Source organism: Camelus ferus, chromosome 2 (assembly GCF_009834535.1).
Source record: "Camelus ferus isolate YT-003-E chromosome 2, BCGSAC_Cfer_1.0, whole genome shotgun sequence".
NCBI lineage: Eukaryota > Metazoa > Chordata > Mammalia > Artiodactyla > Camelidae > Camelus > Camelus ferus.
In genome coordinates, this window is record NC_045697.1 from 17,326,147 (window position 1) to 17,398,235 (window position 72,089).

At 36.4% G+C, this 72,089-nt stretch overlaps 1 protein-coding gene across 1 annotated transcript; it reads right to left on the reverse strand.

Moving 5' to 3' along the window:
- Positions 1-11,864: 11,864 nt before the first annotated feature.
- DHX15 (DEAH-box helicase 15) lies at positions 11,865-59,255 on the reverse strand. The gene is made up of 14 exons (XM_032494972.1): positions 59,018-59,255; positions 52,724-53,159; positions 47,777-47,970; positions 35,416-35,575; positions 33,732-33,950; positions 28,710-28,877; positions 23,451-23,537; positions 22,562-22,711; positions 22,048-22,156; positions 21,341-21,532; positions 18,368-18,490; positions 15,805-15,995; positions 13,620-13,789; positions 11,865-12,441 (listed from the first exon to the last, which is right to left on the reverse strand). Exons 1-14 carry the CDS (start codon positions 59,086-59,088, stop codon positions 12,324-12,326), a joined length of 2,388 nt encoding a protein of 795 aa, XP_032350863.1. The 5' UTR covers positions 59,089-59,255; the 3' UTR covers positions 11,865-12,323.
- Between the last annotated feature and the right edge of the window lie 12,834 nt (positions 59,256-72,089).

Consider the following 72,089-nt stretch of genomic DNA (forward strand, 5'->3'; position numbering starts at 1 on the left):
AGCAAACACCAGCAAAAACAGAGAAAACCCAGTGCAAACAGTTTGGTCAACTCTGCCCACTACTCTGCGTGGAAGCACCTTGAGCGTATGGAACGGAAGTGCTGAACCCGCTGTCTGGTCATTCCAAGACACGCCTGCCTCGTGAAGTGCGTCTTCTGTTATGAGTGGGGTTTTCATTTTGATTGGTATTTTTTTGTAAACCACCTCTGAATGAAGGCCAGCTATATCAGTTCTCAGCTTTAAAACTGTGATCTTTCAGTATTGAAGGAAAAACTGACCATTTTTTCCCCTTGAAATAGCCCAGCATGCATCTCCAACCAGCACCTTCTTGGGGAGATTTAACGTGGACTATCTAGTGATTTTTGCCTAAGGGCTGAGTTCAGAGTCTGACCCCTGGGTGAAAGACGAGACTGCACTTTACCCCCTCTAGAAGGTGAGGGAATGAACAAAGGCTCATCAGCAGTCCAGTAACAAGAATATTGAGAAAGGAAGCACCTCAAATTCCCCATCTCCTCAAGTCCCCTGTGAATGGAGAGCTTAGATGCATCTCAGGAACCCTGTGGCTCTCTGGATCTGGCCCCTGGCTCAGTATTTCACCTACCTCTTCCACCCTGAAGATGAAAGTGTGAGGCAGGAGGCTAAGAACAGTCTCCGCTTTTCTTAGTTAATCCTGGTAAGGTTGGCTTCAAAGTGTGACCACTGGGTGTCAGGCTTCAGGGGGAAAGAAAATAGACATGGTTTACCAACTCCACTTAATTATGCCAATGGAATTCAAGTGAGAATTGCTAAAGGATAGAAAATTAGCTGGCCCAAGTCTGTCAATGTCAGGGAATGCCCACTAAACTTTCACTCCTGTGATTCAATCAAGCAATATTTATCTTTTCTGCATCTGTACGAATAATTCATTAGATAACACAGTGGTATGACCTTAACCTCTCTCTTGATTTAAAATTAAAGGGGAGTGGCCAACTTCTGTATCAAGCATTTCTAGAGACAGATAACCTGAAACCTTCCCACAACAAAACACCTGGGAATGCAGAAGATAAATACAGTAAGATCTTTTTAAATGCACAAGCAAGCATAGCAGGAAATAGGGTAAATTCCCAAGATAGGATGGGAGGAAGGGACTGGAAATTCAAGTAAGGATGATGTGGGTGGGCACATTTTGACATCTGCCAAACTTGGCAAGACAAGGACAGGAGGAATGGGACTAAGGGGTGGAGTACAACTGTGATTTCTACGTAGAGCCTTGGCCTTCAAAAAAGCATGTCTATAAAGTGGCACAGATATGACAAGGTAGTTCAGTTTTGCACTGGCTGTGGCTGGGGGAATGGAAGTAACAGTGCTGCAGAGGAAAGTTAACAAACAGAGCACTGGGGCCTGCTCTCCCCTCCCTCCACCTCCACCTGCAACGGTGGAAACCAGCTCCCCCTCACGTATGTACGTTAACAGGCTGGAAACTTGGGCCGGTTACATACCCTCACAGCACCTCATTTTCCCTGGCTGGGCAGTTGTGAAGGATTGATACATTTAGTTTATGTTAAGTGCTTAAGTACATAAAAGGAGTGTTCAGAAAGGGAGGGCCTATCAAAATGTGTTTGAAGTATGTTTTTCTTTCAGAGTTCAACAGATTTTTCCTTAAGAAAGTAAAAAAATATGATAGGCATTATCTGAAAACTAAATAAAAAGAAATATACTCCATCTGTAGTTTTAAGGAACCAAGATTTCACAGCCGTATGAGATGCTAATCAAATTATTAGAAAAAATTGCCTGAAATTAGCAAAATTTTTATACTTCCGTCACAATTAAATTACTAAAATCACACACACACACACACACACACACACACACACACAGACAAATGTTTTGATAACTATTACTCAAGTTCTCTTAATGTCACTGGCATAGTTTTTTAAAAAAGTTTTTATTTGGGGAAAGCAAGGAATCAAATGGGATTGTAAATATAAAAGCTATCGTGTATATAATTGCATAGGGAGAAGAGCCCTCAGTTGAATGAGGAGACAAAATAACAAACTGAATGACCTTGAAGCCAACTTGGTTATCTCAGGGCCTTGGTTTTCTTTGAAAATGAGCGTTTTAAATCAATGACTTTTGAGGTCCCTTCCAGCATTTTCTCTGACTTTGACAGCTGCTGCAATTGCAATAGAAACCAACTATCCATTTGGCCCTCCTAGTCCACAAAAACAAAACACACAGTATCATTTTAAGAGTCAAAGAGTCAAATTCTTGTTTTGAATTTTAAAGTGCTCCATAACTGCTAAGGTTAAAACTCCTCTCTTTCAAAAATCGAAAAGGTTGAATCATCAGAGGATAAAACCCATCACCACTGCAAACCAAAGTGGATTTTCAACCTAGTAGAAAATTTGAATTGACAAAGCATGCAAAAATTAGCTCAAATAGCTGCAGCCTTCCTCTGTGAGTATCCTGGTAACTGCTTAGTGGTTTGTTTATGGTTTATGCAGCAAAAAGCCATGAGTCTGGAAGCATGAATGTACCCATATGCCCTGAAACTAGAACCTTCATTCAACAGGGACGTCTTCTTCAAGGAAAAATAACACAACTAAAAAACTACTAATTCTTAATCAAAAGATTTAATTGTTTTCACAGGATTCTTTTTTTCTGGGGGGGGAACACATGGGAGTAAATCAACTGTCAATCATGCGTTTGCAAAATTTCCCATTTCTTACAGTCACTGGATTTACATACATTTGTAAGTGGTGTTTCTCCATATACACATACAGTGAAAGACACTGTCCAAATAACTTTTGATGTAAGGCGGAACTTAGAAAGAAAAATCACTTAAGAAATCAAATCTCATATAATAGAAATACTTTAAGCACACAGCATTCACACAGCTGACTGCAGATCCTAAATGCTTATCTCAACAGAGGAAATGCAATTAAGCGGCCTTCACTCAAAATGGTGTCAGAAGGCAACTATCCTATTTACTAGCCACTGATAAGTTATGACAACACTATTTCATAGCCTGTCATCGTAGTTCTTTTAACCCCTTGCCCCCTCCTAGCACTGGGATTCAGGATTTCCTCAACACTAAGGACTTATCTCAAAAGCTTTTAGTTCAGAACAGTAAAATAAATAAATAAATAAAGATTGCAATGCCACACTCAGGAACTAGATAATGACTTGGAAATAAAAAAGGGGGAAGGAGGAGAATTGATGAACTGTCACTTATCTAAGTTTTCTACTTTTTAATAAATAGCAAAACTAAACTGGAAACACTAGCTTAAAAAATAAATCTAGCAGACCTAGAAATTCTGTGGGAAACCCAATGGCCATGGAAAACATTTCAAGCACTTCTAGTAGGTCTTTATTCAGATACATTGTTCATATATTACTTAATAATGAATATGAACAATTTGGCAAAAGACACAATATACCTTTTCACAATAAAAGTAAATTTTGAAAAATGACTAGCTATACAAAAGCTATCAGTATTATCAGTATTTTAATATGAATATAAGCTAATTCTCTTAATTATATCATTTAAACATTATTTTTCTCTCTTCCCTTATGAGACTGGGGGAAAAATGCTAAAGAAGAAAAACAGTGGATGTTTCTGCCAAATAGTTCAGAAAGTCTTCTGTAGCTGCCCCTCCTTGCCTAGCTGAGCCTAAACCCTGTCATGAGACTGAAAAAGAAAGGTAAAAGCAAGTGAGGCCCTGCTGCGGGAACTTCAACTGGATCCTTTGGGAGTGAGTGTATGACACCCTAAGTTTCTCTTGTAGACAAATATTTTAGTCATTTATTTGTAATCAGACACTGACTTCAGCAGATTATAGTACAGGATCTGTAAACATTGTCACAGACACTACACTCTGTCAATTCATAAACATAATATAGATTATCCATGAAAAGCTTGTGGTGATTCCTTTCAATACATTCTTTCTGGATACTTTTCTGCACCCATCCCCTAGCATAGAATCAGAAAAAAAAGAAGGCATTCAGGTCACTTAAACCTTCTTGTCAAATTCACAATACTACTGACACTTACACAGGGTTATCTTTCCAGATGACTTTAACTAAGAATCTTAAGAGTCAGAAATTAAGCAAGACAGACTGCTGGAAGGTGGTCACAGTAACTGTTCCAAAATCCATGTAAAGAATGGAGCTTTACTCAGGCCCCACGAAATACCCGATCATATTTGTAACAATGAAATAGAAAAAGCTGCTACCTATGGGCATTCACTGGACCAGGTGTTAGTTATATACTATTTCATTTAGTGAACCCAATCCTTTGGCAAAATACTATAACCAATTGTCCCTTTACAAATGAGGAAGATGGTTAGCTAAATCACAAATCCCACAATCCCACTGCTGATTAAGGGCAGAGCTGGGATCTAAAACCTTGATCAGTCTGTTTCTAAAGCTCATTACGTCATATTCTTACCCCACAGTCCTTGGACAATCTGGTTTCTAGCCCAGTGGTTAAGAGTAGGCAGTCTAAGAAGTTCCCCCACCACCAGTGAGGAAGGGAACAACGCAATAAAAAAGTAGATGCAAAAAAGCAAGCCACGGTGGGTATATTTTTTTTAAATAGCCGCTAAAAAGTTACTGTGTACCAGGCCTAGTGTTAGGTATTAGGGACACGGTGACATGTGACACAGTCCCTGCCCTTCAGGAGCTCAAAGCCTACCAGAGAAAACCTGCCTTAAATACTCAGGCTCCAAGATAGAAATGGGAAAGACAATCACCACGATGGCTCCAACTCATGGGAAAAGCAGTTTAGTGTAAGCAGGAAGAAATAGGATTCACTTTGGTTTGGAAATATTTCTAACCCCAAAACTAACCTAAACAAGTGACTTTTGGATGTTTCCCTTAGACCAGCGTAGTATCAATGATCCATTTTAAAAAGTCAAGAAGTGGTTGCACCGCAAATTCATAATTGAGCAAATCATCAGTAAAAAAGATCCCATCAGCCCCTGGTAGTACCACTTCAGGAAGAGGATGATGCAGTGATGTTCCTTTCCCATTTTCTTGTGAACATTAAACCAGAATGGAAAACTAGACCCACCCTGCTCACACAGGTACCTAATACATAATGCAGATAATGTTCTCAACTTACGAGATCACAATCTTGGAACCATGCAGTGCATCAAGGACTCCAACCAGGCTTTATATTATATATTCAAGCTCAGGGAAAATGCACCAAGTACTGCAGGGATCCCTTAGGTAGGCAGAATGAGGAATGCCAGTTCTGCTGATGAGTGGGCCACGTGACCCTGGACCTCAGTTCTTGGGGGGTGGGGGGAGAAGGCGCAATCCACCCCAGAGGCATGAGATTCAGTCCTGATCAGGGACTCTGAAGAGTTCCTACACATTATCTTTAAAGTTGCTACTGACTGCTTTCTTTTTCACTCCACTGTGCCCAATTATTTCTTGCCTTCAGTCTACCTGTTTCTTGGTGAAGACAGTGCAGTAACTGTCTAAGAGAGCTGTTCATTTAGAAGTCCTAGATACTCAAAGATACCCCAAACTACATTTCTCTATAGTAATAAACAAACTGGGGGAAATTAGGGCTTCAAAGACTTTTCTTATCCCTGACAAACAAAATACCTTGTACCAAAAATGACATGAGCAGATCCTGATCATCACACCACTTTAAGGAGACACCTCTAAAGCAATCAGCACTTTCTGTACAAACTCCTGTTTCTCTAAGGTAATTAACTGTCTCTATAAAGGCAAGGAAGAATGAATCAGGTGTTCAAAGCTTTAAGTCATCAGTCCAGCCTCTCCTAAATGTAAAAAAGTAAACATTAACAAGATAAAATGAAAACTATTTTTTAAATTACAAAAAATTTCAATACAGTTAACTCTGGAAAGTAATGATTACACAAAACAGCCATAGATAGCTTTTTTAAGAATTTCTAAGTAAATATTTTACAAAATAGTCTCCAGTATGTTTCTGTACTAAGCAGAACTGAGGCTGTACAATAAAAAGCAAACATGCTAAAGTAATATGCCATACGCGTCACAATTCAGAGATGAAACTTTAATCATTTCTTCTTCAATTTACTGCACAAGTTTATCTACCATTCCTTAAAAATTGGAATGTTTCCCTTTTAAAGAATGTTAGCACTGGCAAATTCTCCCTTTGAATCGAATACTAGGTACTAAATACCATGAGTGCCAAAGAGCTGAAATATTCCCCAGTATCTAATCTGAACAATTCTACTTCTTTATATGATCTAAAATAAACAACACTCACCTCTGTAAACATTAAAATAAATTTCCATTCACTAAGGGTTTTAAACGTTACTCCCTAAAATTGATAGCAAGCCTCTGATCATGCCTTAGATTTGGCTAAGTCAAAATTTGTCAATTGCCAACAATTTTTCATATGAGAACAAATTTAAGAGCTAAAAAATAAGACACCTTTCAGCAAAAACACATCTATTACCAAGTATAGAATGTGTTCGCCAAGGCAACTAACCAAAAATCACGAGAACAAAGCGTAAAGAAAATTCAGATACTTGATGAGTTTATAGCTGCCATCGAAACCTAAATACATGAGCTCAGTTAATCCGTAAGTATAAAGAACATTTGCTTTGCCTATATATATACATATATATTTCTTTTTAATGGCCATATCTTAACTACTTTTCTCCATGCTTGCTATAACCATCCTCAACCTGGGGCAGCCTCCTCCCTGGTTTCAGTTCCCAAACTAGAGATCACAGAGGAGGAACCTGAGCACAGCGAACGGTCAAATACCTAAGATCTAACTAAACCTGCCCGTGACCTAAGGCATCCCTCTGACGATCCTTTGCCTACTCACAATCAGACCACTTGCCAAGTTCCTTTCATACACTATTGCCTTCCCTCAAGCCTGAACAAGATATCCAGTGCACTCAGATCAAGTTGGATTCCCCCATTCACCTTAAAAAAGAGGTATTTGAGTTGGGGTGCCTTAACCCTCCCTTCTGTCTTCACTTTAGTCTTCCTAAGTAAGTTTTCTCATTTCCAAGGCTAACACCACCAAGTCTGGCCTCCACCTCAGTCCCTCTTAAGCCATAGGTCCAGGTTTTGCTTAAAAAGGTTAAGGTAGGTCCCCCTTCTTTAAAAAAATATTCCTCCTATGTTAATCTTAATCCTAATCATGCAACTTCTTGTAACAAGTAGACTTTGAAGGCTTTTCCTACTTCAAAACCCTCTCTTTCATTCAACAATGTCCTAATGCCTGGTGGGGCATGCTGAAGAACAGGAGCCTCCCTATAGGGAACAGCCACAACCCCAATGCAGATTACTGAGTGTCACCCTTATCAGGCAGGCCTGTCCTTGCCTGACCTATGAATATTTTGAGAAAACTTTATGCGGTCTCTGTCCCTTTCTAAACAATGGCTCTAAGTGGTTTGAAACAGGTGCATACATAAACAAACATGGCAGTATATTAAGTTAACACACTTAATATACTGATACATGCAACACAGATGAATCTTAAAGAGTATCATGCCCAACAATAGGAGCCAGACACAAAAAACTACAACCAGTTTGATTTCATTTATGACCTTCTGGAAAAGTCTAAATTAAAACGACCATAAGTCCGTGGGCTTGCCAAGCTCTTGGAGTGGGCTACGGAGATTAGTGTGCAAAGGGACAGGGAAAAACCTTCTGGGGTGATGAAAATGTCGTGTAACGACTGTGGTGATTACACAACTATAAATCTGTCAAACTCCATTAAACTGCATATCTAAAAAAGGTAGTTTACTTTACGTAAATTATACCTCAATTAAAGTAGAACTTTAAAAACTGTCTCTGAACCATGACTCTTGGCCTGAAATCCTGTTAATCATCTAAGAAATCATTAGAGCCTGTTGAAATTATTTGTCTGACATCCAACTAAGCCTCCTAAACAAAACTTTCTGATTACTTAACCCCAACGTCGCAAACAGTCACACAGAATCCAGCTTTAAGAATTAAGGGAAAAAAATCTAAAATAGTTGGCTTTAACTTATAAATTCAAATTTCCAGCTTGGTTTGAAATACCATCAGGCATTGTCACAAGACACAGAGCTAGGGATGGGAGCTTATCCCAGCCCTTAACCACTTCCAATGACTCACACTTATCATTTAACTTACTTGGCTGCTTATTTATCTCACTTTCCTCAATACTTGGCTAATCCTTAACCACCCTTTCCTTTCTGATAACTATAGCTCTTTCATCTTTATCACATTCACTGTATCTTGCTTTTTATTATAGATCTCCGAACACAATTCTTAAGCAGCAACCAAAAGATAACTCAAGACAGTCTCTGAATTATCAATTTTTACAAATTCACACAATGCCTTCCAAAGTTGGTACTTCATAAAATGAACAATGATCGGTATTACTAAGCAATTTATACAGAAATTCTATGAAGGAATACCTACCACTAGCAAGTCAAGTAAAACTTCTATCTGGGAGAAGTGTTAACAAGTTATAAATATAGTTTTCCCATGGTTACCATGAGTTCTCAATCAGGTTCCCTTTACTACAGTTTACTATTAATTACAAATGAAGACTCTACAAAAAAGTCTTTTCAAACAATAAAATATGCCCACATGTTAATAAAAAGAATTAAGAAACTTGCCAAATATAAGTAACTCCCAGATTTGGATTGAAATCAGCATATAACCAATAATTGAGGGGGGTAGAGAGCAGCTTTGATTAAGTTCAAATACCCTAGAAATGAACAATTATCAAGTCCAAGCTACAGAATTCACATTAAGCCATATAGGAAAATTCCAAGAATCTAACTACTGTATGCCAGTAAAAGTAATTAAAAGTCACCACAGCAGTAAGTTCTCAATAAACCCTGGTGATGGCAAGGTGACTACTTGTGTGATGGTTATCTACTGGGCCATTTTATGCATAGTTACAGTAATAGGACACCTCTAAAAATGCCTGGAACCAGACCATAATCCCCTCCTATACTTTCACTAATATAAAAAGAAACTGTAACATTCAAATCAATGTTTAAATATATACCAAATCTGTCAACTTTATTTTTACATTCAATATTACAAAAAGTGCATTTGAGAACAATGTGTAGGTTATTTTCACACTACAAGAATTCTGGAACTATTAAAAAATATATACAATTAAGACATTCCTATCCCAATTATTTAAGAAGCAATTTTTAAAATCTTTTTTCTTTTATTTTTATTGTAGTCAGTTTACAATGTACACTTAGAAATTAACACAACATTGTAAAATGTCTTTAATTTTAAAATGTTATTTAATGGGCTATAAATGTCCTTAAATATGTGGGGTGAGGTCTCCAAAGATTAATGTTGTCCAAGGTCTGTGAGGGTCTTTTCTGGGCCCAAAGCCACATTCAAAATTATCGTATAATAATTAGATACCTTAAATTTATAATAAGATTAATATAAGCCGAAAGTATGCTATGGTTGCATGAAAGGGTAATGTAATCTTAAATTGCATTAACTGAAGCGATGGCATGCCAGGCCCCCTGGGAAATACAAGTTCCACTGCACTCTGACCAGTCTAGACCAAAATACTGACTACAATCCAGAGAACACCTAGCAGAGGTAAAGTGGAAATGTTCCTATCTAGAAACTGTATCAAAGAGGAAGGCTGAAGGGAAGACAGACTACTCAGCCTAAATAATAAAGGAAGATGACAGTTAACTCAAGGAACTCAATGGTACCATGCTGAAGAACAGCCAGGCTTACTTTTACCTTTGCTCTAGAATTCAAGTTACAGAGAAAGTATTTAGCACAGCATTTCTAACAGAACTATTAAGATGTCTTCAAAAGTAATGGTTTTCTCTAAAGCATCTGAGCAGAGTATATGGCCATTAAAATTATTCAGAAGAGAATTCCAGTATTTCCAAGTACCTTACAGACCTAAAGTTTGAGGACTAAATCACATGCTACATAAAAACATTGAGCATAGAATCCTTCTTTTTTGGGGATTCTGGCTATGGACTGTCCTATACCATGTGGTGTTCATTCCCTCAGCCTTTACAGGCAAAGGTTCTACTTGCTGATGGTCTTCCTTCCTTCCTTATACTACATAGTCTGCACCATCTGTCTAGAGGTTCTGTAACCACACATCCACAGGGATGTGGAACCTATGGATACAGAGGTACTATGCCGTTTTACATAAGGGACTAAAGCATCCACAGATTCTGGTATCCACAAGGGGTCCTACAACTAATCCTCCGCAGAACTGAGAATGACTGTATTCACAACAAAAAACAGTTCTATTTTAAACTGAGAGATAAGGAGATCTCTTCAGCAAATCTTCAGAAAAGATTACTGAGGAAGTTTTAACATTTACTTTCTTGCTCTAGATCACTGGCGACCATTTGACAGTAGTAATCACCTATGTGACCAAAGGAAACTGTAAGCAACTTCCAAATCTGTAAAATAATGGGGTTGGAGAACACAAGTTTAAAAATCCACATCTTTGCCAGTAACACCCCAGCTTTAGTCAGTTGTGGCCAACCTCAAAAAACTGGAGAAGTGGGGTACTCATGAGAATAGGGAATAAAGACTCAGTTTGCTTCGTGTTTCCATGCAGCCATGCCCAATGGAGACTCATCACTTGTAAGTTGTAAAGAACACTAGCCCTTCCTTGAAACTGCTAAATAAATACCCAATTTCGTTATACATACCATTCTGTAACTTGTTTCTCTATAAGAAAACCTAATGTTCTAACTCCAGATTTTAAAAAGCACAAGATTGAACAATATATACACTACGATGAGATCTATTTAAAATTGGATAGATGGTCAGATTATAAAGACATGCCACTGGTTTACCAACTGTATACAGTGGTATAATTTTAACAGGCAATTTATTACTAATTGAAAAGTCAGACCAAGTGCCTAGACTTAACCTTAAAAAATGTTAGCGTATAATGTTGCCAATACTTAACAAAGGGTGAAATTATAACTAATTTATAAATATGAAACCTAAAATACTATTTCAGCATGTAACTTATTCCATGGGAACAAAATCAGGCACTTAATAGAAGCATATTAAACTCTTTCAAACCACTAGGTATCATTTAATAAGTTACCTACACTACAAAGTATCCCAGTAGCCTGAAAATCTTTTAAATTGTCCAATTAAATCACAAACTAGATATTTGCCTCAAAGTATATTTAAATTACAACTACGTACACCTATAAAATTTAAATATTTTTAAACATAGGGAAGGGTTGAAGAGGGGAGTCCAGACATTAATGGGTACAGTATTTACTCTTCAAGTGAAAGGAAGACCCTTTGATGGATCACACCAAACACCTCATTTGTGATTAAAAATGGGTTTTAACTTGTCCACGGCCTATCACAGGAAGTGGAAAGTCAAATTCACATTTTAACACACTCTACTTATTACTTTGTACATTGCACAATACATCCAACACCAAGAATTTAGTAAAATCGACCCCCAGATCTACAATATAGTATCACTTTCTACTGTCTATTTAATACAAACAAGCATCTGTTTCAGTGTCTAAAGTGCTTAGAACATCTAGGTAAAGCAAAAAGATCTGCCAAAAACGTGGTAACAAAATAAATTATCAGTCTTCTGAAATGAACTTGAAGAGAAAACCATCCTTCCATTATCTTTGGGGATCCAATTCTGAGTAAAAACAACATACTTTATCCCATTACATCACATCCTGATTAACCCATCGAAGTGCTATGTTCTTAAAAACACTGCTTTAATGACTACTTTGAAGAGTAGCCCTTGTGGGAAGATGGTGAATATGTAATCACAGTATATTTACAGTTTAAGGGAAAAAATAAAAGCCCCGCACTTGGGAAAAGAAGCCATACTTAAAGAGACTAGAACAAAAATATCAGAGTGATGTGGCTGAAATTAGTATAAATAGACTTTATTGAAGTCAGTGCCTCTGTACTGAGACAGAAGATTGTGTCTACATAAGCACAAGTTGTAACATTTCACAACTTCTAAAAGGAATGTCAACAATTACAACGATCATGCATACCATGGTCGATAATCACATTTTAGAAGCATTTTCAACCATTTCTAAAGAAATGCTTATAACATTGTTATATATAGAACTACTTTCAATAAACTGCAAAACATTGATCGACTTTTCCAGTATGAGCTACAGTGTCAACACAAAAGGGAGGCATAAATGTTTAATTTATGAAATCAGAATGGAATATTTACTGTAAAGAAAAATTAAAAAGCTTTCAAATAAAGGCCATTATTGAACCAATGTGAAGAGCACAACTTGAACTTTTGAGTTCATTCATCTTTAAAGCTGTCCTCTGAATAACTTCAGTTCTAAGCATTGAATTCAGTACTGTGAATATTCCTTGGATTGCAGTTTGGCAATGATGCGGTCCAACTGTCTCTTTGCTTCACACTGTGGGAAATTGCTCATGTCATAATATTGAGGGGCAATTTTCACCAACCTGTCCAGAAGGGGGGGAGAAATTACCAAATTAACATTTAATTAAAGTACTGGAGTTGCTAATAGGATACGTACTACCCATTAATATACTGAGAGACAAAGGCAAACCTACAAATCCCAAATCAATGTGAAAATTACAAATGCTTAATCCTTATAAATATACCACTTTTAGAAATGTGTGCTTCTAGTAAGCTATAAATTTTCTGATAGTGGACTTTCCATAAACTTAGAAAAAAAAAAAACTCAAGAAAAATTCTTAAAAAAAAACCTTTTCTTTACATTTAATATAAAGATATTAACATAAGATCAACAATTTCTTCACTCTAGAAAACTATTTTGACCAACCTCTCCAAGGCTATATAGCACTACAGGTTATGTGTAAGAAACACCGAGTATTCAAATGACTGGATCATCTCATTTTCAAAGTTTTGATAACCATATACTCTACTCCACAGAATACAACTGACTGAATCTGTTTTAACATTCAGCCATACAACTTATTCTCAACAAATCATTTCAGGTTAAATGGTAATGTCCTACACAACTGATGTGTCAAAAGTCATAAATCAGTATAACAAAGAAGCCTCAAAATATATAGCAAGTGACAGCAACTAAAAGTAAGTGCTTTCAGTCCCACCATTCTTGGCTGATGTTTCCTGTATTAAGTTATAGAATAGATTCTGGCACACACACACACAAAAGACAAAGGGGGAGTAGGTGGGGTGGGTGGGTACCTTATGAATCTAATATGCTATGATACAAAAAAGAGGTGTGATTTTTACGCTTCCTTAGCTTCTAAAGCACCAACATATAAACAGTTCAGAGCTAATTATAATGGGACAGATAAAATTATAAAGACTGACTGACTTCTGGAACCAGGAGACTTGATCACAACAGCAAGAGACTGGCTCCAAAGATACTCCTGATGTTAGTCAACTCTAAATTCGTATCTGGCTCCAAATCCCGCCCACGATCATACCAACAATCCCACCATCCTCTTAGCAAAGCAGAGATTTTAAGAGATAACCACACCGTCAGGTCAACGCCCACACCTATACACTGGAGTATACTCCCTAGCCAATGAGAACACCAAGTTCCCCTGAGTGAAAGGAAGAACGAGACTCCTTTCAGATGCCATTCTAAGCAAAATGCTAACAAAATGAAAGATACTGAGCTTACCATTCAGGCTTGATATCTGTACACGTCCGGATGTAATTCTTCGTTGTAAGAACAAACTCATTATAAAGCACCCATTCAGGCTTGTGGTCAAGGACAGTAGAGGGATGCAACTGAACCACCTGGTTATCTTTCACAGTTAAGTAATGCCCTGTTCGTTCTAAGTGTGCCACCTGAAACCAAAACCCAGTAAATTAACACCATGCTTCTGACATGCTAGTTACAAAAGTAGCGTAAAGCTACCTATATAATTAGAAGCAAGCAAGCCTCACCTTTTGCTTTTTATTTGATGGCTTATTTATCACTGCCTGATAAAAGCAAGAATCTGCAAACTACAGCAGGCCAAATCCAACTCACTGCCTATATTTGTAAGGCCTATCAGCTAAAAATAGTTTATACATCTTTAAATGAATGGGAGAAAAAGAAAATCAAAACAGAAACATTTGGTGACACTGGAGTGGAAATAACACGAAATTAAAATTTCAGTGTTGCTACTTTTGCGTTACAATGGCAGGCAGCATTCAACAGTTTCAACAGGGAAATAATGGGCCCACAGAGCCCAATATATACAATCTGGTCCTTCCTGCCTTCGACTATCTATAGAGTAGGTTCTTTAATACCAGGTGACAGCTATGTAGTTGATGAACAATTACTACAAGATTCATGTATAAGATAGAAAAATAAAGAGCAAAAAGCAGTGAAAAGCAAAAAGTAACCTAACAAAAAAAAGAAAAATCCTTAAGAACTGGGGGGGAGGACGAGTGTGTGAGTTCCTTGCCTGCATTTCTTCTATTTATAATCAAACATATCAATTGGTGGGATTCATCTAATATTTAACTAACAAATACCAAAGCACATGACAATATGCCCTTTCTAATTCTAGAACTTTAGTAACATAAAGAATATGTGTGAATAATAGCAATAATCAATAATCATTAAAACATAATAGAAAATAAACTCAATTTCATTCAATAAATATTTACTTAGTATTTACTAGGTGCCAGGTACTATATATACTGCATGCCCTATTTCTAATACATTTTAATCTTGAGAGAAATAAAAATCCATGCCTGAATATAGCTTTGTCAATCTTTTTTGAATTACTACAAGCAAATTCAAGAATATGTCCAAAAAAAAGCTAGTCTACACTAGTACTTATTAATAAATACAGTTAAGCGTCTGAAGAAAGGTGAGTAAAGTATGAAAACCCTAACTCTAATAAGCACAAGATCTTATAATAAGATAACACAATAATCATTCTGACCATTATTTTGACTTCAAATACAGACAATGTACCAATCTACTTTCATTTTGACTCAGTGCATTTAGGTCCATTCTATTTACTGAGCTCATCTGGTCTGAAGGCAGGCCATATCTTACTTAGCAGACATAACCAAAGGAGAGAAAAAACAAGTGGGAGATATGAGATAATGAAATTCAATCCCATCCCAGGTAATGGACTAATTTGTTTCCATTTCATCACCAGAAAATTTTTGCATTTTTAAGATAAATATTTACTAGATTTACCTGAAAACTTTTACTTTAGCCTCCAATATAAAACACTTAAAACTAAATGAAACACTTCAAATTATTTTTCATCTTTATTACTTAAAAGACATGCTTGGCTTTCCTAGCACCCAAGTGTCTTAGTTACAAATACCAATGATGACGCTATTAGACTGTGCACAAAACAGCTGTTCACTAGAATTCTGGAGTGACTAATTTCTACACAAAGAGGAAAGTAAACTACTTCTGGATCCACCCAGACAACTGCTTCTTTCAGTACTCTGGTGAATCCAATTAAGATCTAGATTCAAAGAAACTTTCTACTACATTTATAAAAATTAAGAGTTAAAATTAACATTGAAGAAATAGGTGGTAAAATCTACCTGAAAGTGGCCAATATATCCATTTAGTATAAAAAAAGACCCCCATTAATCAAAAAAGCAGTTCTAAAATTGATTTCTATGTAACTGGATCACTAACTATACCATTTAGTAAATTAATTTAGAAACATAAAACTTCTTAGTGTATTAGTTCATTCAAGAATCTGACATAAAATTTAAGATCAATATTTATAGGCATTCTTTAACTGAATTTTGTGTTTAAGTGGATTCCAAAACGTGCTATAGAAACCAAACATTATTATGGAAACATTTAATTATGTATTTCTGTATTATTCACATACCTGCATAAAATACCCAGTAACCAAAGCTTTTCTTATATTAATATAATAGTCCCTGCTTGTAAAGTCAGTACTTCGACGAGGCAAATTAAATCTGTCCATAATTCTCGATAGCTGTTGGCGTACATTGTCTGCTGACATCAGGGACCTGTAGTTAATGAAGTTGTCATAACACCATTGAACCGATTCATGATCTACAAAGATGGAGGGAGGGAAAAAAAGAGGGGGCATGAATCATCCAAATAAGTATATTATGTAATTACAAAGGAAAATCAGTATAAAGAATAAGCTAAATAATCCAAAAAGGGGATCAGCCCGTATCATTTTATAAATTAATCGCAATGTTACAGACTTCCCTAAAAATCTATAGTAAAGTTCAAAGTTAGAAACAGTACTAAGGTTTTTGGCTATTGGATGACAAAACAATGACTGGATAAACTATTTTAATTGTACTGAGTTATTTTACCCACGAACCTGGTTGTTTTCAATAGATATCTAAAAGGTGGGATGAAAAATTTGGTAAAATGCCATGTCTTTCTCATTAAAAAAAAAAGCTTAGATTAATATTATCAAATACCTTGCTCACTTTAGTAGCACACATACTAAGAATATCAAATTCAATTTAAAAGTTATAAAAGTGAACTTCAAGTAAGTACTGTGTACTTAAATTATTTCTGAGCTAGACCATCTGAAACTTAGTGTTTAAAAGTTTTATTGTGAACCATGTGCCTCTTAGTGGTTTAAACTAGTGATATAATTTACAAGGATGTCTGGAACACTCATTCTTACATTTCATAAACAAGTCTTTATCTGTGTTTCCACTTAAAACGATGTCTTAATAACATCAAAGGATTCCGAGAACCAAGATGGATGTGAATCTATTCCTTCTCAAGGCAGTTATCACAATCTGTAATAGGGGATGTCTCTGGTGGTCACATAGTATCAGCTAGTACATGATACAGTCTGCAGCACAACAGGAATATAGCGCATTTCTCCAACTGTCCTATCCCATCAGGAATAAAGTCTTTAATGCTATGCATTACCAATACTTGGGACATAAGAAGGATAAATGTTCTGAAGTAAACTATATACTAGCCTTCATCTCCTGGTTTCTCCATCTTTTTCATTTACCTCCCTTATCTGCCCCAAATTTGCGAGACTTAGGGAGAGGAGGACTGTACCTTTTCCTTATCTGATATTCATCAACTGATGAACTCACACCAGGGTTCGTGTGTAAGACACAGATTTGTGCAGTTTGGCTGTTAAGGTCTTTGTTCCTCATACTGGTCCTCTAGCACTTTGGGCCCTGAGTTGAATAAATTCCCGACAGAACTGTGCCAAAGTCAACAGACTATTTTAAGAGTGTAAATAGGATTTTTATGATAATAAAAATGAGATACAAATGAAAACAGGTGAAAAATTTGAATGTCAACATTATAAATTAGTAAACTAAATTCTCATTAGAAACCACAAATTTAAAAGAATGACTGAGAACACCACATTCCTAGTAAAGGGTGATGCAGGGCTATCAGTCTTTGATTATATATCACCCAACAGGTTAACCTACTGATATGCAGAAATCACTATTTTCAGAACCTATTGTGATTATTTCCACATTTCTCTCCTTCACATTTTCCAAGTAACTGGAAAATGTTTCTTCATGTCACTAAATAGTCTCTGAAAATATGATTTAAAGCTAGAACAATATTTCATCATGTGGCTATAGCATAAATCATTAAACCATCTTTCTACTGGTGGACATTTAGGTAGTTTCCATTTTTCTTTACTATCACAAATAATTGTGGTATAAAAATCTTGATTCATATCTCTGTCTACAGAACACTAGAAGAAAATTTCACAGATTATCCCTGGATCCAAGGGTATGGATTTGTTAATGTTCTTGGTAACAAAATCTACTGCTTTTCATAATTATATATTCCACCTTTGGTCTACGATTATTTCACTAAACCCTCTCCTATACAACCAAACACTATTTTTCTTTAACCTCTGCCAATTTTATAGGTAAGAAAATGGTACCTCCCTCAATAATAATGCATTTCTTGAACTACAAGCAGAGTTAATTTCCCACCTCATGTTTATGGACCACTTACAGCCTGAGAATCATCATTCACATTTGTAGCTTATTTGTCTATTTTGTTAGTTAATTTTTATGTAAGAGCTATTTATTAGTAAAAATATTAGATAGTAATAATTCTGTAAGTGATATAAAACTATTCATACAAAATGCAAAATATATAAAAATAAACAGTAAAAAAGTATCAAAATCTCTATAATATTCATGGTAAATTTCATACAAGTATTTCATTTTTATGACTCTGTATTTCCCAGCTTTCCAGTGCTTTCCCCTTGATTATAAAAGTAAACAACTCTGGAAAAGATGTGCAACTTCTGTTTTAAATGCTAGTCAGGAGTTTTTTCTAAAGCACCTCTGGGTTTCTAATGTACAGTTGTCATGGATAGTAAATGAAAGTGAGATGAAGAAACATCTTATATGCTGCAAGTGACATTTAGACAAAAGAGTGCTTTCAATCTAATTTACACTTACTTTGTTTAAAAGCATGGTAGACATTCAGCAGTGTCAGATGATCTCCATCTATGTGGGCAAATCTCATCTTGGCCTCATCTGCGGCTTTCTTGGCCTCCGTGGGGCGAACAAAACACTGTGGGACTAAACAAGGTTGGTATGGGCCCAACACAAACGCCCATATCGATGAGTCACGCATTCACAGATAGAGGAACAAGGCCTAGCTAGGTCAGTTCACAGAGCATAGGGCAGGGCAGGATGGCCTCCAACTGCATCTTGGACTGTTTACTACCTTGATTTGGTACATCAACACCTAACCACATCTGTAAGACAAGAGGGTTTCAAAGCTACAGAGTACCTGATTATTTTAACTAGATCTAAAAGTAGGCATCAAAACAGCTATTCTGAAGGCCATCAAGATACTAGAAAGCTCAACTTATTTAAAAAACCAGTGCCAATAGCTCTACCAATAACTAGAATTATGCTGTCAATAACCTTTTAGCTAAATACAATTTTTCAAAAGGCCATCCATTGAATCCACTGAATGGCTATGAAAGTTATGAAGCTATACTTGCCCACTGTAGGCCTAAAAACAACTTTCTAACCAGTCTATTGCCACATTTCTATTGTAACTTTCCCCTAGTGCTGTGGCGATTACCAACTGGTGGGTATCACTATTAGCACTGGTGAGCAGAAGCACATGTAAACATAAAAAATATGAAATCTTGGGTTTTGATGATAGCAGTAGTGGTGGAAGGTTAAACCGCCTTTGAATTAAGAAAATTCAAAAAGGCTGGGAATATTCAGCCTAGTTTTCCAGCATAAGATTAGCAAATAAAGTCCCAAGTTTTTTTTAAAACTGTTATTTGAATCAAGACCTCTATATAAAAGCAGAATCCAATATTTTAAAAATAGGCAATTAATCTGAAACAGTCATTATTTCAAGGGTCATCAAAATATGTAACTACAGTATTTGTTTAGAGCCTCAATAGTAATTCACATAAAACTTTTAAGTTGTTACAAAGCGTGCACTACATTTTTTTTGAAATACAACTTTCCTTAATTCACTTTAGCAATTCCATAGTCATAAGAGCAGTATGAAAAGAAAAATACTTAACAGCTTGGGACTTTGTCAACACATTTTTTAAGCTCTTAGTACCTTATCAATAAAAAATGTATAAATTATCAGTTCAAATAGAGAATGTGGGAATAATTGACAACGAGATCAAATACAGTATCAAATCACTCTTTGCCATACAATTTCCCTTTAAAATGATTCCAAAGAAGCCAAATAATAACACATGATCACAGTAAAAGTCTTCCTTAATGTAACTGAAGCAAGGTAATTCATGAAAGTACATAAACCTCTCGTAACTGTGAAAGTTAGTATGAACTAGCTACCAGAGTTAAATACTGGGAAAAAGCAGCACTCCGTAAGGCCCCTGATTTGTACTATTTATATCAGGACCCGAAAACTTCAGAAACTCTTTAAATGGAAAACAAAGCATTAAACGCTCAGCAAACTGTTTTAGTTCCAAGACTTCTTCCTCACTCTTTAACATTTTCCCCCAAATACCATGCTTAATAACTACTGCACATACATGCTCATTCTCTCGATGTGCTAATAATAAGGAAGACGACCAGTAAATCCTACGTGCTGCAGAACTATTGCAAATAAGATATGTAGTTGGAAGATCTCAACTGCATCATAATGACCAATTTTCTAAAGGGCTAGTATTCTAAACCCAAACAATGGTAATTATATAGTAACCCTAGTAAGAGAAACTAGAAAAATAAACACTGGGTAGATAACAAATACACAATCTGTTAACTCTTGTCCCACACTTTCTCTAAAAACTGAAGTGTTGAGTTAACTACAACTGGGAGAATCTAACAAAAACAACATATAAGAAAAGGCAGACAACAACCTACCACCACCTCCGCAAGAAACTACAATTTCATTAAAATGATTCAATACTGCCCTGCCCATCTGCTCTGAGTCTGATCAATCATAACTCTGCAAAAACACATTTTAGCTAGTTCTTAAATTAAAAATTCACACCATTAAAATAGATCTAAACTAAGCCAAAATTTTTATATTTAGAAATTCAAAAAATTTCAATTCCATGTAAAATTTTTGAATTATCTGAGGCATTTAATTATAAATAAGACTAATAAACCACTCATGACTGGAAGTCAGTTTTCTCCAGTATTGAAACTAGTATTGTAGAATACTTTGATAGTAAAAACTTACTCTGCCTTCTAGTTTTAGCTGTAAGAATCAGTGTACATTTATGTTAACAACTTCTTTTTTTGAAAATCTAGGTCCCAAGTTACTATTCATTTGTGAATTAAGTTTTATCGCTACTGAAACCAGTACTATTTGCTCAGCATAATGTTCCAATTTCCAAAATAAGCAATTTTTGTCTGTTAGGTATATTTCTTTTATCAAGTGTTTTCCTGCCACTGTAAAAGAATTAGCATCAAATTAGATTTTAAGCCTAAAATTATACATTACTACTTCTATTTATTTGATACTAAGTTTGAAATTCATGTTTGTTTGCCACTGGAATACATATTTATACATGTAGGAAAAGCTCACTCTTTAAATCATGTTTGGTTTTCTTCAGGCTCATTTACATTGCCAGGTACTAGAACAAAGCTCTTGTACTTTCAGCAACAAACTGCAAAACTGATGGACCTACCAAAGAATTCAGTTCTAACTGTCTTCAGATTTATTCTTTTCTTATTGAAAATTTTACTTGTACTCAAGAGAGCCAATGTTTTTACTATATTTTGTGCACAATGACTTACGTTGTTGTAATACTATGTCATTATGGAATTATTTTACAAGATATTTAGGAAACAAAAGGAATTCCTTAAAACCATCTATAAAATCCACTAGCATATTATATATTAAAAAGCAAAACCGAAAGTGAAGTCCACCCAAACTTTGAAGAGCTGGGCTTTTTTTAGTTCCTTTCCCTCTATTACCTGACAACATAGCAGTAATAGATAGGACCTCATTAGAACAGTTGTAGTCACAACTTGCAATAACCATTTTAGCGAGCTGTGGATCTAGAGGAAACTCAGCCATCATGGATCCCAATTCAGTCAGATCTCCATCATCATTTAAAGCAGCCAGATAATTCAAAAGTTCTAGGGCTCTCATCAGAGTTTCGGGAGCTAGGGGGAAAACGCAATCTATTAGACAAGCTGCCTTAATAAGAAAAATGTGACAAAGTACAAACTATTATAAGCAATCTCATTTTTCATTCTACAGGGGACCAAATTTGAAACTCAAACCGTCATCAATTCAATTACTGAGATCTAGCAAACTATGAATCACATAAAATTGCAAAACTTTCCTGTATGGTAGTTAAAACTGTCATCTTCCTAAGTGCATTAAATAACTGTTAACTCAACAAAGTGTTTATGGACAATTTTTCCTTTAAAAAAAAAAAATGAAAATTTTCACACTCCCATGCCCAGTTGGTAACTCCCAGAATAATTTAGTTCTTCTGAAGAAAAAAAATTTCTTTTAATTGTCACTTTTAGTTTTAATGCTAATACCCAAAACTTATCTTGATGCACTGTAAGAAAAAAGTAAAATGTATTTAATATATATACTGGATAGGATGCAGGAAAAAGAGTCAATTTTGGTTAAAAGGTTTGATAAAATATGCTTTGAGAATTCATACCTGGTGGATCCATAAAATCGAAATGCACCAAATCATCAATACCAAGTTTCTTCAATTGTAACACAACTGATCCTAAATTAGAACGTAAAATCTCAGGATAGGTATTATCCTAGAAAAATAGAAAAATGTTTAATCTGTTAAACATTCTGTAAACTTCTTGCTCCAGAGAAGAAAACATAGCTGTTCTCTGCCTCTGAGCTATTTACTTTAGCATTTCTTCTAAACCACTGAATCAGAGAGGAGAAAAATATTTGTGAACTAAAAAGACTAAGAAGAAATCAGACACTTTCTGTGAACAATCTTTATAGAGTCTGAAGTGTTACTGCTGGTGCCCACCTAGACTTTGAACTGTAACAAAGAGCTGTACTGGTAGACTGCACCATAAATCTCAGGGAAAAACTAAAGAGCTTACAGTGCCAAAAGGCAAGATATAGTAAACGAAGTAATTTTCTTCTGGTAACAAATTCAACCTAACCTTCCAAACACACAGAAAGGATACAGTAAAACTCCTTACCTGCATTTCTGTTTTGTAAGCTTTCTCTGTATAAAGTCTGAAACATTTCCCAGGTCTGGTACGTCCAGCTCGACCAGCCCTTTGTTGAGCTGAAGCTTTACTAATGGCTGTCACTAAAAGGGACTCAACTCTTATCCGAGGATTGTACACCTATTAGAATGGAAATAACATTAAGTATAATTCTTCCTTCAATTAAACACAAAACTGTGAAAGAAGTATTCAAAGCTCATAGCTAATTCCAAAATAAACAAAGTTAGTGTTGAAAACCTCCATAAATCATGCTGGGACAGAAACAGAATTCATCATCCTTACTCCTTAACTTTCTTTCAGGTATTCTGAGTCCATCATTCTAAGAGACTCAAGCTAACGTGAAGTGTCTCTCATCTAACAACAAATGGCTTACATAATCTTCACTCCTCCTAATTTAAAATAAGTTCAGTTTTACCTTGCTTTTATATAGTGGATAGTGCTGAAGGCTTTCCCTGAAAAGAACCTGTCAATTTCAATACCTAACGTTCAGTGCAGACATCAAGAAAAATATTCTGAACTTTAGTACAGAAGTCAGTTATATGCTGCCAGTTTAAAGGATGGTTTTATTACCAAAAACATAAAAACTGTGTACAGCAAATTCTCCCAATTATACCTACAAAATGCAATCAAATGCAAAGATCTTTAAATAATAAAACATAGTTTTATTTATTTACTCAGTGGTCACTTCATTTGGTAACAGTGCTTGGTATTCAGCACTTGTTAAACCAGAGGCTAACATAAAATACAAATCAACTGGGAAAAAATTGTAAAAAGTAAATTTTAGCCATTAAATGAGTAATAAATAAATACAGTAAAGCTAACACTAATTTATAAAGTACTAAAGTACTAAAATATGTACCTTTTGTTTCGCAAATCCAGGATCAATCACAAACACCACACCATCTATTGTCAAAGATGTCTCTGCAATGTTAGTTGACACAACTACCTATTAAATAAAAAGTATATAAATTATACTACAAGTCAAGTACAATGCAAATGATAGTAAGATTAGCCATTAGCTTCCACTAAACAATCAATTACAATCCAGTAAATAAACTAGAAATAAGGTTTGATCTTTAATGCTCAAAGCTATATATATAAAGACAAATTAATATTTAAGAACTCAGTTTCACTTAGCTCATCATAGCACCTTCCTTTTTCAACAAAAAATCTTTATATTATTACCCAGTCACATTATGTTTTAAATATATAGATATTTTGGAAAGTGTACAATCTCAAAGCAGGTATAACTGAATACAAAGAAACTGTTAAGAATCATTTGAATGTTTTATTGACAGGGAATAATGTTTAAATCATTTACATACTGACACAGTAGCTTGTTTTTTTGTATGAATGTTTTGTTATATTTGAAGTATGTTTTAGGAAATTAGATAGGGGCTTGAGAATGACATGTTACATGATTTTAAAATAAACCTGAGTTTAATATTCTTCTAGAAAGGCAGTGTTACAATGGAAAGAGCAATGAATTTAGGGGTAGGTGGCAAAGCCAGGAATCGAACCTGAGTAGCTAAGAGTGGAGAGGTTTTAACAGCCTCATGCTTCAATTTCCTTTTATATCTCTTGCATATTTGTCTAGATGAGACAGAATTTTAGAAGTAAAATTAGATAATGAATGTGGAAAGCCCTTATAAACTATACAGAATCACAAACTACATGTTTGTGATTATAAAAGAGGTCTTGTGGTTTTCTGGAATTCTAGGGTGAAAATCATTGTAGTTCTGGATAGATGTTTAAAACATACTTTTTTTTCTAAAAAAATTACAAGTATTTCTCCTACAACAGAATACAGTCAATGTAACAAAAAATGCACTGATGTGATCAACTGTTTATTTAAAAACAATTTTTGTCCAAAAAATAATTTCACTTGGTGTACATGTGTTTTCTCTGGGCGTGTGTGTGACAAATTATACAATGCATGTATGGAGGTGTGAATGTTATTCCACAAGTACTGAAGAATCAGGTTAAGTATACCAACTCGGCAAACCCTATGTCGTTACTGATGGTAGAGTACTGACATCCAAAAGTAAAGCTCTAAAGTATGAGTGTTAAAAAAAGACCTAAAGAAATACGGTTTCTAGGCTTTTTCCAAAAAATGAGTTAATAAGCTTTAAGGTAATAAAAAAAAATATTTTAGTAGGACCTACCTACCCCATGAGAGGCAGGTTTTGGAACAAAAAAGTAAAAACTCACATAACAAACAGCACAGCTTTGAGGGAAGTATTCCTACTGACTCTACCACTAGAGCTGGAGGAATCACACTAAGGCCAATAAAACACACACACACACACATCACAAAAGAACAGGCAAGGGAGATGATAAAAGCTATCTAGCTGCCTTGGAACCTCAGCGGTGGGGTGAGGGAAGCCCTAAGTACGTTCTAGATGTGCAAGTGGCACAGGATCTAATTAGGAAGTGGTCACAACACAAAGTGATCGTGAATTTGTCAAGGAACTTACATATTACTAACAGGAATATGTTATAAGCTTTCTAGACTGTAACTTGGCAAGAAGTATTCAAAGAGCCTTAAAAAGTGTTCAAATCTGAGTTATTATTTCAGGTAAATAATCCCAAATACAGAAGAAACCCTATGATAAAAAGTTTGACAATCAATTCTTTTTTACTTTAAATGTGTTAAGAATAAACTCTCATCTAGATTTACCCTCTTCCCCTTCAATAATCTGCCTTCTAATGGAATCCACATTGATTTATTTCAATAATTCCATTTCAATGTTCTTGAGTTCTACTTGGATTCTATTTGGACACAATAATGCATTTAGGTTAAACAAATTTGGATTTTTCGTCCCTAGGGAACTCTGTGGGAGTCTCCAATTCAGTGAGGATATTAGCTTGTTTGTTTGTAAATATCCCAGCAGCACCACACTAAGTTATCTTTAGATAGTGGATCGTTAAGCCTCTCTTTAAAACTAAGAAACCATCTCCACAAGGGCCATTTCTCTTTTTTATTGAGCAATGTATGCTCTGAGCCATGTTAATTAGTAAACTCTAAGATAAGATACAGAAAAAACAGCTATCTGTATGGACAAAATTAATGAAAACTAAGTAAAAATAAGAAGTTGCTGGATTTTAACACCAAATTTATAAAGCAGCAATTATAAGTCTTAGTAAAAAAAAATGCATACAAGTGATTTATTGATGAGTAAACTTTAACGCATGTATAAAACTACTGTAGCTTTAGCTTAAAGTCAAATATCTGAATAAATATCAAACATGATCAAAACAAGTATCCACCCTCAAATAAATTTATTCATTGTATTCCCAACCTCTCCTGATCATTAAAAACTTAAAAGTTTACCATCAGTGCTGTTAGAAGACCACATAAAAAGAACTTAGTAATTATTTGTAAAAGGAATGCTAGTTAAGTCCTCAACGCCCATATAAGTTTACCTTTAATACAGCCTACATTTAAAAACTTTAATTCTAAAAGGCTGTTTTTTCAGTTTTACTACAATCATATTATGAACTCTATTTTGCATAAATACAATGAGGAGTAAGATAATAAGGTACTATCTTACAAAAGGTGCCCAAATATAAAGTAATTCAAAATTACAATTTATTTTGGTGAAATTTTAAAAAGAGTATTACTCTTTGTTCCAAACCTTTTAATCCTTATTACATTCTAGTCTATGCTAGCTATTATCCCTATATTAGAACAAAGTAATTTAACAAAAACAAGAATCAAATTGTATTTTGTTTTACATAATTGGAAGCAGACAGTAAATCTCTAAATGTTCCTATGTAATTTTAAATTAACTGTGAATATCAATCAGTGACAATACTTTTGAATGAAGTCTCATTCTAGTAACTGGCACAGAAATGTTTAATTAATGAATTCATGACAGAAGAATCAAGCCTTAGCCTCTAGTTGTTTATTTTATAACATAAACAGGATGTATCAAAGTTTTAGCATTTTAAAAAAGAATAGGGAAATAGCAATTGAATACCAGTTCTTCCTGTTCTAGTACCCACCCACATTCCCTTATATAACCTCTGGGCATCTAAATTTTTACCCTTCTGCATTCCTCACATCCCCAATTTTTCTTCTGCTCTAACTGGACTTCCAAGGCCCTGCTCATCTCGCCTGCAGTCAGTGCTTAGCCAGAGTGCGTTTCAGCAATCTCAGGTTTTCAGCTGGCACTACCTTCCCTGTCCAGCTTCAAAATACACCACTGGATGAGTGAATCTATAAACTAACCTTCTACACAAAGGCTATATATTCACTTTCCCTTAAACATGCTGGGCTTCAACATGTCTTTCCTCATAAAGAACGATGCACCAATTGCCAAGGAAGTCCTCCCTCCCCCGGGATCATCCAGGGAGGCTATGACAGCGCTCTTCTCAACCTCCAAGACGAAGCTGACTCATGCCAGGAGATGACATGATTTCCCAGCAAGAGATCTTACAGCTTTAGCTGAAAGAACTCCAATAGATTCCCTCAACATCACACACACACATCCCACTGCTGAAGCACTCTTCTCAGAAAGAAAATTCTCCTCAATATCCTTAGGATTTACAAGAACATGAAAAGCAATAGTTTATAAAAACAAACTAATTCTATTCCATGGGCTTAATTTGTAGATTCTACAAAATGTACCACATACTGGATCGGCACCAAGATGAACCTAAATTTCCAATATCCTAGCAAAGTCGTCACTTAAAACTTCAAGTTTCCCCCAAAGCTGAGTGCACATAAAGTAACAAAAAATATTTTAACATGTTCTAGAGATAGCGCTATGACAATAATAATTGCCAAGTTCAACATATTGAAGCTATGATCAGAGTACTTTTAAAAAGTAGTATCTACTACTCCTGCTGATTTATGAAAAACTCAAAATCTGATTTTTTTCCCTATCAGTCTCCTATTAATTTATATTCCACCAGGCAGATGCTGCATATCTTTTCAGTAAGTTCTTTCAATAAGTTCTTTCAATTTGAAAAATGTATTTGGTTCATTTAACTTTTACACAGCCATGTAAAGAGATAATCAGCCATGATACGTTTAAGTATCTTTGTAATTCAGAATTTTCCAATCATCATCAAAAATATTAGCAAAAAGATAAAAAAATACAGCAGTATAAGTTGTAAATCTGTTAGGCCTTGAATACAGAAATAAGCAATAAATTCAAAACTTGACTGACAAGTAAATTATATTTCTTAAGACTTTTTTCCCTACATGATTAAACTCAAGAAATGTATAGCAGCTATCATGAGGGTCTAGTTTGTTCGGTATGCTGGTACCCTGTACACATCAAGATTAATCCTTGACAATCACCTCCCAAGCTGGTGAAGGTAATTATAACCACTTTAAAAATATGAAACCTTTAAAATCAGAGGTTAAGAATCTTACCAAAATTCATATGCAGCTATTATATAACATAATAAATGGCTGGGCTTTTTAGAAACCAAGGTGACTCTACTTCTCTAGTGGTTGTCAAACCTTTTCAAACAATGCGATCTTATTTTCAAAGAATCTATCAGAATCCCCATCTCTTAAAAAATAAAAGCACAGCTGCATGTATCAAACTAGAACTCAGATCTCCTTTCTACCTCCTCACCAAAGCTCCCAGAAACGAGGCTGGAATATCCTTGCTCCCTTCCTGTGCCAGGCAGATATCCACACCAAAAAGATCCAAAGTTCTTGCCCTCAAGAAAGCCACGCTGCTGTCACTTGGGATCTGTACATCCAACATTTCATACCTACAGACTTAACATTTGTTTAGGTCTAGACAAAAATTCTAGGCAGAAGACAAGGCACTGAAGAAAAAGTGATTGCCAAGTGATTTAATAGGAAGAAAGACATCTGGCCATTTCCTCACCCTAACCAACCTTCCATTTGTTAAGGGGAACTTCCTTGAGGGGAGGGAATCAGTACCTGCTCTTACTCTTGACTCTAAGGTCAAAAGATATGCAAAACTCTATCCAAATATATTTCTTTCTATTTACTTTGGAAATACAGATTAACTCTGTACATACAATTCAGATCACAACCACCCATAACCCTTTATAATTCAATATAGTTTGGTATCTCACAGACAAATCTTCAGTATTAATACAATGTTTATAGACATTTCAATGCTACCTTTCTTCCAATTGCTCCGTTCTGTTTTTTTGGAGGTGGAGGCTCAAAAATGCGTTGCTGCTGCTGAGGTGGAAGTGTAGAGTACAATGGAATGATTTTAATGTCACCAACTTCAGGGCCCAAATCATCAACCTCACGTTTTATCCTCTTACAGGCTTCATCAATTTCCTACAAAATAAAAGTTTGAGTCTGAAAACAAAACGAATAGACACTAAAACATTTTAAGTATTTATCATAATCCTACTACTAGTAGCTTATTTTCATTTTAGTAATCAAAATTAATCTAGCAAATTTTCATTGGAATTTTCAAAATAATCTAAGAAACTTTGATTTCTGTAGTCAAAAACGTAATCGCCTTATTGGCATTCCACATCCTTTTTCTTAAGAGTCGGACGTCCTAATTAATTCTCAACAAATTGTATTAAAATTGAAATTTCTCACCCAGGAATATTTAACTGCACTCATAACCTTTTCAATTTTCACAATCTAAAAGAAATTGATGTGCTAGATATTTTAAATAAGCCAATTAGGTTTTAATGTCACGTATCACTAATGCAATTATATGGAAGATTTGCTTCATTGTGCCTAATGAGAACATACACCTCTACAGCATCAACATAGATATTTAAGAACTAGGTTAACCCAAATATCTTAGAGCCTCTTCAAAAATTTCCCTACTACAGAAAACCAATGCATCTGCATTCAAATCTAGGTTTAAGGAGAGGATACAAAATGAGTATTAAGAGAGTGTGAGAGACAGAGACAGGTGGAAGCTCTAGGGGATGGCAAGGGGACTTAAAAACAGGAAGGAAGCAATATTTTAAATTTCTCAGAAGCTTTAATTCAGTTAAACTCAATTAAATTATTTGGCAGTTTGTCCAAAGAATGATTCAATCAGAAGTTACTTTTATCAACAAATTATCTTTTATTCAAAAGACAGAGTAATTTTTTTTAAAAATTTATCAGGTAAATTTATTATATGAAACTAGAATAATTTTCTCTAAAATGATTTTTAACCAAAGTGCAACTCTGTTTCCATGTTAAAAGAATATAAAGATTCTGGATACTTAAAAACAAAAAAAAATTTTTTTTCATCTATTTCAAACACACCAGTTTTCTTCAATAATAGATTAAGTGGAAATTGTGACACAGAAAATTACTATTAAGGATTCGATGTAATAGTTTCTTTTGAGATCTAATGTTTCCAACAAATGAAGTTTGCTATTCATTGAAAGATAAAATATAACAAATGAAAACAAATATTTTTAGAAAAAAAAAACTTTCAAATGCTGTGTCTAGATTAGAATGCCCCCTGCTGGTATACAAATACAAATTAGATCTCTTCCAAATTAAAAAAAAAAAAACAATATAAATCGAAAGCTAGATTTCTTTTACACTTTAAAAAAACTACAGGAAAATTGATGCCAATATTCAGAAGATTTTCAATTTTGTTAATTCAATGATATATCTGACTGGAAAGTAAATGGTCAGAAGTCACCAAACCCCAGATAATGTATTACAAAATTAAGTGCCCCAAATCAAGCACTTGCAAACTCCAGAATTTTAACAAGATAATACCAACTTTACTTGTAACTATAAACTATCCAATCTGCTAAGCATGGATAGAGCTCAAGCAAAATTGCTACTGCATGGGATATAAAGACAGCTCTAAAAGAGGGAGGGGAAAAAGTCCCACACCACTTACGTTTTTACATAAACAAGGTTCTAAATTCTGTTTTTAAACTCTGCAACGAAATTTTCCCTAAATTTAACCAAATTTCCAGAAAGTCAACACTGTCAGTTCGAAAGATCACAAAGCTCACTGACATTCATTAGCACAATGTAACTTCTCCTTAGTCATGAACTGAGAACTGAGAAAAAAGTTTAGGAATCTCTCAATTGTGGAAAGACATTCAGCTGCAAAAGTATCAATGTATGTTGGTAAATTAATTTGGACCCTACTAATTTAAAATCTAGACTCCTGCACATAGAAAAAAGCATTTTGCCTAGCAAAATTAAAGATAAAAGAATGTCAACATCTTCAAGTATCTACTTACAAACAATTGATATTTCAATTACAATCATTCTTATCTAATTCAGTAGGTTACCTCCTCCAAAAAGTTTTACTGGGTAACATTTATATTTATTCATAGATCCAGATTTTATGGATTAATAAAAAAAATTATAAAACATTCTAGAATTCAAATCTTTTCCAACCTTTCACCAACTTAAAACTGGTCTCCTCCCAAATTAACTCAGGGGACTATAAGAAGCACTATTGTCTAAGTGGTCAAAATGGTAATATGGTCTTAAACATTTTAAAATTTCATGAGATAACTTAATTTTATGGATGCTATTCAAATTTATTAAGACAGAAGTATTGAATTCCCAGAATCTATAATTTAACTGACCAAGTAAAAAAAACAAAAAACAAAAAAAAAAAAACAGGTTCACAGACCTGAGGAATAGTAATACTTTACATATCTTTAACAGCTTTACGCAACATAATCAATGAAACAAAATACCTTAGGCACTTTTCTCCTTTCTCTTTTTTTTTTAAAATGGAAGTACTGGAGATTGAACCTTATGCATGCTAAGCATGTGCTGTACCACTGAGCCATACCCTCCCCTAACATTAGGCACTTTGCTACCTTCTCCCCAAAGGTCTTCAAATTTCTTAAGCTGGTCTTCTAAAGGAAACTTTAAAATGTAACAGGACGTATGTAAACCTAGTTCACATTCGAAAACCACGGTGCTTATTCCCTTCCTTTCCCCAGCTTTGGGATAGTTGCCAAAATATCAACTACAGGAAGTTAACTCATAGAGAAGTATTTCAGGTCCTCACCGTAAGGCCATCAGATATGTCAGATGGGATTATAATGTGGTCATCTGAACATAATGACTATTTTGAATAGCTGTTTAAAAAAACAAAAAACACTATGCACTTTGGAGGAAGTGAGAAACTACAGAGAGCAGACACAAAAGAACAAAATGACTACCTTAACAGCCCCGATATGCATTACAGGATAAACACTGTGTATATGCTATCAAAAAGCATTTGATACTCTTACTTATAAAATATATAAAAATTCTCCCATTCAAAATGCACACAAAGGAAGACTAATACCAACAGAGGTTTATCTGTAAAACTGAATTTGCAACACACCTTATTTCCCAAAAGAACAAGTATGATTCTCTATTGCAAACGATTCTGCACCACCAGGGGACATTTAGCAATGTCTGCAGACATTTTAGGTTGTCGCAACTGGGGGAGTGTAACTGCATCTAATGAGTAAAGGCTAGAGACACTAAAAAATATCCTACAATGCACTCGGTACCCATATCAAAGAATTACTCAGCCTACAACATAAATAGTGCTATGACTGAAAAACCCTGCTCTACAGAAAAGAAACTATGGACAATGGGACACAAATCAAAAATCATATGGACAAAACAGAAGTGGTGCAGGAACTCAAACATGTATCAAGTTATCTCTGTAGAAACTAAATACAAATAAAATAGTTCACATTCTACTGGAGGTAGGCAGTCACAAAGCAGACCTGATTTTGATATATGAGAGAACTTGGGCAATTTCCCACAATACTGTTTAGGTGGTGTCATTAAGGTGCCGCAGGTATTATACTGGCTACAACACTCACCTGGAACAGTGACCTTTAACCTAAGGCAACATAAAAATGGCCTGAAGAGCTTGTTGAAGATGCAGATTCCTATAATTTGTCCTCAAATTTCACCTGTTTCATCAAGTCTGGAACATGGCCAAGACCTTGCTTTAACAAATTCCCCTACCATACACAGGCAATCCCCTGATCACACCTGAGAAAAAAAATGTTCTAGAGCAGGGATCAAAGAGTCCAAACTTTTTGGCTGTGATCTATGTACCACCTCTGTCGCATGTTCTTTTTTTCACATACAAACCCTTTTAAAATGTAAAAACAATTCTTAACTAGTAAACCTCACAAAAACTAAAACAGGAAGAGAGTGGAGCACATGTAGCTATTTGAATTTATTGAAATTCTGTAAAATTGAAATTTAAAACATCCTCGCACTAGCCACATTTCAAATATTCAAAAGCCCATATGTTGCTGTGGCTACTATACTGAACATCACAGTTACACGTTATTCCTAGCTTCGAAGAAAGTTCTAATGGAACAGCTCTGCTCTAGAACCTTGCTAGGAATAGAATCTCAAACCCTACCTGACCTACTGAATCAGAATCTGCAAGTTTCCTAAGTAATCAGCATGTGTTTGAGAAGCACATTCTATAAAATTCTATAAACATTAGTTTGAGAAGCACATTCTATAAAATTCACAAAGCCTATTAGAGCAAATGACAAACTTTAAGAAAACCTCTACAAAAGAGGCTTTCTAAAACTATTTTATTCATATAGCTTTTCTTGAGCTTATTTTCTTTAGCATTCAAGAATTTCACAGCACACCTGTAAACATCCTGCTGGAAATGAGTTTAGAAAATGCTGCACCTGAGAATAAAATTCTAATCTTAAAAATGAGGTAAATTCTAAGGAATTTCAGTGATTCCTTCCAATCCTCAGTGAACACGTGGAAGAAGACAAAAACAAAACACACATTGTTTTGATGGTGGATGGGCACCCCAGTTACCTGAGTTCACTTACGAACTGAATTAAAGACTATAATCCGATTCATAGCATCTGTGATTCAAATTCGTGCTTCAGCAAAACTGCAAATTAACACACACCACTTACCACCTAGGTCTCTCCAAAGTTAAGACAATTACTAAGTCTTGAAATTCTAAAAGCATTTAACATTCTTAATTAACTAGAACACAAAGACTAATGGTATAAGAAGGTATTCCTAGAATACATAGGTAAAAGGAATTATGTATTTCATATGTAAGTACAGTTTGAAGAAAAACTTTATAAACACTGGGATAAGACATACATGGTTAATATACACCCAGTTCTTAAGTATAAAATTGTTTCCTAACAGAAATAATATAAATAATGAAGCAAATAATGACAATACCTCTTGACCAGTTAAGAAAAGTAGAAGATCTCCCTCCTCCTCCTCACACATATGAATTTGGATCACTGTTCGAATTGCTGCTTCAAGATAATCTCTCTCTGGTTCGGGAGTATAAAAGATCTCAACAGGATGGGTACGCCCAGGAATAGTTAAAAGAGGACAGTTATCAAAGTAAATCTGGAATTTTCCTGCATCTAGAGTGGCGCTCATAACTATAACCTGAAAAGAAAACAGTAAATTATTTGACACTGCCTTCAAGGGTTCTTACGTGGTCTTAAAAAACAGACGAGTAAAGTTTACTGCTCTCTATAAATCAGTTATGCCTAAATAAATTGTGATTTAAAAATCAATTACAGAAAGGCTGAGCTACAGTAAGTTATTTACATTTTTAAAATGTAAGGATAAACGTGACATCCAAAAAAGAAAAAAAATGTATCTTCATGAAGCAACACCTTAAAATCCAAAGTTTATAAAATATATGTAAAAGGAATTGGTAAAAGACAACACTAATATGTAGTATGATTATTGTTATTAAAGCAGAACGTGACAACCTTGCACAAAGGAGAAAAAAGCAAAAAAAAATTTTAATTAAAAAAAAAAAATAGTGGCACAGATATAAACTTCTCCCTTCTTGAAAATCATCTTTACTAAGCATAACTTCTTTAGTAAATTTTCTAAAACAGAAGTTTTCTACACTGTTGTGAAAAGCCATAGCTATACAAGGTTGTTCAGGTTCAGGGTTACATGACTATACAGTCCCCTCCTTTTATGGAAATTGTTACATAATCCATTAACATATACTTAAATAGAAGGTCCCCTCATTAAACATTCCACCAGAGTCCTTAACTTCTACTCTGAATTTCTCCAAAATTTCAATAGATCATAAAATTTAATCAATAATGATGGTACTCAAAGTTACTCAAATATAAAAGCATAAATTTAATTTTCATAAGAAGAATCCTCAATATCGATTTTTTTGACTCAGAATCTTTCTGCCCAGTGTACAAACCCTCTGTAACATACACTAACATGCAATACTGAGTCTAAGTTCCAATGAATGGTGTGTGTATACACACACACACAATGTAAAAGGGAAACTTCACAAACTTTGAGACAAAAATGTCAGCATATGCAGTCAGTTTTAAAGCCCTTATCAACACAGTAACACTGGCCAGGGTAATAGTGGCATAACAGGGAAGAAGAAAAAAAAAAAAAAAAAAAAGACCCTGGGTTAAGCAAAGGCATCTCTGAGGAGCAGCTGGTTCTGGGCAGTTACTCCACTAGGCAGCATTATGAGATATAATGAGTGTGCTTGTGTTGAGACAAGGAAAAAGATCTGATCCTTAAAGAAGTCCTCTGTACTTAATAAGGGAGGGTGAGCAAAAGGCTTACAGAAACACTGTACCATTAGGACATTTAAAAGAAAACAAAAAACTGGGTGGGTTAAAAATGGAAAAGATTTGGTTTAAAAATACATTACTAAAAAGTGGAAGTAAAGTCTAAAAGACGCAGCAAAGTAAATTAGAAAGAAAAAACCACTGCAGGTGCTCTCATTGGCTGCTTTTTTTTACAGTTGATTATTTTTTTTATAGTTGATTAGAAGGATCAGTATGCATTCCCTGTTTTTTTATATATACCTATGTATATAGGGATTAAAAAAAACAAACAAAAGAAATTAATTCACCTTTAAATCTGATCTCTGCCTAACAACCTCCTTCAGAACACCCATGAGAATATCCGTAGCCAGTGTCCTTTCATGAGCCTCATCAAGAATTATTACACCATAACGTTCCAAGAGAGGATCATTCATAGCTTCACGAAGTAACATCCCATCAGTCATATACCTATATTGACAAAGAACATGCTGGTTAAGGTTCATTTAGGACATTTTAAAACTAAACTTTATGATATGTGAAACACAAAGACATCCGGTAAATCAAAATTAAGCCCCTGTTCAAAACAAATGTGCTATTGTTCTATAATCAATGGCAAAATTAAGCTTCCAGAAAAACTTTTTTGAGTGTATCAAACGTATACATTATCAAATCCTGTCAAATGAGATTGCAATACTGAAATGCATTGAGAAAACAAAGTAAATCAGACGGTTATGGAATATAATGAACACATGATTTCACACAAATGCGAAGCAGAACTAGTCACTTAAATATATCTTAACAAAACAAAATTTAAAACAAACATTCAACCTGCAAAACAAAACTAAGAAACCATTTTAAGTTGCTTTTATCATATTACATCACTAAAATGTTGTATTTCTTTAAAGCCTTAATAACTCCCCACTTAAACTAACACAGACTTCTGGTTCGAAAGGGAACGGGTTCACAATCGCTTTCCCCAGCCCCATCCAATTCAATAAAATGATGGTAAAGAATCACAAAAAGGAATGTATTTGTGGAATAAGGAGCAGTATTAGCACAATAGAAATGCTGATTAATACATATGGAAGAGAAAAGGCAAATAGCATTAGCTGTATCAATGAACCAAAGAGAGGAAAACCAGGCTTAGGAATAGCTCAAGAGAAGACAGCTAATATAGAATCCAGGCACTGAGATGAAGGGTGGTTTGCCAAATGGTTGTTATGGGTCAGCCATCTCCAGTCCATTCCATTCTGGCTGCTACTGTCACTAACGAGAAACAATTATCCTATGTTTGGCACCTGGACAAAACAAAGTCGGCCTGCAAACGCTGAAGTCACAGGTCATTCAGTTAAATACAAATCCATGGTTTTATTTACAGAATTAAGAGCAGCATAAAAATCTGAAGTCATCATTTATGACTTCACTATCTTGGCTCTGTTTTTTACGAATTAGTCTAATCTAATCTTTCATGGACCAACTTGATATTTTTAGCTAATGCCATCTGTTGGAGCACTAAGTTCAGCAAAATGACAGTGTACACGCCAAGTGAAGCCTTCTCTTTCACCTGAACTTAATTGTAAATTAAGATTTGGCAAACAAATCCGTCTTTATGTATTTGTGCTTCTATCTTCTTTGGTCCTATTTCAAAAAGGAAACTACCACATTCCTGGAATTGACATACCATTACCTGCAAAATTATTTTTTATATTAAGACCATGAAAGAAAAAACAAAGCCAATTAAACTATGACTCAATGTCTTAATCACAGTGCGCCGCAATGCATGAACCAGCTACGTTATAGCCTCTAGATGCTCTGAAATCTCTTTGATCTATTTAAGAACACTTGGTGATTTCTCCTGCCTTCATATGCTATTACTGACACGAGTTAGGGAGTCCTTCTGCACATTATCTCAGTAACCAAACACTAGAACAGTTTCATCTACTTGTGGATAATTTCCTTAGATTTAACAAAGCTCTTGCCTGTTGCTTTGCAAAGCAAAAAAACTGAATTGGGCACTCTTTGTGAACAAGTATCTGCTTAAATACCATCAAACTTACATTCTGCTGCTCAGTTTCCTAGCCTGCTCATTTCAACATGGAATCCTAGTATTTTTGTTAGCAAATAAACTCAACACAAAGAATTCCAACAATACATATCACTTATTTGAAGCAACATATACAGCTAGATTAAGTTCAAGCATTCACAGGCAATGACAACCACCTAACTTCTGTTTGTAAGACCCTCACAGATTGTAAAACGCATTTAATTTCACATATTAAAAGTGTGATTAAAAATTCACTGAAGTATCAAAACTTTCACTTGAAAAATCCTTTTTAAAAAACTCTATTTTGATCTTTTCTCATATTCAAGCTTCAGGATCACCGTAACATATGGAGGCATTCAAAAGCAGAGCTGACCCAAATACTCATTCTTTCATATTTTTCAGGAAGAGGGGAATGGTTACAAATGGCAGTTTATAAATACTATAAATTAGACTAATGGCACCACTGTATTCTTTTATTAACAACTTACTAAGTTAAAACGATCAACTGAACCCAAACCCTGATTCTGAGATTCTAGAGACAGACTTCTGTTAGTTCCTCAATATTAATTAGATCCAATGATCCAATTCTAAGAGATGCTACAGTTAAGCATCTCCTGCATCACCAGCTAATATACGAAGCATGCTGTTTGTATAAACAGAGCTTCAGGAAAAATTTTTAAAGTTGGAAGGTCTCTAAAAGACACCATCAAATTTGCTGCTTTTCCCAGGGAAAAAACTGAGTAATAGCAGTTAACTTTGCCAGGTCTCAAAACTAGTTAAACAGCTTAGTCAGTGTAAAGATTCCCAATCCTAGGCCCTACTACACTAGCACACTCTCCTCAAAGTCCCAGATAAATAAGCAAAAGCGAAAAGCTACCTCATGATTTGCTATATACTGCTAGATGTATGAAACCCTTTGCTACTTAAAAAAAAAAGTAACCTAATACAGAGTACAGAAAAGGAGAACCAGGTACTGGTGGTCCTATAAAAATCATAACCACTTTTTTTTTTTACCTAGGTCAAATTTTACTACCTTTCATTGTAGCAATCAAATATTTACCCAGACTAAGGATGAGTCACAAAAATAGTGTTACAATAGTAAATTGTAATCACATAATTTTGAAGTTTCAGTAATGAACTAGTAAACTAAAATTGCTTGGGATAATCAAACTACATTTTACTGAATGCCTTATTATCCAGCATTTTTCTAACTGCTGTGGGACAATGACTTGCTTAAAAAATTGTCAGCAAAAGTCACCAGCATCACTTGGGAACTGGTTAAAATACATAACTTGGGCCTCACCCCAGACCTACTTAATCAAAAACTTTGAAGGTGAAATATAGCAATCTATGTTGTAACAAGCTTTCATACAATTTTGATGTTTCCTAACTTGGGGAAACCACTAGTCTAAATTAATCAAGTTAAACAAGTGGCAGATTAAGCAAAGTAGATAGCTAGAGCAGCAAAAACATCCTTGGAGCGAGTCAGAACCAGTTCCTATTTCCAACCAGGACTGCTTAATAAAATAAAACAAGCCAAAAAACCCTGTGTGCTAAATAAGCAGCATCAACTTAAGTATTTTTTGCAATGGGCTCACACAGATGGCACAGTACAACTACAAGCCAACCGCCAACCCTGATCCCAGCCAATGTCACTAATTCTGATAAAAACAAAGCATGGTAAAACATTCTGTATTGCTAATGTATTATTTGTTTATAGTTTTGTGTTCAAATGTATTTATCATTTTGGAAACACTTCAAGTAGCCTGGTTCAAAGAAAAGTCATAAAGGGAAAGATTCACAGAAAGGTGACAAATGCTTTACAAAATGAATACCAGAAATTTAAAACTCTTTAATAATAAACTACATATTATTCATAACTATAATGAATGTCAATGAATAATTCTCAAGTTATAACTGATAACAAACTTGTCTATGTGGGTAAGCAATCCTCAGTAACTTCGTCTTACTTGCCACAGGGGTGTGTGTGTGTGTGTCTGTGTCTGTGTGTGTGTGTGTAACACAAATTTCCTCAATCCCGACCTCAAACCTTAAACGCCCCGCCCCAATTCCAGGTTGATCAAAGATGTTTAAAACAAAATATAGAATATATGGATTATTTAAAACAACCTTGGCCAGGGTGTGATGTAACATCCAATGTTGAAAATAAAAAGTAAGCAGTTAATCAATTATCTGTATAAAGTTCAAGCTTCTATATGGCAAGAAGTGTCATAAATAAGGCAAAGAAACAAGTGGTAAACTAGGCCAAAAACTGCAACTCATATCCAGAATTCCAGTTGTTAAAAACTCATACAAACCAGTAAGAAAAAGGCCAACCAACCACAGAAAGATGAGTAAAGAATATAAAGTTATCAAATTTCATCAATCCTGTAATACTGTATATTTTTCAAATTTACTTTCTCTGTGACTGGCATGCATTTTAAAATAGTACCTTGCTACAAACGACTGTCAATCAGGTAGCAACACTTTTAGAAAGATGAGAAAAGCACAAGTCTCAGATTCCAAAAAAATACAAAAGGCTCACAAATACATGTAAAGATGTTCAGTTTCATACAAAAGAAATGTAAATTAAGGCCATAATGAGAATTCATTTTTCACTTACAATACTGACAAAGACAAAAAAGTTCCACAACAAAGTGTTGGCAAAGGTATGGAAACAGACGCTCATTTGCTCATCCCTTACTGATCTGAGGAGATAGAATCTCCGTGGAGGGCAATCTGGCAACAACTAATAAAATTCAAAAACATCCTTTGACTCAACCAGTTTCATTTTTAGGAAACTCATTTCAGATATACACACCTGCGTATGTGTGAAAAAAATGTGTGTACAAAATTGTAAGACAGTACTAAGGGCAGCAACTGATTTTAATAACAAAAAATAAAAATTTGAGTGTCCATCAAAAGAATTAAACTACATAGCCATTAAAAAGAATGAGGCAACTTTATATTTACTGATCTAAGACAATCCCCAAGATACAATATATGTGAAGTCAGTGGCCATACATTTGAACCAGTCCTGCTATAAACACAGGTTAATCTGTTCTGAAAATCCTAGCTATGTAGTGCTATTCCAAATCTGCTAGGATTTGGTTACCTTTCAAAGTATAGGCTTTATTCTGGCATGACTAAATAAGCACATAAATCACAACTATGTTTCTAAAGGATCCAAAACTTGTCTCAGCATAACTCAAAGAAATTCTTGGTATCTGCTTCAAAGAGTTATCTATTCTAAATGACAGGCATTGTTAATTCTGAGTAATTAGATTTACTGCTTTATAAATACTTACACAAAGACAATTACACGGAGAGATGAGGAATGAGGATGGAGAGGAAAAACACATACAGTGGTTTGAGAACACATCCTTTGTTGTAAGACAAACCTTGGTCAAATCCTTGCTTTCTTATTTGTGTCAGACCTTCACCGGAATCTAGAAGTTCAACTTCTCTAAAGCTCCATTTAAAAACAGGAGAATAAAGTGGCTACTGTTTAAAGTAATGTATATAAAACACTTGTACGCCAACTGTCTAGCAACTGGTTAAGTATTCAATACAGAAGAACTCTACGCTACATGTTCACTAACGAATGACTCCTTGGGATAACCAACTTTACACTACAAAACATATGTAGTACAGCCATACTGCTATCCCTACCAGTTGGGTAAACATGATCATATTGACATGAAATGATACCCTTTTAGAACAGAAAAGAGGTGTATATACGTGTCCTAAGTTGTACGCTTCAGAAAAGCTTGAAAAGATGAACCACACACACACACACACATACAAATATTAAGTATGATAACTATAAAAGTGAAAGGGGTCTGGAATTCCAGAATTCCAAAAGACTGAACTCTCATAAATTCCAGAAAATTAACACCTGTGTATTTTGTGAGTGTTTGAAGTTTAAATCCCACCTTAAGAACTGGACATTTTATTGAGTAATGGAACTCTAAACAAAGGGCCCATATTCAAGGAAATGGTGTTGGTCCTACATTAACAGATTGATAAATGAATGTTTAAGGTTTGTATAAATTTTCTATTTACCACTAAATTTTTAGATCAACCCACTACAATCCAGTCAAGTGGCATATGTGTCTCTATTAAAAGCAAGCTACCCACATTAAAATGCTTACACAACAGGTTTATGTGTGGTTAATTTCTTTAAAGTTATAATGGATCAAGACTTCTCAGAGACTATGATCAAAAGTATTTACGCACTTCCATTTTTCCTACCACATAACCTACTTTTGTTTAAAGCCCCTATCAATAGAATACTTTTTAAATGACAATAGTAAGGAACAGAAGAAAAGCTAAAAATAGCTTGCACTTATCACGAAGGAACGAAAGAAAGAAAAGAAAGAAAAAAGGAAAGAAAGAAAGGAAGGAAAGAAAAAAGAAAAAGAAAAGAAAAGAAAAAGAAAGAAAGGAAAGGAAAGAAAAGAAAGAAAAATTAAAACATAAGAAGTCAGCAGTGAACTACTAAATAAACAGAATTTTGAGTTATTTCTTTAGGCCTAGGGTGCCAGGAAAAAACTCCTGACATTATAAACTAAAGCAGCAAGGGAACTTTCTACTTTACTTAAAATCTAGCTTATCTACCTAGTTAATCTGCCTATCTAAGCCTCTTCATCCTTCTCAGCTCAGATCAAATACCCCCTTCTCCTGTGAAATATCTACACAATTCATGTGACACTCAAACTACCTTCTTAATTGCTTCACAGCTTACCTCCCCAACCAAATCAGAAAAGAGCCAATGACACTAGCACAGTTCCTTTATAATACATAATGCTCCTTTCACCAATAAAGTGATAAAAATTTATATAGGCTCAAATTCAATTTGACATATTCTCAGCAAAAGCACAGTATGAGCAACACTAATCCTACTATAATCACAACAGCACTAGACATAGCATGGTATTGCTTACAGTAAGAACCAACCACTAGTAGATGGAGTCACACAGAAAGGTACCATATAGTGTTTTGAATGTGGAATCTACAATGCTTTAATACAATTCTCATACCAAAAAAAAAGACAAAGAAGGCAAACAGAAAACATCAAAACCCATCTATCAAGTATATAGTCTCATAATTATTAACTGAAATGCTAAAAACTAGCAGCCAAAGCATAGATTTATTTTGGCAAATAACCAAAATACATTCAGTATGTGTCTCAGAGATCTAATCAAGCAAAATAAATGACTAAGAAATTAACTATAGAAAAATAAGGAAACTAAATCATTTTTTCAAAATACACTATTCCTCAAATTTTCATAACTTTTGAAGAAAATGCTCTCCCATCCTCAACAGAATTTACAGAAAGCTAGGATGAATGTGTAGGTTCTACTTAGTATTTTTAAAGATGTTGGCACTATAAACAAAGAGAGCCTTCTCTAACTAATCCCTTGCAAGTGCTTAAGTATAAACACAAAGGTCAAATGTAACACTATATACAGGTCTTTAGGAAATCAAGTTATCTTTCTATGAATTGAATTAATAAAAGCCAGCAGAATTTGAATTCTAAGGTAACAGTGATTTTTCAGTCTCAATGACAGGAACTGCTTAAGTGGTAAATAACCACATTTATTCTTCATTCCCACCCCTTCCTAAAGATCCAGTAACTACCTTTCTCTAAGTTCAGTACTACATTTGAATTAGAACAAAGCCTACCATATAGCAGATATTCAGTAAATTAGTTTATAATTGATGTTTGATTAATGATTATAATTAATGATTTTTAATAACCATACCAGTTTCCACATCTTCTCTCCAAGCCCTAAAAGAATATTTGTATTCATTCATTCATTCCATACTGACAAGTAACATCAAGGTTTAATTCAAGCTAAAACCCCCAAATTGTAACTCAATTGTTGTATTAAAAGGAACTTTATTAAATTGGTTTTATGAAGTTCATTTTTAATTAACCAGGTAAACTGGTTAATAAGAGCCAGTAATTTCTCAAACTGGAAATCTATCACCATTATCAGCGGCAGCCAAGAGTAGAAATGTTGATTTTGCACTTGCTGGGTAACAGGAATTACTCCAACGGCTACACACAAATTACACATCTAATCTCAGAACAACCCGAAGATGTAGTTGTTATTATCAGCTCCATCTTCTGAAAAAGCAGTAAGCTTAGGGAAGCTAATTAACACAGTCAAGATCACAGCAATAAGAGACAGAGCTAGGACACAACTCAGGTACTTTGATCCCTACTAGAGTCTGTGCTCTACAGTATATTTCCTTTTGATTCTCTTCTCAAGTCATCTTTTTAAAACAGACTTGCCTTGTTGGAAACACACTCTGGAATCTCTAAGTAGTCCTTATGAAGGTGGTGACCACTGTTTCCAGCGGTCCCAAAGAATCTGCAATGCCTGGTAAATCCTCCCCAGTTGTCAACCTTAGAGGTTCTTTATCAACCAGCTCCTTATTTGTAGCAGTGTCTGAAATGGACTCTTAAATTTGTTAAATATTTTTGGATTCTCTTTCATCTTTTTGCCTAGACTGCCTTTTGGAGATCAAGAAATTCCACAAGTTTCTGATCTATGTTGTGTGGAATAGCACTTCTTTGCCTACTTTTGTACAAAACTTCTCTCCCTGAAGTTTTACAAAGGGCTTATCACACCTTAAAATCCAAGACTGTTCATTTCTCCCTGTCACTCAATTAGATTTCAACTATGTCCTATCTTTTAACTTTTCTTGATTTTCTAGCAGCTTGTCCTCAAGTTAAATAAAAGATAAACATCTCAGGATGGCACAGTCTTATAGAACTAAAAGCCATGTGTTCTCCAAGAAAGAGCTACAACACTTTCTGCTTCATAAACATTATCCCAGGTTGAGTCCTTAGCCTTGTGATAGATTGCAAAATTAAAATGAGTCTGATACCCAAAAGCAAAAGATTCAGAATAAAAGGCAAATTATGCAGACCAAATCAATCTCTCACTATGTCCTCTCCACAGACAAGTTTATAAACAAATGAGGGAAAATGTCTTTCCATGAAAATTCTGCCCTTTTCGTAATTATGTTGAAGATTCACCCAGTCTGCACTGTAGTAACAAATTTTTACTCCCCTGCTGTCCCTTCTATGTTCCCACATTTTTTTAAGAAAAGGATTCAGGCACAAGGCAAGTACACAGATACAGACACAAACTCTCTTCCCAAAGGGTTTATGTTCCAATTAGGCAAGAAAAAAAGAAACCAAACTTTGACATCTCAAAAATGACCTAGCATGGATATGCTGACTTACACAAATCAGTTGGATACCTTAAATACCACAGACTACAGAGCCTTCAAGTAAAAGGCATGACTTTTTCCCTCCCTAAGAAAAAGTTTTTAAAAATGATGTTCCATCTGCCTAGAAAGCTCTGCTTCCCTGTACCTCAATCCCTTTTCCTGGCAAACCATTACTTTCAATTCAGTCCTTGACTTAAATTCTGCCTTCTCTTTTCTAGTGTAAATTCTCAAATCATACTTTCATATACACTCCAAAATTCTCTTTCAGAGCCTAATCATAGTTTGAAACCTTATATATACTTTTGTATTTGCTTTATAGGGACAGGGACCAGATTTACTTTCACTACTATATCTAGCACTGCCCGACACAAAGAAGGTACTCAATTCTGACTGAACAAATGACTAAGTGTTACTTGTGTAAATTACTGGATTCCTCAGTATCAAAATCTCAGTAATTCTACAGTTTGAAGGAAAGAACAAAAAAGGAAATATATCACCTAAAATAACACTGATATCAGCTACCAAGTTAATAACTTAAATATTATGTTTTCCAAAGGTTCAAGACTATCAGTTTTATTCCTTTAAGTTATCAGTTCTCTCCCCCAAAAATGAATGGCTTTCTTAAAATGTATTACAATTCCAGCTATAAAGTGCCCCTTAAAATCCTCAGCAAAAGTATGTCAACTTCTTCCTCCTGACATTAAAATGAATTAAGGTATTTTTCACTGACTAATCACAAATTTTTTTCACTGACAGTTCCACTGTTCTTTTAGCTACCTCATGAGCTTTTCCCCCAATCATTTTCATTCAAAGATGGCCAAAGGAACATAAATATATTTCAAAAGGAATACTTAAGAAAAAAAAGATGGGAGCAGGCAAACACACAACAATGAAATATAAAAACCATTTAGCAATGGTGGTTTTGAAAAGTAACCTGTCTCCTGGCACTTAATAGCTATTTAAGGCCAGTCTAACATAGTATGCACTCATTTATACCAGACCCATTCCTCAAAAACAGCACAATATTAGACCGAGAACCCAGATGTATGTGTCTTAAACACTGAAGAAACTATCTTTGGACCATTAATCTGTATAAAGATGACTTAAAGATACAATCATCAGGCTAAAGCACTCTCAAACAAACATTTAATTAGTAAACAAGTATTTGTTTGGTATAAACAATGAATCAGGAAGGACATGGCTTAAATTCTCCACTCCTCAGAGAGAATCTTCGTAAGTTAGTCCTCTTTATCACCCTTCTATGGTGAAAACTAAAGGATTCTTCTGGCTACACAGTACATACCTAGGCACTTTATATATGCAAAGAGTTAATGGAGGGTACTGATAGTTGTCTGACACGTTCACTCTTTCTACTCAATTAACTATGTAACTGACCATTATTAAGTTAAAGCTTTAGCTGCTTTTAACATCTGGGTTCTCAAGAAATGAGTTGATAGATGACTATACAAAATATACCTAGGGATTCATAAAATAGCGCATTTAATAAAGCATTCCAATTGGGCAAAACTACAACTAACTGTACTAACAGGATTTAAATCACTTAAAGACAATACTAGGTTAGCTTCTAAATCTTCAAAGATTCTAGAAGAAATCTCAATAAATTTACCTTGCCAAGAATTAGGGTTTTTTTTAAGTTTAATTATAGTCTCCAGAAACCATTCCATAAGAAAACATCACAATGCCAAAAAGATACTTTCATTTTGAGCTATCAGAAATACGTTACTTGTCACTTCCTATTAACCGAACCGGTATCTTTTACAAGCATACATCTTTTGAAAGCCTACCACTTCCAACTACAAACATACACACATTCTGCCCCAACACTGCATGGAACTTTCTCATCTCCCAATTTTCAAATTATGTTCTCCCTGTTCAACTACAGCTTACTTAAAAAAACAAAACAAAACAAAACAAAAAACTGGTGAATCAAATGTCAGAATATTACTGCTCCCAAAGGTGAGTAAAGTCTGCCTATTATTATTCAATTCCTTGACATTACCCGCATCTTAAAGCAATATAAAATCATAAGATTTTTATGTAATGCTTTTATCATTTACACTTAATTATAACTGATCAATAACATGATTACCACTAAATTAAAAAATTTTATTCAATAAAGATTAAGATTTAAGCCCAAAACGTGCCTCCAAGTCATAAAGACAACCTGACTGAAGTAAATACTTAAGTTCAATTGCTATTAAAAATGAAACAATCTGAAGTTTTAATAAAAAAAAAATGTAAGAAAGAAACTGGAAGAAATTGACATGAGACCTGAAGGGTAACAATGTTTTGATTACAGAAAAAATTTAAGTTGTGATATCACATTTTTATTTCAAGGAACCTTATTTTTGAGAGATATACTGAAATATTTACAAGGTATACAATGTCTAGGATTCGCCTTAAACTATACAGAATAGGGAAAAGGTTGAGATATGGATAAAATAAGACTGGTCACATCTGAAGATGCAAGACAAATAAATGAGTTCACTATAGTACCATTCTACTTTTACATAAATTTGAAATTTTCTGTAAAATATAGTTTCCCCCATAACTCTGTATGTATGCCATTAAAAGACTCATGTCTTTTAGAAGATAATTTTATTCCCAATTGTCTTTTAAAAACAACCTCAGGGAGAAGACTGTATCATGACACAGGAATCATTTTTTAAAAATGATTTAAATGTCATACACATACAGAATAAACAGAAGCAATAAAAGGGGGAGATTTTCAAAAGAATTACCATCAGGCAACAAATATTATTATTTATGGATTATGGATTATGAAAGGATTATGAAAGGATTAAGATGAAGATAAAAAAAACTAGAGAAGTTAAAGAAAATGTTAGGAAGAAGTTCAGTACGGTTGTCAGTCATGTGCACCACAGCACAACAAAGAGGAATGAGGATTCTGAGGCTCCCAAGACTGTATCACAAAGTAAGAGTCCTCCTTTTAGCTCATAACAGGCATGGTGATAGCTTATAATTATCATTAAAAACCCTCTCCCCCAAATAAATCATCCCTTCCCTAAAATCATTCTTTCTGCAAGTAACTATCCTTTACTAAGATATATCACTTTATTTCTCTATCATATTTAAATGAAATATTTCACCTAAGATATAACACCAAGTAACTAAAATCTGACCTTTGAACTTCAGTGTCTACTGAGTAAGCTATATATACTACTACCAAGAAAAAGAATCCATATTAAAAAGTCATCTAGTAAATCGAAAGTCTACTATGAACTATTCTAAATTTGGATGACTTGAGACTCCACTAGGAAAGTCCCCTATCGAAATGCAGAAAACTAAAAGCAGAGGGGAAAAAAGTGTCCATTTTTAAAGATAGTACTTACTTAAGAATGGTTTTTGCACTACTGCAGTCTTCAAATCGAATGGAGTAACCAACTTCCTGGCCCAACATCACATCCATTTCATCAGCAACTCTCTGAGCCACACTCATTGCAGCCACTCTCCTGGGTTGGGTACAGGCAACTCCTCTTTTGGGTCCTGGTAATGATCGCATGTACTCCACACACCACTGTGGAATCTATCAAATAATTTCACATTTAAATTAATTCTACTCTGCCTGCATATGAGGTACATATTTAACATGAAGTGCTTTATCTCATTCTATTAATTTAAAATAAAAATTCAATTAGGCACACCACAAATTATTATTTATGACTCAAACTCATAATAGTATGAACTCTTCAAGCCAAGGAGGGTCATGTAGAACGTTGATGTGACATAACTGTGCTCCTGAGTAGGTTAGGTCCACTAAGGCTTTGCTGAGTATGCTCCACAGTGTCAGTGTTCCATCACCAAGCATTTCTCTAAGCACCAAGGGAAACAAACTCAACTTAGGAAAATTCTACTCTAAAACAAATGTTAGTTTCCAAAAACATTCTAAGAAATTGACACTTACATTCCTATAAAATTTAAGTTATAAAGTAATGCACATAGAAGTAAAAATCGTATCTGCTTGTAGTTATGAAGCTGTACCTTAATTTTTTGTAAGCCAGCAGAATCTAACTCCTATCGTTCTCCCCTCAGAAGTATGCACAATGGCAACACCTTAAGTACAAACTAAAAGTTAATTTTAGTAATTGTCAATCTCAAATTCAATAGGACCTAAGGGAAGCAGCAACAGCACTTGCCTGAAGAAGGGCAATGGAGGGTTAAAAAAAAACCAGCAAGCCTAAGAAGCTGGTTGTTGCCATGATGACAGCACGCTTCCTGGCTGCTCCATTATCAACAGAAGCTAAAAAATCCTCTAATTTCATGATTCTTCTCTACTCACTTACCTGGAAAAGAACCATGGGAAAAATCTAAGTGCTCACTACATTAAATGGGAATCTACTGCTACAAGGACATGATGGATCTCCAACAAAGCCTCCACAAGCCTATTAGATTTTAATGCTACAGGAAATGTGGGAGGGGGGTGATATAGGATTTGTACAGTGATATCTGAAGAATTGGTTGTTGTACTATTACATTTTAGTTAGATTATTTCTGCAATTTTGAGATTAACTGTCACTGACAAATATCCAAAAGGGGGAAGGAATGATTATGCTGCTTCTCTAGGAATGTAACTACGCATATCTTTAAAGGATTTAAAATGAACAGAAATACTAAAAGAGAAGTCTCCCTGGGTCTGTAAACCAACAGACCAAAGTTTAAGTGGCTTTCCAGCAAAATTTTATATGTATCTTCATTCGGCAAGCCTCTTATAAAGGCACAAATGTACCTTATAAGACCCAACAACAAAAAAAGTTCACTGGTCAATTAAAGCTATTTAAAATTAATTCAGAATTCTCAAGGCAAGAATGTTCAACGATTTTTTAATTCACTTCAGTGAAATGGATAGTTTACTGCCACTTTAAAAAAAAAAAGATATAAACAGTTCTGGCTAATTCAGTAGTTTTCCAACTTTTGATCTCAACCTTTTTATACTCTTAAAATAACCTAGTAGGCCAAACAACTAACATATTTACTATATCAGTAAATTAAATCTGAAAAATTGTTGAAATATTTATTAACTCCTTAACAATAAAAATCCATTCTACATTATAAACAACAGTTTCTATGAACATAGAACTACATCTTCAAAAAATTCAGCAAGAATACGCTGTTTTACGTTTTTGTTTATCTCTAATATCTGGCTTAACAGAATACAGCTGGATTCTCTCAACTGCTCCTATTTTGAATGCACTCCAATATTTGTTTTGTTTGAAGTATATGAAAAAAAACCCCAGAACATTTGAAAGCGTTTCAGGGACTTTTAAAGCATTCCCAGACAAGATCTGGAGAATGACTCCATCAATATATCTATTCATATTTCTAAGAATAGCATTAAGAAGGGAACTGGGTCTTGAAATATGCAGGCTACTGGCTTGTTCAAGCCAAGGATCAGTTTTAACGTATACTTTCATCTTCTTCCCTTCATCCATTTGTGGCCATCTTCCTAAAAACTGATACCTAGCCCTCAGTTCTACACATTATACTGAGTGATTTTATTGATTCTTCTAAGATTATATACAACACATCAAATGTCAATCCTAACTCTAGTCCCACCCTGACCTTGTGGTCATTTCCACTTGAAGAATGAATAATTTATTGGTATTCTAAAGTCAGTAAATTCAAAACCATTTCTCACCTTCCTCCAAATAACAGTAACATCCTAACTCCAATCTGTCCTTTATTCTCTATTCTACCACCCTACACACTCAAAATTTTGCTATAACCTCCTACAAAGTCTGTCATCAACATTCTCACCAGACAGGACATTTCTGTAAAATTCCTTGTCATTCCCCTTCAACTAAAAAGCTCTGATGCCTCCCCCACTTACAGCAAGATAAAGTCCATTCTACTATTTCAGTCTCACCTGCCCCACTTCCCTCCTCAAACACACCCTATACTCTGGCTAGGGCATAAAACGCTTTCCCTTCTCTCTAAACATGTGCCCTTGCTCATGCTGTACCTTTGGCTGAACTAGCTTTAGTTTGTAATATAAGGATACAGTAAGTGCATACCAAGTTGCAGTGTGAAATGTCTTTACTGTGAGTCCCAGTCCAAAGTTAAATTTCTTTAAATTTTGTTTGGAGCATTTCATTTCCTGATATGCACAAAAAGATAACCAAAAAATGGCTGCTACTCTTAAAGGTTTTGAGTCAAAGTTACTAATATGCCAAAAAAGCATGTGTGAAATTCACTATTTAAACTCTTCAATTTTCCTTTGAATCCCCCAAATGCTCTGCAATCTTAAGTATCCAAGTAGTCTACTTCAAATTAAAAAAAACAAAAAAAAACCACCCAAATACTAATCCAAATAATCACAAACCTCTTGCTGCGAGTTCACTTGACCTTTTCTTCTACACTAACTACTACTAAATAAACTCATCTCTGAAATAAGGTTAACCATATAAGACAACAGAAAAGCAGTATGAAATATACTTTGGCTATGAGACAAAGGGACAATGTTTTAAATAATGAACGCTCCTATGACTACTTACATAACCCAGGGGAACCCACTAAACTTTTCTTAAGACTTTCATAAATCTAAGCTTGATTCTGCTCATCTGTAAAATGGTGATTAACAACTTCCTTGCATGGATGTTGAAAAACTTAAAAGAGGTAACACAAAGTACAGAGTGCCTGGCCCTACTCAACTGCTGATTAAATGGGTGCTATTAATACTATGCAAACTAGATAAACCATTGAAATAATTATTAAAAATACTATGGTATTAGTAAGTTTAGAATTACAGTTTTTCATGTTATTTAATTCTTTAAATTCCCATAAGGTGGTAAAAAATAAACCAACAGTTTCAGTTGCTAACATCAACATTACATTTTCCTTCACTTAAAAGAAAAATCATACTCACTAAAGGCTCAGTCTTTAATAAAAGCCTCCAATTTGGGTTCCTATTGTAGTCTTCAAAATGTCTCCATGAAATACTCAAACTGATAGATTTGTGGTATACGCAGCTTTAAAAAAAGGATAACCTGTATATGCAGTATGCTCAAATCTAAACATGTATCATAGGTACACGAACATGGAAAAACAGGCTGGTAGGAAAAAAACCAGAAAAAGTATTTCTGCATGGTAAGATGAGTAATCATTAAATTCAATACTTCCCTGAATTTTCCAAATTTTCTACAATGGCCAGGGACTGCTACTTTTGTCATTTCCTAGAAATTTTCTAGTGGGTCAGGCTTAAGTATCTGAAAATATGGTTACCTCACTCATAGCAAGAAACTGCAAATTAAAAAACACTGAAAGGGGGGAGGGTATAGCTCAAGTGGTAGAGCACATGCTTAGCAAGCATGAGGTCCTAGGTTCAATCCCCAGTACCTCCTCTAAAAATAAATAAACCTAATTACCTCCCCCACCCCTGCCAAAGTAATTAAATAGTGTAATAATAAATAAATAAAATGTATTTTAAAAAATAAATTAAAAAAATACACTGAAATAGCATTTTTCACCTATTAGACTTACAAAAGTTCAAGTTCAGCAGTACACTTTGGTGGTTTCCCACATATGTTCCCATACATGCTCAGGAAGGGTAAACTGATGTATTCCCTACAGAAAGCTATTTGGCTGTATGTATCACAATTACAAACAATCCTCTGACCCAGCAATTTCTACTTCTAGGATTTTACCCTCAGGATATCCCTGCCATGCAGAACAACCAACAGAAGCAGCCTGGATGTCTATAACATGGGCCCAGTAAATAACAGCTCATCCATGTTTGAAAAAATATCCTAAATATATTACTAATTAGACGCTAATAAGTGTTTAGCTGTGTATGTGTGGGGGCACACTATTGGATGAAGGTCATGAGTAGAGACTTTAGCTCTTCTATTTTTTGAAAAGAATAGATAATGTTCGCATGGTTCAAAACAATTACAAAAACAAAAATAAAACAAATGAGAATGATGAAAACAAAAACTACTCCAATGGTTCCACCCAAGCACTGGAAAACAAACCTTGTACTCCCAAATACGTACCACCTCTGAGTCAAAGTGGGAGAGCATCACTCTGCCATAATTTACCATAATTAACATAACAAAACTGGAAAAAAAACAGTACTGCTCTTTTCCCAAAGGGACTCAGGAAAGTATCTCCCTACAGGATTCCCACCCTATTTAAGTCACTAAAAAGTACTGAACACAAAAGCAGCTAAGCTTCAAAATGTTCTGACAGATAGACAGACAATGGGAATGACCACTAGGATCAAATAAGCGACTTAGTAAACTTAAACATTAGCAAAACATGTACCATGGTATTCAATAACTCACCTGTGTTGTTTTACCAGACCCAGTCTCACCAACAAGTACAAAGGACTGATGTCTAACCAGAATATCTGTAAACCTATCCTTGTATTCCCAAACAGGGAGCTGAAGCCGTTTCTTTAGGATATCATAGTATCGAGGAGTATGGGGTAAGTTGGTAAATGGATTAATGCACTGTGGAAGTGATGTGTGTCCTGCATGTCCGGTGTGTGTTGAATGAGCTGAATGTGTTGAGTGTGTTGAATGTGCTGAGTGGGTTGAGTGAGCTGAATGGGAAGCCTTTAAAGGTGGCAATCCAGCACTGATAAGCATAGCATTCGTGGAAGCTCGCAATTCCTTCTCTTTTTCTTTCTCCCTCTCCCGCTCTCTATCTCCTCTATCACGTTCTCGGTCTCGATCTTTAGACCGATCTTCACGATCACGGTCACGATCTCGATCCTTCCTGAAAAAAAAAATTACAATTCAGATTCTGAATTTTATGCAAAATGTTTATGGCAGCATTATAGTCACAAAGAAAGTAAATGTCCAACTACCAACCAAATTGATATAAAACTCTATGAATTACCTAAGCAGCAGAAACAATAAAAAAGAACTTGTAATTAAGGATTCTCTATGCCTCATCCATACACATCTTTCCCTCTTTGGTAATGCTTCAAATTCTGTTAAGGGACAGTCTCTTTCCACCTTTACCCATCAGCTGAGATAACACAAGAACTCTGTCTTCCGCGTGTAAAATCCCTTCCTACCTGTAAGTTAAAGACTGAAGACGGTGTGGGGGGAAAAGGTTAAGGACAAATTAAGCAAAAAGAGGATGGCATCACAATCTTTCCCAGAATCTCTGTAAGTTACAAGAAAAGTATTTTTGCACTTAAAGTATGTTCAAAATTAAGCGAGAACTTATTGCTTCTGGCCACAATTCCACCTCACATTACAGTAATACAAATATGAGTTAAAGGATTGGAATGTTTGACACTTCCTCAATTTTGTTCAATTAACAGATATTGCTCTGTAAGAAAAACTGAAATTTTAGTTTTTTAAATTCTTGTTTTCATTGTTTACCCTTGCATGTATCCTTAAAAGCAACAGTTAAACACTGGTAGTACTTTGTAAAAACCTACGTATACTTTGGTCATCCATAAAGTGAAATGTAGTTCATTAAAAACAAGCTTCATTGAACACTATTAAGTTGTTTAAAATACTTAAAATTATGCAGTTGGTCACCATATTAATCTTAGATCAATTAAGTGGCCAATTCTAAGATCTACTTCTAGTTACTACAGACAATCCCTTGAATACAGTTAATAATTTTAAAATAACCTATGCTTATTCACTCTACTAATCCAGTTTACTTCAGATCAAGTCCTGTAGCTGACAACTCTGCCACATGGTATTTGGACTCAGATTTGAAATAATGAGGCAACATGGAACTATGACACAAGTTGCTAAACATATCATTGTTCCTTATTTATAACACACAAAAGACATACACATTTCCCATGCCCCAATTAGGGAAGAGCATTCATTCTCTGTAATAAAACATCAGCTGGGCAACAGTAACCACCCCCTTAGTAGAATACAGCTAAAATGCTGAACCCAGCATGATTTAGGATGGTTCCCCAATTACAGAAATGGTAAACTGACCAATTATATTTGATCTTGTCCCTTCTAAAATATATTCTATTCCACAGGGATTTACCTAAAGAGAGAAAAGCCTTATTATATGTGTACACTTAAATATTCACACATACATATTTTCCACATACGTATATGTAATAAGTGATTCTTCCTTCTCCCATCCCAATGTCCATCTTCTACAGAATTATAGTACAAGCTATGATTGAAACTTCTCATTTCAACTGGCACAAAGAGAGAGAAAGCAAAGAGAAAAGGAACCCAAAGGATAACCCAACATACAAAATGAAATTTCACAATTCAGAACTTGAGCTTCCTACCTTCTCTGAAATATGACATCAACCATCGTTTCTTTGCTTCTCTCATTCTGCCTCTGGTCTCAGATGCTTATTAATTAAATAAGAATCCTTAAAGAACATCTGGTCTAAATAAAAAGGATTCTTGTTTCTAATCTACTGTGGCGTGGGGTGATTTATGAACTTTTATACTTCCATCACAGTACCAGGCTCTTACCACACGGACCAAACCTTTCAACAGTAATATAAAATATGGGGCATGGAGAGTGATGGACAAAGTAAATCATATATCACCTGCTTTGTTACAATAATACCTAAACTAACAAAGATGTTTTTCAAGGGCCTATTTCAACAGAAACTTCATTACCAAAAATAACTACGGGGGGGGGAGGGTATAGCTTAGTGGTAGAGTGTGTGCATAGCATGCAGGAGGTCCTGGGTTCAATCCCTAGCACCTCCATTAAAAATAAACAAACCTAATTACCTCCCTCCATCAAAAACCAAAACCAAAAACAACAAATTTTTTTAAAAATAAAAAATATTAAAAAAATAACTACAGCAGAGGAAGCATAAAATACATTCTGCAGACGCAAAGATTAAGTGCTGACCATGAACTGGGGTTTAACTGTGATATAAGAGTAAAAGGAGCACCTAGATCACAGTTGCAAAACAATTGCAAAGATACAGGCTTCAATTTACAAATGTGCAAAGTGAGAAGTATTAATAAAGAAGTCTCTTAGATTAAAATATGAAAGCAATCAGAAGAATACAGAAGGCAAATTACCTTGAAATGTTGCCTGTGATTCAAACTATCTACCTTCCATGGGAGAAGGATGGTAAAAATTAAGGGTCAGTTAAGAGGAGCTCAAACCATTTGCTTCATAAATATATGCAGAATATTGTGTATACAAACAGGAACTTCTGTTATAAAGGAGTTAGTTGCTTAAAAGATTTACTTAAATTTTTTTAAACAGACACTTTTATTATAAAGGAACTGGATGCTTAAAGATTTACTAATTGAGGTATAATGCTTAAAAAACTAATTATCTAAGTAGTGCTTTATAATCACTTAGCCACAATACTGGCAGGGAGAGACACAACAGGACACAGTTGTTGAGTGTATGGTTCAGTATTCAATCTCAGTTTAATCCTGGCTCAGCACTTAAGCTAACTATATGACCATAGTTATTTCTTTCCTTATCTATAAAATGTGGCTATTCACAAGCCTTGTCAGGCATTGCAAGAATTAAATGAGTTAATGTACGTAATGTGCTCAAAGTAGTGCCTGGAACATAATAAATACCCAATAAATACTGGTTATAACTTTTTTTTTAATTCAAAATGCCATGTTAGAATTCTACCTGGGAGTAACAGAAACTGAAGAAATGCTAATGAAGATGTAAACTGGTCACCAAAATCATAGTATTTTAAATAAGCAGTGCTTTTTATCTGGCAATCTCACACCCAAGGACTTCTCCTAAGGATCTAAGCTTGCAGATATGTACACAGAAGGATGTTCATCACACTTTTCACTCACAAAATAAGGCTAAGAAATTACCAAAGCATCAGTGAACAGGGAATTGGTTGAGTAAGTTATGATGCCCCTTTACAAGCGGAATACTATGCAGTCAATGAAAAGAATGTTTATCTATTCCATAGTTTGACATATTTCCAAGTGAATAAAAGTCAAAGCACAAAGTAATACATATTAAAAGATCACGTTGATAATGTTAAAATTCATATTCGTTAATAAATATGCAGATATCTCTAAAAAAGATGGGGATGAGGATTTGGGGGAATTTTTTGCCCCTTTCTTTGCATCTTTATCAATGGATATTTGTGTTCCCTGTGGCAAATTACTTCATCTAAATCACAGGATTGTAGTGAAAATGTGTTTATATACAAATCATCTAAAACAGTTTTGGGAACACTCTACATGTTATCATCTTATCACTATATTTCTTTCACATTTTTAACAGGAAAAGCTCTTAACATGAAGCAATTAACAGAAACTAACAAAGTGAAAAATGTCCCTATCTTCAAAAAGCTTTTTCCGTACTTCCCGAGTAGGTTGTCTTTTGGTTAACAATTTTACACAAAAAATGTTGTGGGATGATGAAAAAAGGAGTAAGGTCAGTATGTAACAAATTTTCAACTTTTCTACCTGACTCCAAAATTAAAATACAGCAGGAGTAATAAAGCCATATATAGTTTGGGAGCTTGAATGTGAATAAAATCTCTCACTGGATTATCTTCCATTCTCAGTTGTAGGGAAAATGGGACAGCCATGTTTGCTAGTGGAGTTCACAAGACTGTCAAGTCTACCCTCTCACATAAAACCACCTGCTAACAGGACTTTAAAAAAAAAAAAAAACCTTCAAGACTGCAGAGGAGTCAACAAAAATGACTTTTTAAATCATTAAATATTTTTTTAAAAGGCACTAATAAATACTGTAAACCCACAGCTAAATAAAGTTCTACGAGAAATGACATTCAGGTGACATAAAAATGAGTTTACAAATGTCCCTCCAGAATACCTCAGAACTTTGGCTTTATTCCAAAGACAAGCTCTCTGTCTACAGGTAGATGACATATATAATATCCCACAGAATCATAAAGATACTATCAAAAACCTAAAAAAGCCCACATTTTTACTAAGGATGTAGGATTTACAAGGGAAGGGGAGCAACCCCATGCACATATAATGGGACCACTAATCCCAAGAAAAGCATTTAAATGGTGCACATTCACACAAATATGAGTAAGTGAATTCATTCCCTCCCAGTATATATTTTTTTTCCAATCTGAACTCTGAGAGACATCAGCTGCATCTTAGCCAGATGACAAGCAATTTATTTTTGCTTTACAGGAACGAAGAACCAAGTGTTCCCCACTTTACTAACTCATAAATATCACTAAAATAGGCTGTAAAGACTCTTAACAGTATTAGTCTGGGTGCTGCATTGGAAAAACAACAGGCTAAAAATGAAAATTAGATCCAGATATAAATTGTGTAAGGTTGCACAAAGCCACCTTAACAACTCTGGGTCTCCATTTCTCATCCCTTGAGCGGAGCTGATTACACTCTCTTTAAAGTCACCTCCAGTGTAAAGACCTCATGCCTTGTAGCTCAAATGCGTTCAAGTTTTGCCCGGGGGGGGGGGGGCGGTTGAACGGACCTAAAAAGAGAAAACTGACGTCTAACATTTAATAATAAAAATCGACTTTCATGTTTTTGCCTAAATTATCCAAATAAGTCTCTGTACTTCAAGAATGAAAGCACACAGTGGACAAGGAATGATTCTGATGCAACTGCTAAAATGACCTGTTAAATTCCTTTGTACCTATAAGAAAACGCTAAGTAGAAAGTAATCTGAAACACCACGAGTCTGTGTATTTCAACTCCCAAACCATCTCCACAAGGGTGATATTTTGCCATAAATAGCAGAAACTTTTGAAAAGGGTCTTCTTGTTTTCAAAGCTACTTATGAAGGAAAGCGGGAGGGGGTACAAAACAAGAACTTACTGGGAAAAAAAGAATGCCTTCTAATTTCTATCCCAGGGATGCTCTATAACTACTTTCAGCCAAAGCAGGAAATAAAGGAGATGGCGGGAGCGTGGGCAGAGAGCGGAAGTTTGCCTAGTACCTACTTTGAAGTGTTTGAATGGACCGAGGTACGCGCTCTCCCGCCAAACTATAAACTGAACCGCTCAAAACCTCCAGCCCTCCAGCCTATCATGTATATTCCACGTTTATCCTTTCTCCCGGAAGGCCCTCTACTCACCCTTTCCCCGAGAACTGCTCGTCTGCATGCCTCACTCAACTCCCGCCACCCCCATCCCAGCCTACACAAGGATCCACGCGCTTCTCTCACTTTCCGGCCTCCGCCTCTCCCCTTGCTGGGCACCCAGCCGCCCCCGCAAGGCCCTCTCCCCTACACCTCGGCCTGAGAAGTACCTGGTGCCCTTGGACACGAATACTCCCGCCGCGCCCTCCCCCACCCTCTCCCCAGGCTCCAGGCCTTAGCCGGGAGCCCAGGCCACGAGGTCCGCGTTCCCTCCCGTCCGCTCCCCTCGAAACGACTCCTGCTCGACTCCGCCCGGAGAGGAGACGCCCTCGTGGCCACGACAGGCCTCTCCGCTCTCCCGACTGGGCCGGGCGGCGGCCGCGCCACTCAGCTCCCCGCGCCCTTGCAGGGCCGAATGCCGGAGGTAGCGCCGCTTTCCTGCACCACGCCGCTAGTGACCCGAGCCCAGAGAGAAACAAAAGGTCAGGCCCCGGGGCCCGCTCGGCCTGGCCCACCCTAGCCCGCTTCCCGCCGGGACTCCAACAAAGCCCGAGCCGCCGACTCGCGCCCCCGGCCTGGCTTACCCATCGGTCCCCGCACGCTTCTTGCCGGAGGGGTAATCCTCCCCCAGGTCCAACCGGTGTCGCTTAGACATCTTCGGACTCTTCGAGCGGGCGGCTACGAAGGAAGGAAGAAAGAGAACCTGGCGGCTCTGTCGGCGCAGTCGAGGGCAGCTACTTAACTCCGGAGGACCCCCCCACCCCTCCCGCTACAACAGCCTACACCGTGCGGCCGGAACCAGAAGCTAAAATGGCGGCGGCGACGAGGGCTGGGCCTGCGCGCGCGCTTCCGCGGTATGCTGTACGTGTGTGCGTGCGTGCGTGCGTAGTGAGCGCGCACGCACCGGAGGCGGGAACTCCAGCCCCGCCCGCTGCCTCGTTGGCCCGCCCTTCTTCCTCCCTACCGGCCTCCTCCCTCTTGCTGGCACCTTCCGCCTTCTTAGCGAGTGTTAGGCTGGGAGGGGTTTTATGGCCTTCCCGCCCTTCTGGTTTAGGAAAGTGAGAAAGGAAAAAGTCCAGTCCTAGTTAGGAAATCCTGTCTATCTACATTACCCTGGCATTAGGAGAATCTGAGACACAAAGAAATTGAAAAACTAATCAAGATTATACAGCTGATAAGGGGCAGAGCCAGGATCAGAACCAACTGTAACTCCAGATCTAAAACTGGAAGCCATTCTCAGTTGCAGTGGGGAAGCTGAGGTGAGAAAATGTCAAGATTTACCATAATACATTTTGCCTTTTTTTACCGCGTCCTGACAATATGCACTCAACCTATTGATGTTTTTACTAGAATAGAGAAAATTCGCAGTAAGAGCGAATTTTTTTTCCTGTGTGCCCATTATGTGCTTCCACAGTGTTAACCCTACCTCTCTTCTCACTGTTACAGTTACCCTGCAAGGTAAGTGTTACTTTATGGATGTGGACACTAAGACTATGAGAGGTTATGTCACAGCCATTAGGGCTGTCCCTAAAGCCGTAGCAAATTGTAGGGGTAGAATGATTCTATGACTTCTGTAAGTCTCTCCGCCCAGAACCTGTCTGCTTTCTCAGTTGCATTCATTCCCGAAAGAAACAGTCAAGAAAAAGATCTGTGGACGAACCCAAGCTGGGTGATCTCTCTAGTCTGTGCAGTGGTTGTATGGATGCTCTGGAAGACCACATTCGGGTTCTTATCAGAGCCTCAAAACTGCAATCCCTAAGGTTAAATACAACTTTAAAATTGCAGCTTATAAAGAGGATTTTTATTTTTGTACCAATCCATGTTCCAAAGTCAGCACAGAGAAAAGTGAATAGCTTCACTTATAAAATACTTGGTACAATATTCTACTCTAAAAGTACGTAACAGTATATTGACTTCTGTCAGAGATCATGATGCATAATCTCTGAATTGTAAACCTGAAAGAATTGCCAGCTGATATTCTCTTTATGCTTGATTTTACAAATGAGTAAACCTGAACCCTAAGTTACACCCAAGTCCACACAGCCAGTTAGTGTCAAAGTCAGAATTAAAATCCAGATTTCACTCTCACAATTCCAGGTCTCCAGGTTCCCAGTTTGAGAGCTACTAAAAAGCGCTCTAAGATTTAGGGGAAATAGTGAGGGAAAAGGTTAGAATTCTACTGCAGAAGTGTTCCACCCTAAGAGGCATCAGCCTCTCATAAATGTGCAAGGGAACTTGATAAAGGAGGAACTGAAATCAAGGTGGTAAGACTTCTTCCTTGGGCCTAGGGTATATTTAAAGACAGCTGTAGTCTAATCAGTTGCATTGTGACCTGAATGACTGAAGAGAGGCTGTATTTACCTAACAGTAGTAGCCGTTCTGGAATCTGCAACAAGGTAGCAAAGGGCCAGAATCTGCCAGGATGTTTCCACTCCCTGTGTGGAAGGGTAGAGTTCTGGGTCCGAATGATCTACCCGAGATTTTTAGGCAGAATGGTCCTAGAAGAGAAAAGAGCTATCCACCAGCTCCCTTACAGCTTCCTGGAAATGTTGCCAGAGGATATTTCCTTTACTTGTTGTCTACCTGACAACTCTCCAGTCTATTATTTGGTCTATGGCATGAATTTACTCACCTAGAAGGAATGTCTTATGCAGCTAACCAGCTCCGGGTGTCAAGCCAGAGATGTCTCCCAACCTAAATTAATAAATAATAATGATATTAGCTAACACATTTAAGCCCTTACTGAATACACACACACACACACACACACACACACACACACACACACACACACACACACACACTAACCTATTGAATCCTTACAGCAACTTTAACCTGGGTTCTGTAAGTTAGACTTGTTTACAGGTGAGGAGACTGTTCACCAAGGGGTGAAGTATTATGGCCAAGATGATAGTTCTGAGTTCATCCCAGAACAGTCTGTGTGCTTAAGGGCAGTGTTGTGCTGCTACTGATAAATAGGTATTCATATTCTACATTATTCTTCTAGGGTTTGGTTATTGAGGAAAAGTTCCCCCAGTGAGATAAGCTCAACATAAATCGATAAACTGAAGTCTCTACATTGTCCAAGGGGAGGACATGTTTACAGAGCTCTCAATGGATGGATCAGGATTTAAAGGATTTGAACCCAGTCTGCCTCCAGAGCCACATGCTTAACCACTACACTGTGTCACTGTTATCTATCCCTTAATTATTTCATGTACTTATTCACTCAACAAATATTTATTAAACTCCCATGTGAGGCATTGCATTAAGTGCTGGAGTAAAGGGAAGAACAAGATAGCCATAGTTCCTGGCTTCATGACCTGATCAGAGGGAGAGAGGCAGGCATTTAACAGCTAACACAGATAACTATATCTGGTAAGTGTTTTTTAGGCCATCTAAAGAGGACAGGCACTGGGAGAACATATAACAGGTGGCCCTTGTCTGGAGTGAGGGTTAAGAAAGACCTCTCTGAGAAAGGGACATTTAAACAAAGACCTAAAAAATCAGTACAAATTGGTCACACAAAGAGGGAGGAAGGCATTCCAAACAGAGGAAGCAGCCTGTGCAAAGGCCCTGAAACTTTAAAAAGTCATATGCAATCCATAGACAGAGAGAACATGGGTGCAGTGAGATGAGGAAGACACGATCCTGCAGATGCAAGAAGGGGCTGTTTCACGCAGAGACTGAATTGTCCTGCTAATGATGTTAAGACTATCCTTCCCAAGAGCAATAGGAAGACATCGAAAAAATTTAATTAGGAAAACGATGTGATCACTAATGAGGATTTGCCAGGATCAACCAGCCAATCTCCCTCTTTGAATTCTCTTTAGCTGCAAAGTGCTTACAAATTCAAAAGAATCTTCAGGACTGCTTTTAATCACCCTGTCCTCTGTCTACCATTTAATAGAAATAGTTACAAAGTGTAGTGGGCCCTATGACTGGGATGAAAATCCTGCTTCAAGAATGAAAGACATCTCTCAGTTTCTAGGAGTGCTACCTGCAGACAACCCTCAGCTGTCTGCTCCCTCCAGGAACTTCCTTGATTAAACTGAGCTGCCCAAAGGCAGCCTGAAGACACTGTGGAGGTATAAAGTTCTGACCCCTCTCCCAGGCTTGGGGTAACGGTGAGCTTCAGAACATCAGAGCGTTCTGTGTGATCAGCTGAGGCTCTTGTTATGATGACATCTCTTGTGTTGCAATGCATTTTGGCCACTAACCACCCAGAGTTAGCTCAGACCCCACAGTTTAAGGGCATAGTCCCCAAGAAGACTACCCTTATTCCAGATGCCATCCACAAGTTCAGGGATCTCTGGGCCACCTGCACTTCTGACCAACTGGCTGTGAATTTGGGGTTTCCCACAACCCTGTCAGGTTCAATAATTTGCTAGAATAAAGATTCACAGAACTCAAGAAAGTGCTGCACTTATGATTACAATTTTACTATAAAGGGTATAAATCAGAACAGCCAAATGAAGAGATACATAGGGTAAAGTCTTAGAGGGTCCTGAGCACAGAGCTGCTGTGCCCACTCTCTATGGAATTAGGACATGCCACCCTCCTGGCACATCAGTGTGTTGTTCACAAACCAGGAAGCTCCACTGAGCTTCTGTGTCCTGAGTTTGTACTGGGGTTCCCTTACACAGCCATAATTGAATCATTGGCCCTATGATTGACCTCAATCTCTAGCCCCCTTCAGAGGTCAAAAATTTGGGCTAATAATCACATGGCTCAAAGCCTCAACTCTTTAATCACATGGTTGATCTTTCTGGCATGACTAGCCCTCATCCTGAATCGTCTCATTAGCATAAACTCAGGTGTGGTCCAAGAACCCACCATAAATAGCAAATGCATTCCTATCCCATGGGAAATTCCAGTGGTTTAGAAGTTACCTCCCAGGAACCAGAGACAAGTTCTTTTATCTATGACAGAATCATGGCCCAGTTTTTCCCTCTGTCTGATCCTACTTCTGTGCCTTCCCTTCCACTTGTGTTGATCCTAAGTGTACTCCCTAATAAGCTTCCAGAACACTAATCTTTGCTTCAGAGTCTGCTTCTCATAGAACCCAACCTAAAAGATTTCGTGCCAGAAATGGTCCAAGAAAGCAGATACTATGATTGAATTTTGGAGTTTGCCACCAATTTCATTGGCTGGCAATGAATTAGTGGTGACAGGTGGAACATAGCCGCCACAAGAAAGCAGGGCAGTTGTTAGTTTTCAACCGTAGTGCACTGGAAAAGATCAGGTACAGTTGCCAAAGTATAAGGGAAATAGCATTTATAAGAACATTGGAGGGGGAAGGGTATAGCTCAGTGGTAGAGTGTGGGCTTAGCATGCACGAGGTCCAGGATTCAATCCCCAGTACCTCTGTTTAAATAAATAAATAAATCTAATTACCTCCCCCCACCAAAAAACCAAACAAAACAGAAAAAGTTAAAAAGAACATGGGAATTTGATTGGCTATTGCTAAGTGGACTTGATACTTTAGGGGGAGATAGTGAAAGACTGATTAATCTGCAATTCAAAGCTCAATGTGAAAGCCAGAAGATCTTCTGGGAGCATATGATGAGGTTTCATCTCCTGCAGTGGGAAGACCGAAAACTGAGGACCAATCCCAGGACTTAACTAAACAGTAGCAGAAGGCTGAGTGGAAACTTGGGCAGGCATGATATTTCAAGGTTAGGTCCCTGGTTGGGAAAGAGTAGGACTCTGACACATGGAATGAGGACATTTAGGTTGATATACATAAAAAGTCTTGAACCCCTAAATTCTCTACAACCTGCTGTGCCTGCCAAAATGCCCCACTACTTCCTATTAAAAGCGAGTGCTCCTTCATGTGAGATGAGAGGCCTTCTGAGCAGGATGATATGCACCTCCCTCAGGATATACCTCTGCCTTCCCTGCTGGCCACTAGGCAATGATTAAGTAGCAATATATGATATTCCAGGGACAGTCTAAGGCTAATAATATTGGAAGCAACTCCCAAGAAGCTGTAGGACCTGGCCAACCAGCAGGAGCCAGGGAAGTATGCATGAGATTGAATTCTGAAGGTTCTGGATAAAGAAGGGAAGAGAGAGTGGGAACATAGTTGGATGAAGGAGAATTTATCAATTTGAGAATACACTCCCAGGACACAGGATTTAAACACTCATGCAGGAATCCCAAGTGATGCAGAACACACTCAAGATGTCATCAAGAGGCATGGAAAAAGCAACGGCTCACAGTAGACCAACTTAGTTAGAAATGTTGAAACTGCTGTGGTTGACACTGTAAGGGGGGATTAAAGGGCACAAATAAGTGAACATGCTAGAGCAAAAATATTTGTATAAAGCTGGAAAACTCAGCCAATGAATATATTCCCCAGAAAAGTTCAGAGGATATACCACTTATCAAATCAAAAAGGAGTTTTCTGGTGACATGCATCAACATCACTCATGAGTTCAATGGTGGCTCTCTTTGTAGTCTGGGCCTGAAGGTACAAGATGACATTTCAGAACTGGGCTCCTGAAAGCAGTAGAGATAATAGGACCCTGTAACATAGAGGTCTTATGGTGGTATCTAAACATCCAAAACCAAGTGGACACTACAAGGTAGAAGTGCAGTCCAGGGCACCTGACCCATAGAATTATAGAGATGGCAAGCAGGTCAAGTCATCTAGGGCAAAATAGATGGGCAGCCATCAAAGGAAGTCCTCAATCTGAACAACTGAAGTAAATCAAGGATGGACAATCAAGAGGTTGAGATCAGTTACCCCAAAGAAAACTTGCCCAGTTTCTGAACCTAAACCACGTCAAATACCAAATTCTGCATGCTGAGTAAAACAAAGCAGAAATATAAGTTTATTGCAAGGGTTTCAATGTGCAAACCAGGACATTCAAGTCTACCAGAGCAATGAGTTCCAAGTTGCTCACAGACTAAAAGGTTTTTGTTGGGTAAATGCAGAAGTTGTTTGTCTTTTTAAGCTGTTTGGTTACCAGGTGGTCTTCCTTATTTTGATCAGGGTAGCTGAGTCAGAGGAACAAAGAAATCCAAATAGACTTGGCATTGGGGGATTACCTGGCATCGTCTGATGATTTCTGAGAAGAGTTGTAAATTCCTGCAGCATATGTTAGGTAAGGTTAAGTTTCATTTTTCCTTAAGGCACTTGCATTGGTCAACTCCACTGTGTCCCCAACATAAGTGACTCTATTTTAGTTTTGATTCCTCAATCGGTTTCTCAGCCTGAAATACATTAATTACTGAAGAAACGTGTCCCTAGGAGAAAGGACTCTATGACACCATAATAATTGTAATAATTCCCCGAGTCCTTTCCTCAAGGGATCTATACCATTTGCTTATGTAGCCGTATGCTGGAGAATAGAGAATATGCAAATATTTCAAGGACAGTTGGGTACAGAATCTGAGCTGACATTGATACTGAGAGACTCAAAGTGTCATTATGGACTCTGTTAGAATGGGAGCAGATGGGAGCCTGGAATGGAGGTCTCACCCAGGTCCAGCGCATAGTAGTTTTCCTGGGTTCTCAAACACACTCACTTGTCATGTCTCCAGTCCACAAATGTACACTTAGAATAGACATCCTTGGTAGTTTGCACAACCCCCATATTGAATTTTTGGCCTGTAAGGAGTAAGAGCTGTCATAGTGGGGAATGCCAAGTAGAAGCTTATGAAACTGCACCTCCCACCCCAGCCAAGATACTAAATAAGAAACAACCTGGGGAGAAATTTCCACTTACACCTCCAGCATGTAAAGAGCTGTAGGAGTTACCATTTATGTTCTTAGAAGAAAAAGCTGAAGAAACTGAAAGCCAATGGCTTTTCTTGGAACCATTAGAAAACTGAGGTTGGCGAGTAAACTGACACCTTGAAGTCTGGAGAGATAGGCAAGTTTGTAGAGTCACAGCAAAGATCTGTTTACATAGAGCAGAAGCCACTGGAGTCATAACTGTTTGGTGCAGTCACCTAAATGATCATTTTGGCAAATTACTAAAGGCTGAGAGGGGCTATCTGGAGAGTGAGAAATTCCTGTGGTCCCCAGTATTAGGGGGGCTCCCACATTTCAGTGGATTTTACCTCTAGGAATCCCATCAAGTTTTCACAATAAAGAGCCAAGTAAGATACTCTCATGGCTCTGCTAGAATGGGAGAAGACTTTACTGGAGCCTTGTCCCACCTTGGAGGAGGGCAATTCTCCCACTCCAACCCCTTCTAGTCATCCTGCCTCACCGAAAAAGGGTAAAAAAAAGCTAAGAAAGACTTGTGGCGGTCACAGCTCAGAAATACAAGCCCATTAAAAGACTGAGATTCCATCATAAGAGTGGAGAACACTCCCCCTCCCCACCAGCAGGACTCTGGTATAACAGTGGATTAGCACTGAAAGAGCTGCCAGATAAGGACTCTTAACTGAGGAAAATTCCTAGGGAAACCCTAGTCAACAGGGGAGAGTAAAGGACACCAGAGGAATTTGAAGCCTTCAGCACCTACAGCTACAGCAAACATTAAACGTGGCCCAACTTCTGCCAGATAAACATAAAACCACACACTAAAGACCTACTGTTTACTTCAGTTCCTATTACCCAATACATCACACCAGCTTTCAAGAAGAAATTACAAGGCATGCTAAAAGACAACAGAAAGCGTAGTGTGAAGAGACAAAGCAAGCATTAGAACCAGACTCAGATATGACACACATTTTGGAATTATCAGACAGGAAATTTAAAATAACTGATTAGAAGGCTAAGGGCTCTAATGGAAAAAATAAATGACACACAAGAGCAGATGGGTAGTATAAGTAAAGAGATGGAAACACTAAAAAAGAATGAAAAGGAATTGCTAGAAGTCAAAAACACTGTAACGGAGATGAAGAATGCCTTGCGAAGAATATTAACAGAAGTTCTTCAAGGAAAGGGAAGTGATACAATACAGATCAGAAACTCAGATCTACATAAAGAATTGGAGAAGGAATAAATGAAGGTAAAATAAAATCATTTATTTTTCTTATTCTTAGTTGATCCAACAGATAACAGTTCATTTAAAGTAATGTTGATAACGTATTGGGTGGTTCTAGCAAATGGATAAGTGAAATGAATGACAGCAGTGTCTTAAGGGATGGGAGGGAAATACTGGGGGTACTCTGGTAAGTTACCTGTAGTATACATGAAGCAGTATAATGTTATTTGAAGATGGACTTAGCTAAGTTGAAAGGTATATTGAAAACTCTAAGGCAACCACTAAAGTTTTGGGGAAATGTAATTAATATGCTGAGTGAGGAGACAAGGAGATAAGATGAAATCATATAAAATGTTCAACTGAAACCTGAGAAGGCAGAAAAAGAGGGTGAGAGAAAATAAAGAACAACTCTATGAAAAGGAATGTGTATATATATATATATATCTCCATATAACTGAACCACTATGCTATACACCTGAAGCTAACACAACATTACAAACCAACTATACTTCAATAAAAAAAAGAACAAATGCAATGAATAGAAAACAGTTACAAAATCACCTCAGGGAAACAACAAAATACAAACAACCTACTTTAAAAAATGGGTAAAGGACTTTAATAGGCACTTCTCCAAAAAAGATATGCAGATGCCCAATAAGCACATAAAAAGATGCTCAACATCACTAATCATTAGGGAAGTACAAATCAAAATCACAATAAGAAATCACTTACACTCATTAAGATGCCTATTATAAAAACAAACAAGCAGCATATAACAAGTGTTGGTGAGGATGTGGAGAAATTGTAACCCTTTGTGCATGGTAGTTGGGAATGTAAAATGGTGCAGCCACTATGGAAAACAGTATGATGATTAAACACCAAAAGATTAAACAGAATTACCATGTGACTCAGCAATTCCTCTTCCGGGCATATATCCAAAAGAATTGAAAGCAAGGACTTAAATAGACATTTGTACATCCCTGTTCATAAGAGCATTATTTCTCAATGGCCAAAAGGTGGAAATAACCCAAATATTAATTGATGGATGAGTGGATAAACAAAATGTGGTATATACAAACAATGGAATATTATTTTTAATAAGGCATGAAAATCAGACCATCTATAATATAGATGAACCTTGAAAACAATACGCTGAGGGAAATGAGATGCTGAGATATCTGGAGATTAATGGTGGTGGTGGTTGCACAACTATGTGAATGTACTTAATGCCACTGAATGTATATTCTAAAATGGCTAAAATGATACATTTTATGTTATGTAGTCATCCCTTGGTATTCAAGGGGGAATGGTTCCGCAACCCCCACAGGTACCAGAATCCACAGATGCTCAAATGCCTTATATAAAATGGTGTAATATTTGCATATAACCTATACACATTCTCCTGTATATTTTAAGTCATCTCTACATTACTTATAATACCTAATACAATGTAAATGTTATGTAAATAGTTGTAAATACAATGTAAATGATATGCAAATATTTGCCAGAGTATGGCAAATTCAAGTTTTGCTTTTTGGAACTTTCTGGAATTTTTTTAATATTTTTGATCCGCCTTTGGTTGAATTTGTACATGCGGATATAGAGGGCCAACTGTACGTATTTTACCACCCACATTTTTTAAAAAACTGAGAGAAAAAGGTAAAAATGGTTGTCTCGCTTAAAGACCTAAGAGATGGATGGGTGGCAAATCAACTCTTTCTATCCGTATCAAAAAGAGAATCAGAAATAACTCACTCCTTTGGAATGTGTGAGGTTATCCATATATAGCTTTGTCCTTAAGCTGTGTTAACTCTCTGTCCTCTGTCACAACATAGTCTGAAGAGACATGAACCAGCTGGACATCCCACAGAAAATCGCACTGGTCCAGTAAATTGATGACATCATGATTGTTGGACAAAATGCACAAGAAGTTGCTAGGATATTAAAAAAAAAACATGATATGTTTCAATTAATATGTGTATATGTGTTTATATGTGAACTTATTATGTCCAGGATCTATTCCTAATTAAAACTTTTTAAATTAAAAAAATAAGTTGCTAGAATATTGGAGGCCTTGGTAATTCACATGCATTCTTTTTGTTGTTGTTGTTGTTCCAGTTCTGTGAAAAATGCCCTTGGTTTTTTGTTTTTTGTTTCTGTTTTTTTTTTAGTGGAGGGCATGAACCTTAGAAGATTCAGAAGCTTACCACATAAGTAATTTTTTAGAGTCCAGTGATCTTGGGTATGCTGGAACATCCCCTCCAAAGTAAAGGAGGAATTACTGCACCTTGTAACTCCCATTATAAGAAAGGCAGCACTATACCTGCCACATAGGCCTCTTCAGGTTCTGGAAGCTATAGTCCTAGCAATAATGCACTAACTCAAATCTGACACAGAAGGATGCCATTTTTCTGTGGGGTCCACAGCAGGAGAGGACTCTACAGCCTGTCCAGGCCCAAAGCCAGCAGCAGCAGCTGGCCTCTTGGACCACACAGCCCAGCAGACCCTATAGTGGGAAAATATGACATGTAGATTTTATGGCAAGCTTCAGTAGGAGAATCACATTGTAGATCCATAGGGTTCTGGATCAAAGCCATACCAACTGCAACAGAAAGTTGTATACCTTTCAAAACTCAGCTCTTGTAGTACTGCCAGGTCTCAGCAGAGACAAGTACCTCACCATGGAATAGCAAGTGACCATGACACCAGAACTACCCTTCAGGAGATATTTCTGTCACCCACTGTAAGCCAAAAGGTGGGACGGGCCCAGATGGAAGAGGTACATCTAGGAATGAGTATCAGTAAGACCTGAGAGCACAAGCAAGATGTAAGAGAAGATAGCATGCAGGTAGGACACAGCACCTGGTGGTATGCTGGACCCAGTCTGCGCTAGCTCCTGAAAGCTCACTGTTAAGTTTCCAAGAAGGTTGCCATCCTGTTGACATCACATTGTAGTTTGAAATTGACCATAGTGGAAGTATTCACACCATGAAAATTAGCAAATACTACAAATCAGATTTTTTTTCCTCCTTTTCAGAAAACTGGTTTTTATTTTTATTTTTATTCAATTTATTTATTTTATTGAAGTATAGTTGATGTACAATATTATTTAAGTTATAGGTGTATAATGTAGTGATTCACAGCTTTTAAAGATTATATGCCATTTATAGTTATTCTAAAATATTGTCTGTAATTCCTGTGTTGTACAATTTATTCTTGTAGAGAGCTGGTTTTAAAATATTTACCAATAGATGCCTGCTTAGCTCACATCTTTTAGTGCATGGTGGAGTCGGGGAATCCTTGATGATCAGTTGATGTAGCAAGAAAAAGCCTGGGCTTGATTCACAAATGACTCAACTTACTTTGTTGGTACAAGCTACAAATGGGTGATGGCTGCACTGCTCCACCCAGTGTGGTTTTGAGAGATGATGGTGAGGGAAATTCCTCCCACCTGGTCAGCCACTTTATGTGGAAAGAGAAGTAGCCTAAAATTAGAATACACAGGGACTCACAGGCAGTGCTGAATAGCTTGGCCATCTGGTCAGAGGTCTGGAAGCAGAAAGCTTGGAAGATTGAAGAACAACAAAGACTGGGGTAAAGCCATGTGGGTGAACATACGGAAGTGAGCATAGAGTGTGAAGATCTTTATTTCACATGTTAATGACCAACAGTGAACATTCACTGTAGAAGAGGCACTGAAAAACACACATATCAGTTGATACAAGTCAGCCTCTGACATCAGCCACTCTGGTGCTCGCATGATGGGCACATGAGTGGGATTCCCACCACGGCAGGGATGGAGGTATACACGGATGTAATAGCACTGGTCCTACTTACAGCTGATCCAGTTACTGCCACCACTGAATGTCCAACCTTCTAGCAACAGAAACCAATGCTGACTGCCCAGTATGACACAATCCCTCAAAGAGACCAAGCAAGCACTTGGTGACAACTTAACAGTATTGGATACTATCTTCCGTTTGACAAGAATAGACAGGTATTCTAGGCGTGGATTTGCCTTTCCTGCCTGGAGAGCCTCAGCCAGTACCATTATCCAAGCATATATAGAATATTTAATCCTCCAGCATGAGATTCCACATACTATTGTGTTACACAAAGGAACCTTCCACTTAACATTAAAGGAGATGCTGGGACAGGCACACGACCATGAGATCCACTGTTCATATCACATACTGCAATACCCAGAAGCCACTACCCTGATGGAAGAACCGGCTCAAAGACAATACCTTGTGAGCATGACACACCATCCTCCATAATGCAGTGCACATTCTAAATAAATGACCCTTACATGCTGCTGTTTCCCCAGTAGGTGGAATACGTAGGCCTAGGGATCAAGAGATGGAAGCAGTACTTCCATTTTCCTTCAGTCCTAACGATCCATTCTGGGCATTTTTGCTTCCCATTCCTGAAACTTTGGGTTCTGAACAGCCAAGAGTCTTGTTTCCTAAGAGGGAGTACTTTCACCCTGGCTGCCACCTGGGCTATTTAAGCTCCTCATGCCAAGGGACCAGAGGGCAAGAAGAGGAATCACCATCCTGGCCCTAGTCACCAGGAGGAGACAAGACTGCTGTTCCACAGTGGGGGCAGAAAATAATATGCTTTCCACCCATGGTCCATTTGAGTACCTCTTGGTACTCTCTTGTCCAATTTTGATAGTAAATAGACCAATGTAGCAGGCACAGCCTGA

Bases quoted from the DNA above. Each gene is read 5' to 3' on its own strand.
- DHX15 (XM_032494972.1), bottom strand. From the start codon at position 59,088: ATGTCTAAGCGACACCGGTTGGACCTGGGGGAGGATTACCCCTCCGGC. The intron at 33,951-35,415 runs GTGAATTAATTT...TTTTCTTTTCAG, and splicing joins GGCAGAGATCAGATTTAAAG to GTTATAGTTATGAGCGCCAC. The intron at 23,538-28,709 runs GTAGCATTGAAA...TTTATTTAATAG, and splicing joins ACGGAGCAATTGGAAGAAAG to GTAGTTGTGTCAACTAACAT.